Below are 69,286 nucleotides of genomic sequence, written 5' to 3'. Positions count from 1 at the left end.
TGGAATCACTTCTATTTTAAAAAATCATATTTTTGCCATTTTTCGATTTTGCTCATAGACACTAAGGGGTTAATTCCCAAAACTTGTATTCCCATCAAACATGGCTTGATTATTTAAAAAACGTTGTTATATAGTACTCTTAAATTTGTGTGAGTGGAATTTATTTATTTTTATTGGTTTGGGTACAATGGGGTCATTTATACCCCCGACCCCAAGATTTTCACCTGACCCTTCCGAGCGTGACCTTTTGACCCCTAAAACTGTACTCAGTGAGCCCAATGAAAATTTTCTGATAGCAATTTGTAGCCCAGCCTAATACCTTTATGATGATACCTAAAATGTTAGAATACAACAATTGCAACATGGTGAAATAGCCATTTACATTTCCCCTACCTATAATTTTAGGGCCGAAATTTGCCATGTCAACAGATGATAAATTCAGCCGGATCAGCACTTTCGCAAGAGAGTTGCCCAAGCAGGCCACCCTAGACATGTGCACCATGGTCCATTCTACCAAAAAACACCAAAGACAAAAGTATGTACTTCCATGACTACCCCACTTCTAGATTCAGGCCTTGGCTCCCCTACTATATCAAGGGGGGTTTAGCTGCTGCTGAGACAGTTCCAACCTTGCTTTTGTCATGAATTTCCTCAGTCGATGAATTTGTGCTTTTGTTTCTTCAAAATCTTTAGAATTCCTAACTATACACTTTGCAGTCTGCATGAAGGAAAGCAAGTCAGGAAAATGTTTTTGAATCATGACATTTCGCTGCCTAAACATCTCATTTAGAAAGGTCACAATAACCTCGTGGGGGTATTTGTAACTGCTCAGATAACGACTGTGACGGCTCAGTCACCTCCATGTCAGCATCTGAAGCAGACAGCCCAGATAGCATTCCACCAGGTTCGTAAATTTCAGTTTGGACCTTTACCAACTCGTTTATAGACTGGTCTTGGGTCTGGGAGGGTCTGGGGAGGTCTACTTCGACATGAGATGGGGCTGTTACACCACCATATTGTACAACTACGTCGGGCACCCCTGTCGGGGCCACACAACTCGGGCCTCACCACTGCACATCGTGCCAAAGCCGGGGGGCGGATGGCGCCCGTGTGGCGACTACCGCCACCTCAACGACGCTACCACCCCCGACAGGTACCCGATCCCGCATATCCAGGACCTTTCCGCCCGTTTGGCGGGACGGGTCATATTTTCAAAAATTGACCTGATACGGGGATACCACCAGGTACCTGTCCAGCCGGCCGACGTCCCGAAGACGGCCGTCATCACGCCGTTCGGCCTGTTCGAATTTTTGAGGATGCCGTTTGGCCTCAAGAACGCAGCCCAGGCGTTCCAACGCTTGATGGACGGCGTGCTGCGCGACCTGCCATTTCTTTTCGTCTATCTGGACGACATCCTCATCGCCAGCACGTCCCGCGCCGAGCACCTCCTCCACCTCCGAACACTGTTCGGTCGCCTCAGCGAGCACGGCTTAATTGTCAACCTGGCCAAATGCCACTTCGGCACGACGACCGTTGACCTTTTGGGCCACCGCATCACCAAGACCGGGGCCGTGCCGCTGCCGACCAAGGTCGAGGCCATCACCACGTTCCCGCGTCCCTGCTCCATCAAGGCCCTACAAGAGTTCCTCGGCATGGTGAATTTTTATCACCGATTCGTGCCCCGCGCCGCCTGCCGGTGCAGCTCATGCGGCCCCTTTACGAGGCCCTCCGGGGCAAGCCGGCCAAGCATGACATCGTCTGGTCCGCGGCCATGGACGCGGCATTCGCGAGCGCAAAGCGGGCCCTCGCTGACGCAACGCTGCTGGCTCACCCGGTGCTCGACGCGCCCATCGCCCTCACTACGGACGCCTCCAACTACGCGGTGGGCGCCGTCCATGAACAATGGGTGGACGGGGTTTGGCAGCCACTCGCTTTTTTCAGCCGGCAACTCCGGCCGAACGAGTTAAAATACAGCACGTTCGACCGCGAGCTCCTCGGTCTATTCCTGTCCGTTCGCCATTTCCGCCACCTCCTGGAGGGCCGGCCGTTCACGGCTTTTGTCGACCACAAGCCATTGGTTTACGCAATGGCCAAAGTCACGGAGCCGTGGTCGACCCGCCAGCAGCGCCACCTCCCCGCCGTGTCGGAATTTACCACGGACATCCGGCACGTCGAGGGCAAAGACAATGCCGTGGCCGACTGTCTTTCTCGGGCCAGCGCGAACGCAGTCCACCTCGGCATGGACTTCGCGCTCATGGCGGCCGACCAGACCACCGACACCTCGGTGCAGGCCCTCCGGGCGGCGGACACGGGCCTCCGCCTGGCCGACATCCCCTTCGCGGACACTGTCCTGCACTGCGACGTCTCCCAGGGCCAGCCTCGCCCCATCGTGCCCGTTACCTGGCAGCGCCGCATCTTCGCCTCCATCGACGGCCTTTCTCACCCGGGCCGGAAAGCTTCTCAGAAGCTGGTGTCGGCGCGTTTCGTCTGGCACAGCCTTCGACGGGACGTCCGCGACTGGGCCAACGCCTGCACGGCCTGCCAGCGGGCCAAGGTCCACCGCCACACCCAGGCCCCGCTGGCACCTTTCACCGTGCCTGAACGGTGTTTCGACCACGTCCACGTGGACCTGGTGGGTCCCCTGCCCCCATCGCAGGGGTTCACCCACCTGCTCACCATGGTGGACAGGACCACCAGGTGGCCGGAGGCCGTGCCCCTCACCTCCACCACCACCGCCGACGTGGCGCAGGCGTTCATCACCACCTTGGTCACGCGTTTCGGCGCACTGGCGGACATCTCGTCCGACCGCGGCCCACAGTTCACGTCCGAACTTTGGGGCGCGGTCGCCCGCTCGTTGGGAGTCACTCTGCACCGCACCACGGCCTACCACCCCCAAGCCAACGGGTTGTGCGAGCGGTTTCACTGCTCCATGAAGGCCGCACTCATGGCCGGCTTTCAGGACGACGGTTGGGCCGACCGGCTGCCGTGGGTCCTTTTGGGCCTCCGCACGGCCCCCAACGAGGACCTCCGGGCGTCCGCCACCGAGCTTGTCTACGGCCAGCCGCTCCGCGTCCTGGGCGAGTTCGTGCCCGACGCTACCAGTCCCTGGTCCGCCGCTCACCAGCGCTCGGACCTCCAGGAGGCCGCCCGGCGGTTTGCCCCCATGCCAACGTCCCGCCACGGTGGCCCCCAGTCCTACGTCCCCCCGGCGCTTCGCACAGTGGAGTACGTCTTTGTGCGTCATGACGCGCACCGGGGGCCACTCCGGCCGCCATACGACGGGCCCTTCCAGGTCCTGCGACGGGGCGACAAGTCATTCGTCGTCGACTTCGGCGGCCGGTCGGACCGGATTTCTGTGGACCGCCTCAAACCGGCGCATGTGGACGTCGATCGACCACCACGGTTGGCCCTTCCTCCGCGGCAAGGCCGCCCCCCGTCCACAGTCCCCCCCGCTTAACCACCCACCACCACATCGGACCCACCCCCCCCCCACGTCCCTCCAGGGGTCGCTTCGGCCGGGTCATCCGGACTCCCCTTAAATTGACCCTGCCGGTGCAGGTCGATTCTGGAGGGGCGTGTGTAGCGGTTACCGCTAGGTGTACACAATCGCCTTGCACCTGCCAGGACGCGGCCAGGGCGCAATCGACATGCCGGGCTCGTCCGGACGGGCCCAGACGCGCCTCTCCCGGGCATGCCCGAACTCGCTGTTCCCGGGCTCGCCCGAACCTCCCGGGCACACCCGGTCTCGTCTTTCCCGGGCATGCCCGCTCTCGCCTTTCCAGGGCTCGCCCAGAACGCCCGGGCATGCCCTCTCTCACCTTTCCAGGGCTCGCCCAGAACGCCCGGGCATGCCCGCTCTCGCCTTTCCAGGGCTCGTCCAGGACGCCCGGGCATGCCCGCTCTCGACTTGCCAGGCCTCGTCCAGCACGCCCGGGAAGGTCCAGACTCGCCTTTCCAGGACTCGCCCTTGACACCCGGGCATGCCCGGTGTCGCTTTTCCCGGGCAAACGCTCCGGCATAAATGTATATATGTATTGCTGCCCGATAAACGGGCTTTTCAGAGTACCCGAGTTTGATACGTGCAATAAAGCAACTCGGACGAATTTCCGTCTTTGGTCGCGTCAATTCTTTCGACTCGCGTTGGAGCACAGCTCCTTCAATACCCTATTTTACTCCAGGAGATCCCAGGATTGCCCACCCGAAATATCATTGCGATCGGTTCAGCCATTTTTGCGGTACCTTCGAACGGACAGACAGACAGACGGATGGACATTTGGTGAATTATAGTAAGATTAGATTATATAGTGGAGCCGGGATGGCACTGGAAGAAGGATGGGAGCAGTGCTACACTCGTGGTGGATTCTTTCATGATTGTACACTTGTGGGGCTGGGCTTGCAATGATGAGAAGCTGTGATTGCTTGGGGTGTATCTTATGTGAAATTCTGGGCCAGCTGTGAAACCAGATTTGCTCTTTTCTTTCTTCCTTCCTTTTCGACTTTATTTTTATTCTTTTGTTAAAAAACAAACAAAGATCTTCCTTATCGACCTTCCCCCTCCCACCAGAGCTCTACATAATTGAATAGAGAAAGAACCTCTGGGAAGAAAAACAGAAAGAAGAGAAGAATAGGAGGAAGAAGAGTGCGTTGGGTCTGTGGTGAAATTTATTCTCCCTGAGGGCTGCCTGTTGGATGGACAGTCGGTGCAGGAGAGATTTAGGGTGAGGAGGGTTTCTCGGTGCACGTGGGATCGTGAGGAAAAGTGGGAGAGAGGGAGCAGAAGCTTTTGCTCCTCATCAAGTTTCGTCTGAGCCGACCGGAGGCAACGTGCGACTTCATGGTCTTGCAGGAACTGCTCTGGGCAAGTCGTTCGTGGCGTTTGACGACACCCACTGACAAAGAGAAGAGTGGAGGCGCCACCCTCGGGACATGTGGCTGGGGCGAGGCAGCGAGGTCGCCATCTGAAACAGGCCTGGATTCCTCTCCCCTCCCCTCCTCCCCTCCGAGTTGTATTTTACCTTTTATTTCCTTTATATCCTGGCGAATATTTATTTGTTATTTTGCTACCCTCTCCCTCCCCTTTTGGATTAGCAAGGGATACCGGGTGGGTCGTGTAATTGTCTTGTCTGTTTTGTCTTGGCGCCTGTCTGTCTTTTAATTACTTGATCTTTGCCGCTGCATATCAGCAGGATTTCTTTTCCTTATGATTTAACTTTTCCTTGGTGTTGTACCCTGTGTATTTTCTTGATTTTGAGTAAAGTATTTGCATTTATTCCCCTGTTTTGAATTTGCATTGCATTTCTGGATTGGCATACTGTGTGTTGAAGATTGGGGGGTTTAAAATTGCGTCAGCATTTGGATGGTAGCTTCGCTGGGTCACTTCTGATTGCTCATACGGCGCGACCCGCCCATGGAGAACGTATTGGTCTCCCGAGCACATCTATTAGGATCTCCGGAGCAATAGGCAGTACCCTGAGCCATTCACACAAGGGCCAGGTCGTAACACAAGACACCCAGTTTAACATCCACCAACTAATGCCGACAGACAAGACACCCAGTTTAATATCCACCAACCAATGCCGACAGACAAGATTCCCAGTCTAACATCCACCAACTAATGCCGACAGACAAGACACCCAGTTTAACGTCCACAAACCAATGCCGACAGACAAGTTTAACGTCCAGCTGAGGGCCGGCACACACAACCCTCACCCCAACGGATTGATTTTATCATCCTGCCTGTGAAACACCGGGATGACAGTTTCTTGCTTGGTCAGGATTCAAACACAGGCGAGACAGTTTAGAGGTGACTGTGCGTACCTCCAGACCTTCCTGTCTACCTTATCAAGCAATTAATGGGTGTGTCTCATGATCTAAATGAACAAGTTTAATTATCGCCCACGAACAGACTGTTATTAAAATACACACTTGCTCGGCAAGAGACCAACGACATGTAGCAGCCAAAGCCTTTAAAAGGTGATGTTGGAGTCCATTTGAACTTTTAAATTCCAGGAGTGTAGATTTAAAAGACGAGGAGTAGTACACCCATTCACCACGGGAGCGGCAGAGAGTCCTGTTTTTATCCTTATTCTTATTGCCAATTATTATTACTATTACTTATGTTCGATCATGTCTTTTGTTACATATTTATGTGAATGTATGTGAATTACCATTCAGGTCTTTGCTTATCCGTGTGTAGTATATTAAGTTGTTGTGTAGTTGTTGTGGTTGGAGGGTCAGGAGCCCTTCTGAGGGAGTGGCCGGAAACGGAAGTGACCGGAAACGGAAGAGGAAAAGACACGAGGAAAAAAGGACGAGGATTATTCTTCCTCGCCCCGCTCCGACAAAAGGTGGGATCGACCTTGCGCTGCGTGGAAAAGCGGCGTTCCGATCCGAAGCCTGTCTGGCGAGAGGAATTACCGGGACTTGTACCTGCCCGGTGGAGACGGAAAGTTGACGTGGGGCCGTGCATCGACCCCGCGCCTGGCCTCGTTCGCGGCACCGTCCAAACAGACGCGTGCGGGTCGCACGTTGGGGCCTAACCCGCCTTGCAAGCGGCGTGGGGTTTGGCTTGCTTTACCGTATCCGCCTCGCGTGGCCACGAGGGGCTGCAGCCACGGTGCCTGGTACGATACCTGCCCGGTGGAAACACGTCCACCCGGGGTTCGTTCTACCGCCCGAGTGCGGTGACGGCGACCATCATCTTGGTCAGGAGGGGCCCAGAGACATTGTGCGGGACCGAGACCAAAAGGGTGTCGTGAGTACTCACCGGGACACACGTATATAAGATGGCCATCTTACTCATAGGAAAGTGCTTGTGAATTGGGAATTGTTGATGGTTGTATATGGTTGATTGCTCGGGGAAAATCTCCGTGGTTGTGTCATTGCAATTGTATGGTCATTCCCATTGAAATATATCCTTGAACGTCAGTTGTCTCTGGGGTGAAATTCATATGGATTGCGTGGCGAAAGCGCATATTTAATACAGCTTTCTGGCGAAGTTCCTCTCACGGTCCGGGGGTCACCGAGACCAGGTATTCACCGAGGGGACCACGTAACAGAATTGGGGGCTCGTCCAAATTACGATTTGCGGTTTCGCAATTGGGTCTACGTCCGGGATTTAAAATTGTATAAAATAATAAAATAATAATTTTTTTTATTAATTAAAATTAATTAATTAATTATTAATTGGTAAAAAAAAATTTTTTGAGAAATTGGGGTAAAGTCTTGGGTGAAGGTTAACAGGTGTTAACGATAGGCACCATGGCGTTTGTGGCACAGAACTTTGGGGTAACCCCGAGTGAGGCACAGTTCCGAGCGTTGCTAAAGTCGGACCTCTTGAAATTGGCCAAACATTTTAACTTGGAGGTCCGAACTAATTTGAGGAAGGCAGAGTTGCAGGCCACGGTGATACAATCTATGGTGGGATTAGGAACATGGGACGAGTTAGCCTGGGAGTGGCTACCCGAAGAACCAGAAGACGTTGAGCTCCGGAAACTGGAGTTGCAATTACGGAGCCAGGAACGGATCAAAGGAGAAGAATTGGAATGGCAAGGATTTGGAGGGTCGGACCATAACAGTAGGGAAGGCATTTCGTAGGCGTCGAGAGGTCTACAGGAGAGGACAACTGGGCGGTAGTTTTGGTAGTGGCCGAGAAGGAGACCGCTATTCATGGGACTACAGGGACCAGTGGTCCCACCCTAATTATTAGGGAAGTTCTGAGAAGTTGAAGCACTGAAGGCGGCGGAGCCGCCGAGCCAAGATTCCTACACGAATTAACCGTGAACGCCGTTCCTAAAGGCGTCCATGTAGTGAACTTCCATGCACGGACTAACCGTGAACTCCACGTTCCTCAAGGCGCCCATGTAGAGAACTTTCCTGCACGGACTAACCGTGAACTCCGCGTTCCTAAAGGCATCCATGTAGTGAATACTCGGCTTGGCCTCCCGGAAAAAGTGCTATCGAGTTGCTTAACTTTGGATCTTTGATCAACCCCTTAACCTTCATTCCCAAGAAACTGACGGTCAAAGTCAGAGGGTCATGAGATGGAGTTTGATTTGGCAGGGACAATGTCGTTGTTGGTACTTAGTCCAGAGGGAGTAATCTGGAGGGGTTGTGGTGAAATTTTGGTTGCTTTATTTTTAAGTGATAACTGTGCCCGGGGGGAACGGCTAATGTGGGGGGGGGGGTTGAGTTATCTGGTTTGTTTCTCCAAATGGGCCGGCAAAGAAAGTTTTCGCTGGGTTCAAACTTTCTTTCTTGAAGGGGGGGAGTGTTACATATTTATGTGAATGTAAGTGAATTACCATTCAGGTCTTTGCTTATCCGTGTGTAGTATATTAAGTTGTTGTGTAGTTGTTGTGGTTGGAGGGTCAGGAGCCCTTCTGAGGGAGTGGCCGGAAACGGAAGTGACCGGAAACGGAAGAGGAAAAGACACGAGGAAAAAAGGACGAGGATTATTCTTCCTCGCCCCGCTCCGACAAAAGGTGGGATCGACCTTGCGCTGCGTGGAAAAGCGGCGTTCCGATCCGAAGCCTGTCTGGCGAGAGGAATTACCGGGACTTGTACCTGCCCGGTGGAGACGGCAAGTTGACGTGGGGCCGTGCATCGACCCCGCGCCTGGCCTCGTTCGCGGCACCGTCCAAACAGACGCGTGCGGTTCGCACGTTGGGGCCTAACCCGCCTTGCAAGCGGCGTGGGGTTTGGCTTGCTTTACCGTATCCGCCTCGCGTGGCCACGAGGGGCTGCAGCCACGGTGCCTGGTACGATACCTGCCCGGTGGAAACACGTCCACCCGGGGTTCGTTCTATCGCCCGAGTGCGGTGACGGCGACCATCATCTTGGTCAGGAGGGGCCCAGAGACATTGTGCGGGACCGAGACCAAAAGGGTGTCGTGAGTACTCACCGGGACACACGTATATAAGATGGCCATCTTACTCATAGGAAAGTGCTTGTGAATTGGGAATTGTTGATGGTTGTATATGGTTGATTGCTTGGGGAAAATCTCCGTGGTTGTGTCATTGCAATTGTATGGTCATTCCCATTGAAATATATCCTTGAACGTCAGTTGTCTCTGGGGTGAAATTCATATGGATTGCGAGGCGAAAGCGCATATTTAATACCGCTTTCTGGCGAAGTTCCTCTCACGGTCCGGGGGTCACCGAGACCAGGTATTCACCGAGGGGACCACGTAACACTTTGAAAAGATCAGATCGTGCCTCATCATGCCAACATTCCCAATAATAACATTTACTTCCATGAGGGTGTCGGGGATAGAAGAGTGCGGGGCCACAAAAACTCAAGTCACAAGTATCGCAAGTCACAAACCTCCTCAGGGAGTGGGGATATTGTTGCATAATATCATTAAAATGATACTATTGTTACGTGGTCCTCCCGGTGACTACCTGGTCTCGGTGACCCCCGGACCGTGAGAGGAACTCCGCCAGAAAGATCTATTATTTCTGCGCTTTCGTAACGCAATCAATATTAATTCCAATCAATAAGAAACCCCACACCAAGGATCCGGATTAATCAATGATATTTTCCCCGAGCAATCAACAACCATCCACAATCAGCAATCAATAGTACAACGATGTAAACTCATCTATAATATTAATAACTCTAAGATGGCCATCTTATACATTCCTCACGTGAGCCCCACTCCCGACTCCCTCCGTGGTCAATGTCTCTCACAGGGGTCGCTTCGGCCGGGTCATCCGGACTCCCCTTAAATTGACCCTGCCGGTGCAGGTCGATTCTGGAGGGGCGTGTGTAGCGGTTACCGCTAGGTGTATGCAATCGCCATGCCGGGCTCGTCCGGACGGGCCCAGACGCGCCTCTCCCGGGCTCGCCCGAACCTCCCGGACACGCCCGGTCTCGTCTTTCCCGGGCAGGCCCGCTCTCGCCTTTCCAGGGCTCGCCCAGAACGCCCGGGCATGCCCGCTCTCGCCTTTCCAGGGCTCGCCCAGAGCGTCCGGGCATGCCCTCTCTCGCCTTTCCAGGGCTCGCCCAGAACGCCCGGGCATGCCCGCTCTCGCCTTTCCAGGGCTCGTCCAGGACGCCCGGGCATGCCCGCTCTCGACTTGCCAGGCCTCGTCCAGCACGCCCGGGAAGGTCCAGACTCGCCTTTCCAGGACTCGCCCTTGACACCCGGGCATGCCCGGTGTCGCTTTTCCCGGGCAAACGCTTCGGCATAAATGTGTATATATATTGCTGCCCGATAAACGGGCTTTTCAGAGTACCCGAGTTTGTACTTTCTTTTGTACTCAGAGTTTGTACTCAGAGTTTCAGAGTACCTTCGAACGGACAGACAGACAGACGGATGGACATTTGGTGAATTATAGTAAGATTAGATTATATAGTGGAGCCGGGATGGCACTGGAAGACGGATGGGAGCAGTGCTACACTCGTGGTGGATTCTTTAATGATTGTACACTCGTGGGGCTGGGCTTGCAATGATGAGAAGCTGTGATTGCTTGGGGTGTATCTTATGTGAAATTCTGGGCCAGCTGTGAAACCAGATTTGCTCTTTTCTTTCTTCCTTCCTTTTCGACTTTATTTTTATTCTTTTGTTAAAAAACAAACAAAGATCTTCCTTATCGACCTTCTCCCTCCCACCAGAGCTCTACATAATTGAATAGAGAAAGAACCTCTGGGAAGAAAAACAGAAAGAAGAGAAGAATAGGAGGAAGAAGAGTGCGTTGGGTCTGTGGTGAAATTTATTCTCCCTGAGGGCTGCCTGTTGGATGGACAGTCGGTGCAGGAGAGATTTAGGGTGAGGAGGGTTTCTCGGTGCACGTGGGATCGTGAGGAAAAGTGGGAGAGAGGGAGCAGAAGCTTTTGCTCCTCATCAAGTTTCGTCTGAGCCGACCGGAGGCAACGTGCGACTTCATGGTCTTGCAGGAACTGCTCTGGGCAAGTCGTTCGTGGCGTTTGACGACACCCACTGACAAAGAGAAGAGTGGAGGCGCCACCCTCGGGACATGTGGCTGGGGCGAGGCAGCGAGGTCGCCATCTGAAACAGGCCTGGATTCCTCTCCCCTCCCCTCCTCCCCTCCGAGTTGTATTTTACCTTTTATTTCCTTTATATCCTGGCGAATATTTATTTGTTATTTTGCTACCCTCTCCCTCCCCTTTTGGATTAGCAAGGGATACCGGGTGGGTCGTGTAATTGTCTTGTCTGTTTTGTCTTGGCGCCTGTCTGTCTTTTAATTACTTGATCTTTGCCGCTGCATATCAGCAGGATTTCTTTTCCTTATGATTTAACTTTTCCTTGGTGTTGTACCCTGTGTATTTTCTTGATTTTGAGTAAAGTATTTGCATTTATTCCCCTGTTTTGAATTTGCATTGCATTTCTGGATTGGCATACTGTGTGTTGAAGATTGGGGGGTTTAAAATTGCGTCAGCATTTGGATGGTAGCTTCGCTGGGTCACTTCTGATTGCTCATACGGCGCGACCCGCCCATGGAGAACGTATTGGTCTCCCGAGCACATCTATTAGGATCTCCGGAGCAATACGCAGTACCCTGAGCCATTCACACAAGGGCCAGGTCGTAACACAAGACACCCATTTTAACATCCACCAACTAATGCCGACAGACAAGACACCCAGTTTAATATCCACCAACCAATGCCGACAGACAAGATTCCCAGTCTAACATCCACCAACTAATGCCGACAGACAAGACACCCAGTTTAACGTCCACAAACCAATGCCGACAGACAAGTTTAACGTCCAGCTGAGGGACGGCACACACAACCCTCACCCCAACGGATTGATTTTATCATCCTGCCTGTGAAACACCGGGATGACAGTTTCTTGCTTGGTCAGGATTCAAACACAGGCGAGACAGTTTAGAGGTGACTGTGCGTACCTCCAGACCTTCCTGTCTACCTTATCAAGCAATTAATGGGTGTGTCTCATGATCTAAATGAACAAGTTTAATTATCGCCCACGAACAGACTGTTATTAAAATACACACTTGCTCGGCAAGAGACCAACGACATGTAGCAGCCAAAGCCTTTAAAAGGTGATGTTGGAGTCCATTTGAACTTTTAAATTCCAGGAGTGTAGATTTAAAAGACGAGGAGTAGTACACGCATTCACCACGGGAGCGGCAGAGAGTCCTGTTTTTATCCTTATTCTTATTGCCAATTATTATTACTATTACTTATGTTCGATCATGTCTTTGAAAAGATCAGATCGTGCCTCATCATGCCAACATTCCCAATAATAACATTTACTTCCATGAGGGTGTCGGGGATAGAAGAGTGCGGGGTCACAAAAACTCAAGTCACAAGTATCGCAAGTCACAAACCTCCTCAGGGAGTGGGGATATTGTTGCATAATATCATTAAAATGATACTATTGTTACGTGGTCCTCCCGGTGACTACCTGGTCTCGGTGACCCCCGGACCGTGAGAGGAACTCCGCCAGAAAGATCTATTATTTCTGCGCTTTCGTAACGCAATCAATATTAATTCCAATCAATAAGAAACCCCACACCAAGGATCCGGATTAATCAATGATATTTTCCCCGAGCAATCAACAACCATCCACAATCAGCAATCAATAGTACAACGATGTAAACTCATCTATAATATTAATAACTCTAAGATGGCCATCTTATACATTCCTCACGTGAGCCCCACTCCCGACTCCCTCCGTGGTCAATGTCTCTCACAATGTCTCCGTACTCCTGCAGTTCGATCTCCGCACGTGGGCGGTTGAACGGACCCTTCCTGACGTGCTTTCACCGGGCACGTCCCGTACCGAGAACAATGGCTGCAGCGCGCACCTCCTGGCCAAGCAAAGCGGGTAATGTAAAGCAGGCAAAGCAACACGCGGATTGCCCCGCGCGCGCGGCCCTAGGTGCGACCCGTACGCGGCCTTGTAGACGGCGAGGCGAACTGTGCCAGCTGCTTGGTTCCGTGCACGAACCCACAGTGACTTGACGTGTCAAAGGGTAGTTACACGTCCCGGTAACTCCTCTCACCAGACGGGCTTTGAAACGCCGATTCTCTGACGTTGCTCAATCGATCCCGCTCGCGTCCGAGCTTGGCGAGGAAGAAAAAGAATCGTCGCGTCTCCAGGACCTCGTGTCTTTTCTTCTTCCGTTTCCGGTCTCCTTTTTCTCAGAAGGGCTCCTGACCCTTTAATCACAACAACCTTTAATCGACTACACATTGATAAGCAAAGCCCGGAATAGTAATTCACATAAATATGTAACACTCCCCCCCTTCAAGAAAGAAAGTTTGAACCCAGCGAAAACTTTCTTTGCCGGCCAACTTGGATAAACAAACCAGATAACTCACCCCCCCCCCCAACTCATCAGTTCCCCCCGGGCACAGTCATCACTTAAAAATAAAGCAACAAAATTTCACACGATCCCCTAGATTAATTCCCTCTGGACCAAGCGTCAACCACTTCTAGTTTCTCTTGAATGACGGTTAAGAGGTGGTGACCAAAGCCCCCAAATTTAAACCTCTCTATAGCACTTTTTCGGGAGGCCCAGCGGAATATTCCCTACATGGACGCCTTAAGGAATGTGGAGTTCACGGTTAGTCCGGGGAGGAAAGTTCATTACATGGACGCCTTTAAGAACGTGGAGTTCACGGTTAGTCCATGCAGGAAAGTTCACTACCTGGACGCCTTTACGAACGTGGCGTTCACGGTTAGTCCGTGTTGGAGCCCCGGCTCGGCGGCTCCCCCGTATATAGTGCTTCAACTTCTCCAGACTCCTAACCGTTACAGTGGGACCCCTTGTCCCAGCAGTTACCTGACTGGCGGTCTCTTTCTCGGCCAGTGCTCTGACATTCATTCTTTCGGGAGGTGCCGTAACTCTGGGAGCCTCCATAGTAATATCGGCTGCTGCCAACCCCAAAACTACTGCCAAGTTGGCCTCTTCTGTAGACCTCTCGATGCCTACGAAAGGCCTTCCCTACTGTTATGGTCCGACACTCCAAATCCTTACCATTCCAATTCTTCTCTGCCTCCCGGGCGTCTCTTGTGCTTGCAAACGTGACAAAGCCGAACCCTCTTGACCGTTGCGTTTCCCTGTCTTTTACCACCCGCACTTCCACCAGCGGCCCATATCTGTTGAAGACAGAGGTCAGAACTTCTCCCTCTGTGTTGAAGTTCAGTCCCCCTACAAATAACTTGGACTTTTGTCGCCATCCCGAGCTGGTGGGGTGTTATTTTCCCTGCTGTGCTCTTTACCAACCCTCGGGTTACCATAAATTTGCCCCCCGGCCAAATCATTCCCGATAATCACAGATACTCCCTCTACAGGAAGCATGGCTTGTAAACCGACGGTGACCAGTCCTGACACCAAATCGGATTCCAAATGGATGACATGAAGTGGGGCACTAACACAGCCACCGATCCCTTGTAACCGAACACTATCACCAGTTGCGGTACTCTTTGACAATGGCAAAATGCCTTCAAGCATTAAGGATTGATGGGCTCCTGTGTCCCTCAAAACCCTAACCGGTCTTGGGTTAGTCAAGTCTCCCTTGATTGAGACCAACCCCTCATAAATAAATGGTTGGTAACTCTTCTGTGGGTGATTTCTTACGTTTGCCATCGCATTCGGAGTTGTACTAGTCGGACTCCGCTCTGGGTCTTCCCTTTTCATGAGGTAACAACTGGACATCAAGTGTCCAGGTTTCTTGCAAAAAGCGCAAGTAGGCCCGGAGGAAAAACTCGTGGTCTGCCTCGGGCCCCCTGAAAAATAAGTTTGTCTTGGGCCCGCAGCCCTCTGATTTCGAACAGGTGGGGTATCCGCGTTGTCCCCATAATCCTCTCGAGGCCGCCGCCATGTATTGTCGTTCTCCGCACCTGCTGTTCCCCACCTCCCCTGCGGAGATCTAGGCGAGGAGTTAGGTTCGTGGACCCCTATCCGGTGTGTTAAGGCATAATCATCTGCCAGGGTGGCTGCGTCCCACAACTTCGGTACTTTCTTTTCCTGCAGGTACACTTTGATGTCCTCGTGGACACACTGTTGAAATTCCTCCACCAGGATCAAGTCACGCAATGTTTCGAAGTCTTTCCCGACTCCTTTTGACTCACACCACCGATCAAACATGTTTTCTTTCACTCTGGCAAACTCCACATGGGTCTCACTCTCCCTCTTCCTGGCATTCCTGAATTTTTGCCGGTAAGCTTCTGGAACCAACTCATAGGCTTTGAGGATGTGCTTCTTCAATACCTCATAATCTGCACATTGGTCCATTGGTAGCGCCGAATAAATCTCTTGAGCTTTTCCCACCAGCACACTTTGCACTAGTATGGTCCAGGCCTCCTCCGGCCAGTTTAACTGTCGAGCCACTTTCTCAAAGTGTGGAAAATATTTAGCGACTTCCTTTTCACTGAAGGGTGGAACCAGCCTCACATGTCTGCCCACATCCCAGGTGTTCTGGCTAGGTGTTGACCCCGTCAGCAAGGGTGGTCCCTCTCCCCGTTCTCTCATTAACTCCAGCTCCTTGAATTTAATTTCTTGCTGAAGCTCCATGTCACGTTCCTTTAATTCCCTTTCCGCTTTTCTCTCCTCTGCTTCGAGGTCCCTTGCAGCTCTCCTCTCCTCTGCTTTTCTTCCTTCTAACCTTTCCTGGAGTTCTCGTTCCACTCTCCTTTCCTCTGCTTGTTTCTCTTCTCTCCTTTCTTCTGCTTTCCTTTCTTCTTCTGCTCTTTCCTTTTCTGCTTTCCTTTCTTCTTCTGCTCTTTCCTTTTCTGCTTTCCTTTCTTCTTCTGCTCTTTCCTTTTCTGCTTTCCTTTCTTCTTCTTTGATCCGTTCCTGGCTCCGTAATTGCAACTCCAGTTTCCGGAGCTCAACGTCTTCTGGTTCTTTGGGTAGCCACTCCCAGGCTAACTCGTCCCATGTTCCTAATCCCACCATAGATTGTATCACCGTGGTCTGCAACTCTGCCTTCCTCAAATTAGTTCGGACCTCCAAGTTAAAATGTTTGGCCAATTTCAAGAGGTCCGACTTTAGTAAAGCTCGGAACTGTGCCTCACTCGGTGTTACCGCAAAGTTCTGTGCCACAAACGCCATGGTGCCTATCGTTAACACCTGTTAACCTTCACCCCAAGACTTGACCCCAATTTCCCCAAATATTTACCAATTAATACTTAATTAATAAATTTTCATTAATAAAAATATTATTTTATTATTTTATCCAATTTTAGATCCCGGACGAGCCCCCAATTCTGTTACGTGGTCCTCCCGGTGACTACCTGGTCTCGGTGACCCCCGGACCGTGAGAGGAACTCCGCCAGAAAGATCTATTATTTCTGCGCTTTCGTAATGCAATCAATATTAATTCCAATCAATAAGAAACCCCACACCAAGGATCCGGAATAATCAATGATATTTTCCCCGAGCAATCAACAACCATCCACAATCAGCAATCAATAGTACAACGATGTAAACTCATCTATAATATTAATAACTCTAAGATGGCCATCTTATACATTCCTCACGTGAGCCCCACTCCCGACTCCCTCCGTGGTCAATGTCTCTCACAATGTCTCCGTACTCCTGTAGTTCGATCTCCGCACGTGGGCGGTTGAACGGACCCTTCCTGACGTGCTTTCACCGGGCACGTCCCGTACCGGGAACAACGGCTGCAGTGCGCACCTCCTGGCCAAGCAAAGCGGGTAATGTAAAGCAGGCAAAGCAACACGCGGCTTGCCCCGCGCGCGCGGCCCTAGGTGCGACCCGTACGCTGCCTTGTAGACGGCGAGGCGAACTGTGCCAGCTGCTTGGTTCCGTGCACGAACCCACAGTGACTTGACGTGTCAAAGGGTAGTTACACGTCCCGGTAACTCCTCTCGCCAGACGGGCTTTGAAACGCCGATTCACTGACGTTGCTCAATCGATCCCGATCGCGTCCGATCTTGGCGAGGAAGAAAAAGAATCGTCGCGTCTCCAGGACCTCGTGTCTTTTCTTCTTCCGTTTCCGGTCTCCTTTTTCTCAGAAGGGCTCCTGACCCTTTAATCACAACAACCTTTAATCGACTACACATTGATAAGCAAAGCCCGGAATAGTAATTCACATAAATATGTAACACTATTATCACAAGTGCTGTTTTTACTTTTGTAATGAGAAGCAGCTTTGGAAAAGCGCCATGAAAAACTTATTGGAAGAACTCCATGGAAGCGACAGGAAGGGTAGTGGTATTAACCCCTGGGAGCGGTGGCGGAGATTTATTTGCCCATGGTGGTCAATATTCCCTCTGGGACTACGTTTAACACATCTGGGGCTGACCCCCGCAGTGTCGCCACCAGATTCCCCATGCGCTCCCGCTCTCCCCAACCATTGAGTTGAGACACACACTCAAATTGTTTCAGGAATGCCTCGAGACTCCCCGACCCATCAAAATGTACAAGGGGGATTGTTTTTCCAGAGACTCTATTCCCCGATTCCTCTCTGTCCAAATACAGCCTGGGGCCAAACCACCCCATCCCCCACCCCCAACTGGGTGTTCAGTTTTAGAGTCTCCGGTGCCCAAATGTGGCTCGTGGTAAGGGTCCCCTGGGTCACCTTAATCTCGTCTTGGAGATGCTTATCGGACCGACTCACCTCTTCCCTTAAGCTCTCTCGGACCCAAGCAACCTCTCCTTTGATGGTATCGTCCCAGGTCTCCAGTCGCCACTGCATCAAATCACTCACCCTGCCATCAGTCATTTGCGGTCCCCACAGGCCTCCATCAACAAACACCCGCTCCTGCTCGGTTAAGCAGGCTTCGAACCCCTTTCCCTCTTCGGCCAATTCACCCCCCTTTTGTTTGAGGAGTCCCCATTCCTCACTCTGTTGCCGCATTCTGGCATCCACCCGGCCCCGATGGCCTTCCATGTCTCCATTTGCTTTATCAATTCGGGTATTTGTGGTACTAATTCTATCCTCTAACTTTTCCCCCATTCGGACAGCCTGAGTCATGCCCTCCTCCACTTTTAATGTTAATTCCTCCCGTTTTAGGTTGACGTCTACCCCCATGCACTTTTCCATTTCCCCCAATTTAGTCTCCACTTTGACCTCAAATTCCCCCAGTCTATCCATAATTTGGTTCTGCACTCTCCCCTCTATACCATCAATTCGTTCCCCCAGCTGCTGTGCCATTTCCCCAATTTTGCCTTCCAATTGTTCATTCATCCCCCTTATTTCAATCCCTTCATTCATTTGCTCATTTATTCCCTCCATATTCCCCACTAATCCATCAATTTTATTTTCCATCTCTTCAATTTGTCCTTTCAATCCCTCCTTTAATCAATCAATTTGCCCCTCCAATTCTCCCTTTGAAGGAGCTGCGCTCCAACGCGAGTCGAAAGAATTGACGCGACCAAAGACGGAATTCGTCCGAGTTGCTTTATTGAAACAAAACAGCTCAGGTATTCTGACAAAAGCCCGTTTATCGGGCAGCAATATATATACACATTTACGTCGGGAAGTTTGCCCGGCAAAAGCTATACCGGGCATGCCCGGGTGTCAAGGGCGAGCCTTGGAAAGGCGAGTCTGGACCTGCCCGGGCGTGTTTGGCTGCGGCCTGGCAAGTCGAGGCTGGGCGTGCCCGGGCGCTCTGGACGAGCACTGGAAAGGCGAGAGCGGGCATGCCCGGACGCTCTGGGCGAGCCCTGGAAAGGCGATAGCGGGCATGCCCGGACGCTCTGGGCGAGCCCTGGAAAGACGAGACCGGGCGTGCCTGGGAGGTTCGGGCGTGCCCGGGAACAGTGAGTCCGGGCATGCCCGGGAGAGGCGCGTCTGGCCGTGTTCTGGCCGGTGCAAGGCGATTGTGTGCATCCAGCGGTAACCGCTACACACGCCCCTCCAGAATCGACCTGCACCGGCAGGGTCAATTTAAGGGGGGTCCGGATGACCCGGCCAAAGCGACCCCTGGAGGGTCGTGGGGAGGGGTCCGACGTGGTGGTGGGTGGTCGAGCGGGGGGAACTGTGGACGGGGGGCGGCCTCGCCGCGGAGGAAGGGCCAACCGTGGTGGTCGGTCGACGTCCATGTGCGCCGGTTTGAGGCGGTCCACAGAGATCCGGTCCGACCGGCCGCCAACGTCGACGACAAAGGACTTGTCGCCCCGTCGCAGGACCCGGAAGGGCCCGTCGTATGGCGGCCGGAGTGGCCCCCGGTGCGCGTCATGACGCACAAAGACGTACTCCGCTGTGCGAAGCGCCGGGGGGACGTAGGACTGGGGGCCACCATGGCGGGACGTTGGCACGGGGGCAAATCGGCGGGCGGCCTCCTGGAGGTCCGAACGCTTGTGTGCGGCGGACCAGGGACTGGTAGCGTCGGGCACGAACTCGCCCGGGACACGGAGCGGCTGGCCGTAGACGAGCTCGGCGGCGGACGCACGGAGGTCCTCCTTGGGGGCCGTGCGGAGGCCCAAAAGGACCCACGGTAGCCGGTCGGTCCAACCGTCATCCTGAAGGCCGGCCATGAGTGCGGCCTTCATGGAGCAGTGAAACCGCTCACACAACCCGTTGGCTTGGGGGTGGTAGGCCGTGGTGCGGTGCAGCATGACCCCCAACGAGCGGGCGACCGCGCCCCAAAGTTCGGACGTGAACTGTGGGCCGCAGTCGGACGTGATGTCCGCCGGTGCGCCGAAGCGCGCGACCCAGGTGGCGATGAACGCCTGCGCCACGTCGGCGGTGGGGGTGGAGGTGAGGTGCACGGCCTCCGGCCACCTGGTGGTCCTGTCCACCATGGTGAGTAGGTGGGTGAACCCCCGCGATGGGGGCAGGGGACCCACCAGGTCCACGTGGACGTGGTCGAAACGCCATGCAGGCACGGTGAAAGGTGCCAGCGGGGCCTGGGTGTGGCGTTGGACCTTGGCCCGCTGGCAGGCCATGCAGGCGTTGGCCCAGTCGCGGACGTTCTGTCGAAGGCCGTGCCAGACGAAACGTGCCGACACCAGCTTCTGAGAAGCTTTCCGGCCCGGGTGAGAAAGGCCGTGGATGGAGGCGAAGATGCGGCGCTGCCAGGAAACGGGCACGATGGGGCGAGGCTGGCCCTGGGAGACGTCGCAGAGCAGGACGGTGCCCGCGAAGGGGATGTCGGCCAGGCGGAGGCCCGTGTCCGCCGCCCGGAGGGCCTGCACCGAGGTGTCGGTGGTCTGGTCGGCCGCCATGAGCGCGAAGTCCACGCCGAGGTGGACCGCGTTCGAGCTGGCCCGAGAAAGACAGTCGGCCACAGCGTTGTCTTTGCCGGCGACGTGCCGGATGTCCGTGGTGAATTCCGACACGGCGGAGAGGTGGTGCTGCTGGCGGGCCGACCAAGGCTCCGTGACTTTGGCCATTGCGAAGACCAAACGCTTGTGGTCGACGAAAGCCGTGAACGGGCAGCCCTCCAGGAGGTGTTGGAAATGGCGAACGGCCAGGAATAGACCGAGCAGCTCGCGTTCGAACGTTCTGTATTTTAACTCGTTCGGCCGGAGCTGCCGGCTGAAAAAAGCGAGTGGCTGCCAAACCCCGTCCACCCATTGTTCATGGACGGCGCCCACCGCGTAGTTGGAGGCGTCCTTAGTGAGGGCGATGGGCGCGTTGAGCACCGGGTGAGCCAGCAGCGTTGCGTCGGCGAGGGCCCGTTTTGCGCTCGCGAAGGCCGCGTCCATGGCCGTGGACCAAACGATGTCATGCTTGGCCGGCTTGCCCCGGAGGGCCTCGTAAAGGGGCCGCATGAGCTGAGCAGCGCGGGGCACGAATCGGTGATAAAAATTCACCATGCCGAGGAACTCTTGTAGGGCCTTGATGGAACGGGGACGCGGGAACGTGGCGATGGCCTCGACCTTGGACGGCAGCGGCACGGCCCCGGTCTTGTTGATGCGGTGGCCCAAAAAGTCAACGGTCGTCGTGCCGAAGTGGCATTTGGCCGGGTTGACAATTAAGCCGTGCTCGCTGAGGCGACCGAACAGTGTTCGGAGGTGGAGGAGGTGCTCTGCGCGGGACGTGCTGGCGACGAGGATGTCGTCCAGATAGACGAAAAGAAATGGCAGGTCACGCAGCACGCCGTCCATTAAGCGCTGGAATGCCTGGACCGCGTTCTTGAGGACAAACGGCATCCTCAAAAATTCGAACAGGCCGAACGGCGTGATGACGTCCGTCTTCGGGACGTCGGCCACCCGGACAGGTACCTGGTGGTATCCCCGTATCAGGTCAATTTTGGAAAATATGACCCGTCCCGCCAAACGGGCGGAAAAGTCCTGGATGTGCGGGATCGGGTACCTGTCGGGGGTGGTAGCGTCGTTGAGGCGGCCGTAGTCGCCACACGGGCGCCATCCGCCCCCCGGCTTTGGCACGATGTGCAGTGGTGAGGCTCACGCGCTATTGGAGCGCCGCACGATGCCGAGGTGCTCCAACGCGTCGAACTCGACCTTTGCCACGGCGAGCTTGGCTGGGTCAAGGCGGCGGGCCCTGGCGTAGACCGGCGGGCCCGTAGTGGGTATGTGGTGCTCGATCCCATGCCGCACTGCGACGGCCGAAAACGTCGGCCGTGTGAGGGCCGGGAATTCCGCGGGCAGACTCGTTCGCCGTCGGGAGGGCGCACGCCAGTTCGGTCGGCGCAGAGCTGCTCATCGTGCACGCCAGGGAGCTGAAGGTCTCGGCGTTGACAAGGCGACGACGTTTGACGTCGACCAGCAGCCCGTGCGCGCAGAGGAAGTCGGCGCCCAGCAAAGCCATGGGGACGCAGGCGGTCACAAAGGTCCACTGAAAGCGCTGGCTGCCGAAGCAGAGGGTGACGTTGCGCGGGCCGAAAGTGCGTATGGCCGAGCCATTAGCAGCGACCAAAGAGCGGCCGCAAACGGCGTCCCGCCTGTCCTGCTCGGAGGTGGGTATGACGCTCAGTTGGGCGCCGGTGTCACAAAGGAAACGCCGCCCGGACGCTTTGGCCCGAATAAAAAGCAAGTTGCCCGAGTGGCCGGCGCTCATGGCTGGGAATGAACGCCGGCCCGGCCGTTTCCCGACTTGCCGAAAGTGCACGGGGGTCGGCATGTCCGAGCCTTGTGTCCGAACCTGGCATGGTAATAACACCACGCCTGGTCAGGTGGAGGCCCCGGCCGTCATGTCGGAAGCGGTCAGTGCGGCGTGGCGGCCTCCAGTTTCACCGGCAGTTCGGCCTCCAACCGCGCAGGGCGCTCGGGCGTCGTGGGCGTCGCCTCGGACGGCGGCAGGCTCCAGGTAGCCGCGCCGATGTGTTGGCCCGCCGAGGAGATCTTATCGGCTTCCCTGGCGAGGGCGCGGGGATCGGTGATCGACATGCCAGCCAGGGCGAGGCGTACCGGTGAGGCAGCTGGCGAAGGAACAACTCGCGGAACAGAAAATCCGGAGAGTGCTCACCGAGCAACGAGAGCATATAGTCCATGCGCTCGGACGGGCGCGTGTCGCCGAGCTCGGGCAGGTCGAGCAGGCGCCGTGCGCGTGCCGCCGGTGAGAGGGCGAAAGCGTCGAGGAGGAGCGTCTTCAGCGCGTCATACTTGTCGGCAGCCGGTGGGTGCTTGAGGAGGCTCAGGGCGCGGGCCGCGGTGGCGGAACCGAGCGCTGCCACGACATGGTGGAAGCGGGTGTCGTCCGCGGTGATGCCTCACAGGGCGAACTGGGAGTCCGCCTGGGCGAACCAAACAGCCACGTGAGCCTCCCAGAAGGTAGGCAGTTTAAGAGTCACTGCCGTGTCCATGTCGGTAGGTCACCAGTGAAGGAGCTGCGCTCCAACGCGAGTCGAAAGAATTGACGCGACCAAAGACGGAATTCGTCCGAGTTGCTTTATTGAAACAAAACAGCTCAGGTATTCTGACAAAAGCCCGTTTATCGGGCAGCAATATATATACACATTTATGTCGGGAGGGTTGCCCGGCAAAAGCTATACCGGGCATGCCCGGGTGTCAAGGGCGAGCCTTGGAAAGGCGAGTCTGGACCTGCCCGGGCGTGTTTGGCTGCGGCCTTGCAAGTTGAGGCTGGGCGTGCCCGGGCGCTCTGGACGGGCACTGGAAAGGCGAGAGCGGGCATGCCCGGACGCTCTGGGCGAGCCCTGGAAAGGCGATAGCGGGCATGCCCGGACGCTCTGGGCGAGCCCTGGAAAGGCGATAGCGGGCATGCCCGGACGCTCTGGGCGAGCCCTGGAAAGGCGATAGCGGGCATGCCCGGATGCTCTGGGCGAGCCCTGGAAAGGCGAGAGCGGGCATGCCCGGGAAAGACGAGACCGGGCGTGCCCGGGAGGTTCGGGCGTTCCCGGGAACAGTGAGTCTGGGCATGCCCGGGAGAGGCGCGTCTGGCCGTGTTCTGGCCGGTGCAAGGCGATTGTGTGCATCCAGCGGTAACCGCTACACCTTCAATCCCTCTATGTTTTTGGTTTGGGCATTCAATTCTCCCTTCAACCCATCAATTTTGCTTTCCATTCGCTCACTCCAAGCATCCATTTTGTTTTCCAGTCCCTTCATGTCTCCCCTCAATTCGTCCCTTTGGGTATCCATTTTTTAATTTAAATCCCCCTATATCATTAATCATTCCCTTCATTTATTTTTATTTTCCTCCATCTTTCTTTGAATTCCTTCATCTGTTCACCCTGGGCATCCATTTTATTATTGAATCGCTCACTGCGCTCAATCTGAGCATCTATTTTATCGTTATTTTACCTTCATAAATTGCATTAAGGCCTGGTAATCCATCGGGTCCGTCTCGGTAGCCGTGGAGGTTCCATTACTATGCTCTTCCCCTTCTATTTTCGGCTGATGGAGCAGGATTAATTTGGTGAGATGGGGTGTAGAGGAGGAAGAAGAGGAGAGGTGTGCTTGTCTCAGCAATGTCCACAAACACCGAGGTTGGTCTTTAGGAAATTTTATTAATTATTGGGAGAAGAAAACTGGGTTTGATCAGCACAGATTACATACAACATTACAACAGTTCACTTGCATAAAATAATTCACTTTGGTTTGCAGCACAGGATTTCTCAACATGACACCAAGAGCAAGCAGAGTCTTCTTCTCCTCCTTCCAGCTCTCTCTCTCTCTCTTTCTCTCTCTTTTATAATGCCAAAGTCTTTTGAAGTCCTCTCAAGAGAGCAGTGTGGGGTTTCTCAGGCGTTCCGATCCCCACATCTGGCTCGGCCAAGCACAAGAGACCGTAGGTATGCTTTGAGCAAGAAGAATAACATATGACCAAGTGTCCTCCCCTGAGCAACCTTATTTCTTTTACAACATTTGACAATGATTTCACTGCAGTGTCTCTATTGGATTGCAGTCAAAGCCTGACGAATATACATCTGATTTCACTTATACATGCATTCCAAAGAATTTGCTTGGACTACACTTTTCATTGGCACAGTTCAAGAGTACATTTTTACTGGCCGAACACAAATTCATTTCCCATATGTGCCTGAGAGATAGAAATGGTTCACAGTATTTTATACAAAAATTGTAATTTCCTACATGGAAACTTATCCAACAAGATAGTATTAATTAATTTGGAATAATGTAAAAGTCCTACTTCGACACGGCCCACCTCCAATTCCCTCGGCATCTCCATCTCGCGCGCCCAACTCAGCATCCGCCATTACGCTGTTCGCTGAAACGGTTCCCGCTCGCATATTTTACCTCAGAAAAATTAAGAGATTTTATATTTTCGAACCGCGATGTCACGCTTCGTGCACTCAATCGACTGTTAGAATTTTTATCGCCTCTGACAAATTTTTTTTTACTTCCGAATGTCGAGCACAATGTACGCTTGGCTGTGTCAATCTCAGCCCGCGGACAAAAAAATTGTCCGTCGAGTCCGAATCTCACTTCCTGACACCAGTTGTCCTGTGGATGGCTCTATTAAGACAAATGGCTAATCGAGCTTACTTTGAGGCATTATCCAATTGATGGCGAATGATACGCGAGACGGAATGAAGAATACTGACTCACCTGGATGGCCGGCGCAGGCGTCTTCACCCTGCAAATCAATTCAACCCGAGGCGGAATTAAAGTGTACAAAAATAAGGTTTATTAAATGGAACCCGATAACAAGGAACGCGACGATAAATACCACAACCGAGGTTGGGATCCCACACACCTCACTCACTTCAACAACGGACAAAGGAAGAATTAAATTAAAGCAATTGTTGTGTTCTGTGGTGCAGCTTAGCTCTGTCTGCAGTGTGTCAGGGATCGTCAGGGATGGTCAGGCTCCGAGCGCGAAGTCCGACGCAACTCCGGTAGGTGGGAAGAAAGGCCTCGATGCGCGCCCGTTCACCAGGCCTCGGTAAAACCTCTCGCGCCAAGTGAGCGAGCGGGCACGCAACCTGCTTCACCAGCCGTGCAATGTCCTCCCAAATTCGGCACGAAACTGCCATGCACCCAACGTTCGGGTCAGAAAGGAGAAAAGGTCGAGGTGAAGGAAAGCGTAAGGGCAGGTGGTCGGGGAAAGAGGAATTGTGAGGGCAGCAGCGAACGAGGCCCAGGCACTCAGGTCTCTTCAACGAGCAGGGACGAGAGAGAAAATGTCGGTCTCTTCTTCTTTTTGTCAATCCCCTCTTGACGTAATCTCTCTCCCTCTGCCAATCCATGCCGGCCAACACTACAGGCTCAACCCTCCACCAATGGCCACGTCACCTCTCTCTCATGCTGTTCATTTGATGGCCAATCTGTCGCTTTCTTCGCTCTTGCTTCACCACTCAGCGAGCTGCTTCTTGCTTTTGCCCTGACCAATCACCAGTCCTCTCCCACTCTGCCAATCGGCGGCCCTCGTCCTGTGGTGTCTTCCTTCTATCAATCCTTCGCAAGGTGGGCGTGGCCTCAGCCTGCCTGAGCAATGAGTGTTGCTATGCAATCTGGTGATGTGGCTGGCTGTAGCTGCATCGGCGGTTCCCCGAACTGGCTTCCGGTGGATTTTATGGTTATTGTGACGGAGGGGGGATTTAAGTAGTGTTTGTGTGGTGTTACGATTGGGCCTAACTAATGTCCATTGTGCGTTGCCATATGGGACACAGGTATGATCACAGGTTTGACACACCGGGGAATTAGCATAAACCCTACAACTACTTGACATGCCCCATTCCTCGTAATGAGGATTAAGATACACTTAATCCGACATACGGGCTCGACAGGTCCTCGACTTATTTACGTAGAGATGGTTATTGTTACCTATGATCGTCGGAGCACCTACCTATGCAGATCTACCTCAATCTATATATGCCCCTACCCTAAAATTCATAACAATACAATGACTTGTTTGTTCTACACAATTGCATTGGTGTGGTTTTGCCATGGTTTATTAGAACACTCAAAATAACAAATCTTTCTGCCGCGTTCCCTCTCGAGACCCTGAGGGGCACCGTAACCGGAGTTTGGGGAGGTAACATACAACATAACAGTCTTCAGTATTTCAGATATTTTAACCGGTGGACACACAGTCGTCGTGTTCAAATATTTCCCATTAAATCCCCCCCATTCAAATCCCTCCTGTCTTTGGTATAACTATATGCTAGATGTCTTTGGTGTAACTATGCTGTCGTTCGAAACACCAACTTTCCAACCCGAGCAGATGCTCTCACCATTACACAACTGTTTCGTTTTAGTTTCTGGCTTGGGAGGATTCGAGGGTATGATGAGCTGAGATGAAGACAATAGTACAGCGAGAGAACAAATGCAAATACCGATGCGAAGAATAGAAACAGAGGGTGAACGAAGTCCATTGAAAAAAGGGTAAATATGCAAAAATGTGGATCACACCAGCATTGGACGTGGGACGTGGATTTGTGAGGCTCGGCCAAAGCTGTCCACCCATTGGTTGGATAAAATGTAGGCGTGCGGCATTCCTGATCCTATTTTCCCTTCAAAAGATACACGTTCGCAACGGCTTGTCGTGTGTTACTATATTCAGCAATCCGACGTGTTTGAAAATGTTTACTCCAGTGTACAAACATCATGGCGGGACGCGGTAAGGGCGGTGGAAAGACTCGTGCTAAGGCCGTCTCGTTCTTCCGGTGCTGGGCTGCAGTTTCCCGTGGGTCGTGTCCACAGACATCTTCGCAAAGGCAACTACGCCGAGCGTATCGGTGCCGGTGCTCCCGTCTATCTGGCGGCTGTGCTCGAGTACTTGTCTGCAGAGATCCTGGAGCTCGCCGGTAACGCTGCACGAGATAACAAGAAATCGCGCATCATCCCGCGTCATTTGCAGCTCGCCATCCGCAACGATGAGGAGTTGAACAAACTGCTGGGTGGGGTGACGATCGCGCAAGGTGGTGTACTGCCGAACATCCAGGCCGTGCTGCTCCCCAAGAAAAGCAAGGGAAAGTAAACGGCTTCGCCTCACACAAGGCCCAAGAGTTCTTCAGCTCTCCCACAACGGCAGCACCATCAGCGATACACGATCCGTGTTTTACACAAAACTCTTTGCTGTGTATTTTTTTTACAAATTCATTTTTATCAAACTCAAAAAACAAAACCCATTTTTATAAACAACGTACAGATCGGGAAATAGGGGGAAAAAGCATTATTTACAAAGACTGTAGTTCCTGAATGTAAAAATGTATTACCTGGCGATGCCACCTCGACAAACTACCAAATTTTGAAATCGAATAGTGAGTAGAATTGTGAAATTTTTAGTATTACAAGACAAACACTCGCAATTATTCGGCAAGGATATGCCTTTTGCCTCTTCACGTTTGAAGAATTGTTGAACAGGCCCAAAGGAGCCCAGGATAGATATTGGTGGGAAAAACGAGCAAAGGAGGGCGGACGGAGGTTTCCCTCGCAGAGCGGATCACATCGGGCTCGGATTTCAGCCAATGGAGAGGGAAGGGTGAAGTTTCGACCAATGGATAGAGAGTGAAGCGGGGATTAATTCTTCAGCGAATGGGAGAGTGTTTGAGGCAGCCAATAACAAACGTGAAAAATGTGCCAGCCAATGGCGAACGGCCGAAGCGTCTCGCGGCTCAAACAAAATCAGACCGCGCATTTCTCAATTCTCTTGTTTCATTCGCTGTTGTTTTGTGTTGATATTTGCCGGTCACGATGGCTCGTACGAAGCAAACCGCCCGTAAATCGACAGGTGGAAAAGCTCCCCGAAAGCAGTTGGCGACGAAGGCGGCGCGGAAAAGTGCTCCAGCCACCGGTGGCGTGAAAAAGCCGCATCGTTACCGTCCAGGAACTGTGGCGCTGCGCGAGATCCGGCGCTACCAAAAGTCCACGGAGCTGCTCATTCGCAAGCTGCCGTTTCAGCGCCTCGTCCGTGAAATCGCACAGGATTTCAAGACCGATTTGCGATTCCAGAGCTCCGCAGTGATGGCGCTGCAGGAGGCGAGCGAGGCCTACCTCGTTGGGCTGTTTGAGGACACTAATTTGTGCGCGATTCACGCCAAACGTGTCACCATCATGCCCAAGGACATCCAGCTGGCACGACGTATCCGCGGGGAGCGAGCTTAACCCGCTGATCCAAGGTCTTGTGCACACCTTCCGCACCACACCACCCAACGGCTCTTTTCAGAGCCACAACACCTTTCTTGAAAGTGTAATCGACCTTCCACCGAACTCGCCACCGATCACTGCATTTTGTATGTGTACGTGTATACGGGTCGGAAGGAAATACGTTTTGTGATGCTCTTTTTATGAAGTCTGAAAGGGAAACGTTGACAAGATGGTGGAGGTTGGCCGTCTTCAGGGAATGGGGTTTCACAATGTTTCAATGAACCCCCACAGAATTGTCAAGTGACAATTGTTGGGGATCATGTGTGATGTCGCTTGCAAGGTGGTTCATGTCAAAATACACATTTTTCATTTTAACCGTATCATGTATTATTTGACCCGTTCATCTCAATCCCAAAATAATAATACAAACCCTGCCATAAACATTGCATTTCTGATGCCAAATAATACATGATACTAAGTTCAAGTCCCCTGAAGCTCCTTCATGAACGAGTTGGTGGCTCTGAAAAGAGCCGTTTTGTTGTTGTAGTTGTTGATGAACACCACCCTCAATGTTTAACCACCGAAACCATAGAGCGTGCGGCCCTGGCGCTTCAAAGCGTACACCACATCCATGGCAGTGACGGTCTTTCGCTTGGCGTGCTCCGTGTAGGTAACGGCATCGCGGATAACATTTTCCAGGAACACCTTGAGAACTCCACGGGTTTCCTCGTAGATGAGACCCGAGATGCGCTTTACCCCACCACGACGAGCAAGGCGACGAATAGCAGGCTTGGTGATTCCCTGGATGTTATCACGCAGCACCTTGCGATGACGTTTCGCACCTCCTTTACCGAGTCCCTTTCCTCCTTTACCACGTCCAGACATGACGATCGCGGTTGAATCCAAAGCTGAATAAACGAAACCACGAGCAAGTCGAGCATTCCTGTCTTTATATGGTGGTGATAGAGGTTTTCTATTGGTGGGAACTCGATTTTACCATTTGCTCTTTGACTCTTCCATGATTCGTCCGACATTTATTTATTTTCTCTGCAGTTTCCTTGATGATTTCCACCACGTCCTCGTGTGCTCTTTGTGCCCTTTGCCCTTTCACCTCTCGTTCTGCGCATGCGCACGTCGTCCTTTTGCTTTGACCATCTGCAACTGCACTGGCTTTTACTGTCCCTTCGCTTTCACTCGTCACGTAATCCTGTAAAATAAGGTTTAAATAATGCAGTAATTCACGACGATTTAATTCTGAACACAACTTGAACTGCAGAACTTTGGCAAATAACAACGCGCGCTCACATCACCTGAGAAATAAGCTTCAAAAGCATCGTTTATATCGTCCGATATTTTGATGCCAGTTTGGATTTGATGAAAAGTAAAAATACTTGTTTTGTCCGCGAACCAACAATAACCTCGTTGAACTCGATTGTAGCCTTGTCGAAAATTTGTCTCTTTCAAATGTCATTTCATTGCGGTTCAAACACAATGAATGCTTGAAGTTTCTCCATCATTGCGCTACCTTGGACGACAGGTGATGAATTTGAGGAGCTCATTATGAATGAGACATCGAAACAGTTTCGTTTGCAAGGCGGAGATGGAATCGGCACATCACAGGAAGCACGATTCAAGCTCAATGACTGACGTTTGGATAAATAAATAAAAAACCCTTCAAAGCATTGCTTCGAGCCGTGTGCTGTTTGTGACCAAGTATTTTCACTCTCGGCTGGTCTTTGCTCAGGTGGCCTCAACATGAGCCTCAGAAAAGCTGATTGTTCTAATTGTTTGCTTGACTGCCTTGCAAAGATGGCTACAGACAGGTGCACATTTCACAATGAAAATTGTAACGTTTAAGTTTGGTCCAAGAAAAGATTTACCTCGTGAAAATGAGCTTGAGTCACGAAGCTCCTTCGGGGAAGCCCGAGAACGTATCCGACCGAGTCAGCAATGTTGTGTCAAAGCAGCTCTTCCATCGCATCTGCAGTGTCGGCCCGTGGAAGATGGTGAAAGGTGCAGAGGATTGAAAATGTGCTTCTCGCCGTTTGCCAGCATGTGTCTGTACTTGGAAACGCTGTGCGCATTACGCATGGATGTATCGTTTTCGTTAATTATTCAGCTCAAAGTGAAGCGAGAAACAAACGGAACCGAAAGAACACTTCTCATCGTTTCCGATTGCCGACGATGATTTCTACCACGTCCGCTTCTCCTGTCACAATAACTTTCGACCTCGTTTCTGAAACGAGCCAATAATAAAACTGGCGCTTCCAGAACCCCAAAACATCCCCTTGTGTGTGAATGCAAATCTGACAGAATTAATTTTTCTTGAAAACTTTGTTTTTTTTTTTTTTTTTTTTTTTTTTTTTTTGTATACAAGATCGAGGCTCGTGAAAGAGCGAAAGAGCGAAAAGTTAATAAAGACTGGAAAATGCCAATGCAGAGGTACCTTTTATAACCCTCAGCACCCGTTTTTCTAAGTTATTGTGAGTCTCAACTCCCCCCTCCTCCTCTGTAACCCCTTTTTCTTTGCTCGTTGCTGTTTGGTTTTGTTCCTTTTCTGTTTCACCCCAAAATTCCCCTTCTTGCTCTTTCATTTCGTTTGTTTGCAGCTTTTTTCCCCAATTGTCCTCTCCCCTTGAACACACTCACTCTTTTATATCAAACTATCCTGCTACTCTGTATCGTCACAATACTATGATATCTACACTGGATTAGACGGACAATGATTGGAGCTTCTGTGATGACAAGATGCATGTGTAGTAAATGCAAAGTTCATAATTATTGCGCGTGTGCATTTGAAGTGTAAAGTTAACAAGAAAGGACCGTTTAAGGTTTTTCAACACACAGCAGAGTTTGGTGCAAAACACGGATCGTGTATCGTTGAAACTGCTTTCGGAAAGGTTCGAGTGGCTCTGAAAAGAGCCGTTGTGGGAGAGCTGAAGAACTCTTGTGAGGCGGAGCCGTTTACTTGCCCTGGCTTTTCTTGGGGAGCAGCACGGCCTGGATGTTCGGCAGTACACCACCTTGCGCGATCGTCACCCCGCCCAGCAGTTTGTTCAGCTCCTCATCGTTCCGGATGGCGAGCTGCAAATGACGCGGGATGATGCGCGATTTCTTGTTATCTCGTGCAGCGTTACCGGCGAGCTCCAGGATCTCTGCAGACAAGTACTCGAGCACAGCCGCCAGATAGACGGGAGCGCCGGCACCGACGCGCTCGGCGTAGTTGCCTTTGCGAAGATGTCTGTGGACACGACCCACGGGAAACTGCAGCCCAGCACGGGAAGAACGAGTCTTAGCCTTAGCACGAGTCTTTCCACCACCTTTACCACGTCCCGACATGATTTGTAGAGAAGAACCGATATCTCAATAACCTCAATGTGACTGAACGTCATGGTGTGAATTGAGTTGTTTTAAGGGCAAAGTCGGATCAGGAATCACACACGCCCACATTTTATCCATCCAATGGCTGAACATCAGGTTGTGTACTCCGCCTCCAAACTCTCTGTGATCCACATATTTGCATATGATAACCTGAAAAGACAATCCTTTGCACTTTGCACTTTGCGCTTTGCAGCATTTAAAATACAGAATTGTTTGTCAGTTTTATTTGTAAGTACATTTAGATTCAGGCTTCAGTAGTTAAGTTGTACACGCAAAGCGAAACAATGAGGTTGTACTCTTGCTGCATTATCGAGAAACAACTTATTTAAATTGAATGTTACATTTTTTTATTTGAATCAAAGGCAAATTTGCCGTTTTTCCATATACTGGTTCTGAATGTGTCCCAATCGCACATGTACCGAGAGGAGTGAGAGAATAATTTTACTCTGTCTGCCTGGCAATCGCACAAAATTGAAATCCAGCTCGGAAACTTACTGTTTCAAACATCCGTTTTTCACCAGATTTGTTGCACAATTACCCCAAGGAAATGTGGGGAAAAAGGGGAAGACCACAAAACCTTGTGGGGTTGTTTTTCTTTCCGGGGGAGTGGGCGAACCTGGTTAATGGGTGAGAAACTCAACAACAAACACACACCATCCCCGACAGCCAACGATAACCCCACAGACAACACTACTCACATGCACACAATCATCCATCCCTGCTCAAGTTCCATAAAACTCCTGCTTTTTTTATCCTTGCACCCCTCGATCTGCAATATTTCCAAGTACTTATGTGATCAGTGACAATTTAAACTTTGTTGTTTATGCTGCCAATACCTTTCCAGGGAGACCATTCCATTTGTTAATGACTCTCCTCATTTGACAGGATCCCGTGTTTACTTGGGTGAAAGCGAAGAGATCGTAAAAGGCAGTGCAGTTGCAGATTGTCAAAGCGAAAGGGCGCAGTGCGCATGCGCGGAGAGGCGAAAGGAACAAACGTTCCAACAACAAACGACGACCAACTCGTTCAGGAACAAACCCTTTTCCCGGAGAAAATAATTTAATGAAGTAGTCAAAGTGGAAGGGTCAAAGAGCAAATGCTAATGTCGAGTTTCCCACCAATGGAAAACCTTTGTACCACCACCATATAGATATAGACACGAACGTTTGGCGTTTCGTTTATTCTGACTTCAGTGATCAGTCCAACTGCGTCGGCATGTCTGGTCGTGGTAAAGGTGGAAAGGGTCTCGGAAAAGGAGGTGCGAAACGTCATCGCAAGGTGCTGCGTGATAACATTCAGGGAATCACAAAACCTGCTATTCGTCGCCTTGCTCGTCGTGGTGGGGTAAAGCGCATCTCGGGTCTCATCTACGAGGAAACCCGTGGAGTTCTCAAGGTGTTCCTGGAAAATGTTATCCGCGATGCTGTTACCTACACGGAGCACGCCAAGCGAAAGACCGTTACTGCCATGGATGTGGTGTACGCTTTGAAGCGCCAGGGCCGTACCCTCTACGGTTTCGGTGGTTAAACATCTTGGTGGTGGTAACATCAACACCTACAACAACAAAACGGCTCTTTTCAGAGCCACCAACTCATTCATGAAAGAGCTTCAGGCGTCTTGAACTTTATCATGTATTCTGTGGCACCAGAAATGCAATGGAGACAGCTCTGTTTATTACTTTGATTTTCACGAGGTGAAACGGGCAGATATTGAAGTCTGAAAGATTATTCGAGGCTTAAAAGCCAATGATCCCGAGCACTTTGTTGCAGTGATGTTTCGTGCAATTGGAGGCCACGCTCTCAACTGAAAGTTGTTTCCGGAGAACAGTTACATGGCTCGACGAAAGCTGTTTCGGGCGAAGAGTAACTGAGAAATGGAATAAATAGATTTTCTGAGTTCGTGGTAACTGCCCCATCAGTTCAGATATTCGAGAATAGAAGACCCGTCTCTTCGCTGACGGCAATACCAATCTCTGCTGCGTTGGCTAATCTATGGGGAAATAAATTTAAAAAGGACTACTGGGAGATCCTGCTCTCCGAGCTCCGTGTTGGCATTTGCAATTTTGACACGCGTGTCCATGTACCCATAAAAAAAGGTATTTCTTTTTTGGATCACAAACACCCAGGAGTTACGCCAATCCACCTTAGTTGGATTTATTCAAATCTGTTAATCCGTCTCAAGTTACAACACAACAAAGACAGACACGGCTCCTTTTACAGTATCGATAGGAGCAGGTTGAACAAACGTTGGTCCTCCTCAAATTTGATCCTGACGACCCAACAAACATACCCACCTCACAATAAATTATGTTCCAAGTCGTTATGAGAAATACCAACCCTATCCATGGAATTATAGGAAGTTTTAACAGGACTACTCTTTACTTCAGTATAATGCTGATGATTACCTGACCTGCATATTAATATGAACCACATTTCTAGTTACATATAACATCACGTGGTTCTTTCACCAATGATACACGAAGAGGAAAAGTCGCACTCCATTAAAGAAACATTGAGTGGCTCTGAAAAGAGCCGTTTGGGGATGAACTCGAGAAACGAGTCCGAGCTCACTTGGAGCTGGTGTACTTGGTCACGGCCTTTGTACCTTCGGACACGGCGTGCTTGGCCAACTCCCCGGGAAGGAGCAGACGCACTGCCGTCTGGATCTCCCGCGATGTGATGGTGGAGCGCTTGTTGTAATGCGCCAGACGAGATGCTTCGGATGCGATGCGCTCAAAGATGTCGTTAACGAAGGAATTCATGATGCTCATCGCTTTGGAAGAAACACCCGTATCGGGGTGAACTTGTTTCAGCACCTTGTAGATATAAATGGCGTAGCTTTCCTTTCTGCGATGACGCCGTTTACCGGGACCCTTCCGAGTCGCTTTGGAAACGGCTTTCTTCGAACCCTTCTTTGCTGCCTCTTGCTTGGGATGATCCGCAGGCATGACGAGTAGAGAAAAGAAAAACGAGAGCGAAGCAACCAAATAATAATCGACGGAGAAAGAGAAAGAATAAGAAGACGAGTGTGAACGATTCCCTCTTATAAAGGGTTCATATGCAAATATGTGGATCACAGAGCGTTTCGAGGTGGAGTACACAACCTGATGCTCAGTCATTGGTTAGATGAAAAGTGGGCGTGTGTCATTCTTGATCCGAATTTCCCTTCAAACGAACCAAATTCGTCACCTTCGCATGAAATTCAGTAAAGTTATTTGGATTTCTCTTTTTGTGTACAAATCATGGCGTTCTGGCACTTCCAAACCAAATACAGAACATTCGACGATTATGAAGTTTGCACTTGATGCACAATAACCTGGAAAACAACAATGCGTGAGAGTGGGGTCATCGCAGGTATCTCCGTGTTGGGTTTTTCCAGCCTTGACGGTTCAAGGTGCGCAAGGAATTTAGACCCAGCAGGTGTCCATTCGGTCCGTCAGTCTTGCACCTCATCAACACCAAACCAATTTATATCAAAAATGAGAATATTTTTTTATACCAGTTTTCCGGGGTTGGGGGAGGGGGGAGATTTTCTTTGGGGGGTTGGTGGAGGGGGGAGATTTTCTTTGGGGGGTTGGGGGAGGGGGGATATTTTCTTTGCGGGGTTGGGGGAGGGGGGAGATTTTCTTTGCGGGGTTGGGGGAGGGGGGAGATTTTCTTTGCGGGGTTGGGGGTGGGGGAAGATTTTCTTTGCGGGGTTGGGGGAGGGGGGAGATTTTCTTTGCGGGGTTGGGGGAGGGGGGAGATTTTCTTTGCGGGGTTGGGGGAGGGGGGAGATTTTCTTTGCGGGGTTGGGGGAGGGGGGAGATTTTCTTTGCCGGGTTGGGGGAGGGGAGGGACTTATTCTTTCCGAAGATGGCTCTTTTGTGAGAAACACCACATCGACCATACACCACCTCTTGACGAGCGAGACCTCCTCCCTCCCCCCCCCCTCCCACAGCCAACAATCCGCAATGATGTTCTGTTCAATCACACATCCTTGCTCAAGCGACCAAGAAGTTCGACAAATATCCCTCGACCTCTCGATCTACATTATTTCCGGGTACTTATCTCATTCCGATTTAGACGAATGTAGTTTCTGCTGCGACGACCTTTCCGGAGCGACCATTCCACACATTAACAACTCAGTGAAAGACCCTTGCCTTATTTCCGTTTGATCTCCCCTCTTCTTTACTCTCAAGTTCTGCACAAATCCATTCGGACAGATAAATGCACAAAAAGGGATTTGTCGGTATCGAGTTTTGTAGACGGTGGATGACGCTATCCTCGTGTCCTCAAACAGACCGACGAGGGAGGTCAAAATGTCGCCGGCAACGCCATCAGATCGGAGCTCTGGAAACCAAATAATTTAATCTCCTGTTTGTGTTCGGCGATGGAATTACCATTCTGCGGGGTTTGCGCAATTGCACGTTCGTCTTTCAAGCAAGCTTTTGTAACGTCCATTTTCTGTTTCTCGATTCATTGAAAATGTGCGGTTCCTGCAAAATCGCAATAATGTTTTATTTACAAATAACGTACAACGACTGTAATATAATAAAAATGTAGTTCCGTCCCACCTCGACAAACTACCCAATTTTGAAATCGATTGGTGAGTGAATTTTTTTATATCACGGTACACACATGGAAATATTCGGCAAGGATTTGCTTTTTGCTTCTTCACGTTAACGGAAGCGCTGAACAGGCCCAAGGGAGCTCAGGATAGATATTGGTGGGAGAAACGAGCAAGGGAAGGCGGACGGAGCTTTCCCTCGCGGAGCGGATCACATCGGGCTTAGATTTTAGCCAATGGAGAGGGGAGAATGAAGTTTCGACCAATGGATGGAGCGTGAGGTGGGGCTTAATTCTTCAGCGAATGGGAATGGTTGTGAGGCAGCCAATAGCAAACGTGAAAATGTGGCAGCCAATTGCAACCGAGCAAATTGTGGAGCCAATAGCAAACGTGAAAATCGTGGAAGCCAAATGCAAAGCGGCGCAAGCGTCTCCCGACATAACTAAAAGCGCACAGCGCAGTTTTAATCGCATTGTTGGCGTTTGGTGAAAAAGTTGTTTTTCAATTTTGTGTTATTGTCACGATGGCTCGAACGAAGCAAACCGCTCGCAAATCGACAGGTGGAAAAGCTCCCCGAAAACAGTTGGCGACAAAGGCGGCACGGAAAAGTGCTCCAGCCACCGGTGGCGTGAAAAAGCCGCATCGTTACCGTCCAGGAACTGTGGCGCTGCGCGAGATCCGGCGCTACCAAAAGTCCACGGAGCTGCTCATTCGCAAGCTGCCGTTTCAGCGCCTCGTCCGTGAAATCGCACAGGATTTCAAGACCGATTTGCGATTCCAGAGCTCCGCAGTGATGGCGCTGCAGGAGGCGAGCGAGGCCTACCTCGTTGGGCTGTTTGAGGACACTAATTTGTGCGCGATTCACGCCAAACGTGTCACCATCATGCCCAAGGACATCCAGCTGGCACGACGTATCCGCGGGGAGCGAGCTTAACCCGCTCGTCCAAGGTCTTGTGCACACCTTCCGCACCACACCACCCAACGGCTCTTTTCAGAGCCACAACACCTTTCTTGAAAGTGTAATCGACCTTTCACCAAACTCCACCTATCACTGCATTTTGTGTGTATATAATGTGTACACTGTGTATACCGGCCTGGAGGAAATACGTTTTGTTTTGACTTTTTTATGAAGACAGAGAGGGAAATGTTGAACAATAGTGGTGGTTGGCTGTCTTCAGGGAATGGGGTTTCACAATGTTTCAATGAAACCACAGGATTGAGAAGTGACAATTGTTGGAGATCATGTGTAATGTCGCTTGCAAGGTGGTTCATGTTAAAATTCACATTTTTAAATTTTAACCATAACATGTATAATTTGACCCGTTCATCTCCTCAAACCCAAAATAATAATAATACAAACCCTGCTCTCAACATTGCATTTCTGGTGCCAAATAATACATAAAGCAAAGTTCAAGTCGCCTGAAGCTCTTTCATGAACGAGTTGGTGGTTCTGAAAAGAGCAGTTTTGTTGTAGCTGTTGAACACCACCACCAAAATGTTTAACCACCGAAACCGTAGAGGGTACGGCCCTGGCGCTTCAAAGCGTACACCACATCCATGGCAGTAACGGTCTTTCGCTTGGCGTGCTCCGTGGCGGTAACAGCATCGCGGATCACATTTTCCAGGAACACCTTCAGAACTCCACGGGTTTCCTCGTAGATGAGACCCGAGATGCGCTTTACCCCACCACGACGAGCAAGGCGACGAATAGCAGGTTTTGTGATTCCCTGGATGTTATCACGCAGTACCTTGCGATGACGTTTCGCACCACCTTTACCGAGACCTATTCCACCTTTACCACGTCCAGACATAATGAGCGTTTCGAACAAAACCCCAATTTAACCAAGCGAACGAGCACACGCGTGTCGATACCGATGGTGTTGGTACCAAGGCTTCATATTGGTGGAGCTCGATATTGCGATTTGCTCAACCTTGAAACTTTGCCTCCTCCATTTAATTATTTTCTCGACGAGAAAGGGTGCTGCCTTGGTGATTTCTGCCACGTCCGCGCGTGTGCCCTTTGCACCTCTCTGCCGCGCATGCGCACGTTGTCCTTACGATTTTACAATATGCAATAATCTTTAATAAGCTTGCAGCTTTGTGATTCCCTGGATGTTATCATGCAGTCCCTTGCGATGACGTTTAGCACCTCCTTTTCCACGACCCTTTCCACCTTTACCATGTCGTCCAGACATGATGATGGGAGTTGAATCCAAAGGTGAATAAACGAAACGGGCGTTCGTGTGTCTTTTTGGTGGTGATACTGAGGCTTTCTATTGGTGGGAACTCGATATTACCATTTGCTCTTTGACCCTTCCACAATTCCTCCGACATTTAATTATTTTCACTGCGTTTTCCTTTGGTGATTTCTACCACGTCCGCGTGTGCTCTTCGTGCCCTTTACCCTTTCACCCCACTTTCCGCGCATGCGCACGTCGTCCTTTCGTTTTGACAATCTGCAACTGCACTGGCTTTTCCGATCCCATCGCTTTCACTCAAGTAAACACGTAATCCTGTCAAATGAGGTTCAAGTTTTGCAAAATTGACGACGATTTAATTCTGAACACAACTTGAACTGTAGAACTTTGGCAAATAACAACGCGCGCTCACATTACCGAAGTTGGAAATAAGCTTCAAAAGCATCAAGTCATCGTACGATATTTTGATGCCAGTTTGGATTTGATGTCAAGTAAAAATACCTCTTTTGTCCGCGAACCAACAATAACCTCGTTGAACCCTCGATTGTGGCCTCGTTTAAAATTTCTCTTTCGAATGTCATTTCATTGCGGTTCAAACACAATGAATGCTTGAAGTTTCTCCATCATTGCGCTACCTTGGACGACAGGTGATGAATTTGAGCAGCTCATTGTGAATGAGACATCGAAATAGTTTCGTTGACAAGGCCGGGATGGAATCGGCACATCACACGAAGCACGATACAAGCTCGATGACTGTGACGTTTCGATTGAAAAAAAACCATTCAAAGCATTGTTTAGAGCCGTGTGCTGTTCGTGACCAAGCATTTTCACTCTCATGCTGGTCCATGCGCATTGCTCAGGTGGCCTCAACATCAACATGAGCCTCATAAAAGCTGATTTTCTTCTTGTTTGCTTGACTGCCTTGCAAAGATGGCTACAGACAGGTGCACATTTCACAATGAAAATTTTAACGTTTAAGTTTGGTCCAAGAATCGATTCACGTCGTGAAAATGAGCCTGAGTAATGAAGCTCCTTGGGGGAAGCCCGAGAACGTATCCGACCGAGTAAGCAATGCAATATTGTGTCAAAGCAGCTCTTCCATCTGCAGTGTCGGCCCGTGGAAGATGGTGAAATGTGCAGAGGATTGAAAATGTGCTTCTCGCCTTTCACCAGCATGTGCTTGTACCTGAGAATGCTGTGGGCATTGCGCATGGATGTATCATTCACGTTAATTACGGAGCTCAAAGTGAAGCGAGAAACAAACGGAAACAAAGGAACACTTCTCACCGATTCCGATTGCCGACGTCTATTTCCACCACGTCCGCTTCTCCCGTCACAATAACATCGGCGGCGTGGCGAGACGATGTGTTGTTTGTACAATACTGCACTGATTTTGGATTCTCGTCTTCCTCCTCACTCTATTCAGTGTGAAATGGCGGAGACTGTTCCCCTTCCGACAGCACTTTCGACCTCGTTTCTCAAACGAGACAATAATAAAACTGGCGCTTCCAGAACCCATAAACATCCCCTTGTTTGTGAATGCAAATCTGTCAGAATAAATTTTTGTTCAGAACTTTAACAGTTAATATAGACTGGAAAATGCCAATGCAGAGGTACCTTTTATAACCCCAAGCACCCTTTTTTCTTAGTTATTGAGTCTCACACCCCGCCCCCACCCCTCCTCCTCTAACCCCTTTTGCTTTATTCCTTTTCTGTTTCTACCCTTGAACACACTCACTCCTGCTCTTTTGTGTCACACTGTGACTGTGCTGCAACTCTCTGTGTCGTCAAAATACGACAAAATCTACCCGACAAGACGGACAATGATTGGGGCTTCTGTGATGACGAGATGCATGAATGATTGATGCCTAAGGGCAAAGTTCATAATTATTGGGCATTAAAAAATGAAAATTAATAAGTGAAATTCATAAAGTTCAAAGTTCTGTATGTGGTTTTGAAATGTAAAGGAAACGAGAAAGGGTTTTTCAACACACAGCAGAGTTTTGTGTAAAACACGGATCGTGTATCGCTGATGCTGCTTTCGGAAAGGTTTGAGTGGCTCTGAAAAGAGCCGTTGTGGGAGAGCTGTGAACTCTTGTGAGGCGGAGCCGTTTACTTGCCCTGGCTTTTCTTGGGGAGCAGCACGGCCTGGATGTTCGGCAGTACACCACCTTGCGCGATCGTCACCCCGCCCAGCAGTTTGTTCAGCTCCTCATCGTTGCGGATGGCGAGCTGCAAATGACGCGGAATAATGCGCGATTTCTTGTTATCTCGTGCAGCGTTACCGGCGAGCTCCAGGATCTCTGCAGACAAGTACTCGAGCACAGCCGCCAGATAGACGGGAGCGCCGGCACCGACGCGCTTGGCGTAGTTGCCTTTGCGAAGATGTCTGTGGACACGGCCCACGGGAAACTGCAGCCCAGCACGGGAAGAACGAGTCTTTGCCTTAGCACGAGCTTTTCCACCGCCTTTACCACGTCCCGACATGATTTGCCGCAATGAACCGATATCTAAACAACCTCACTGTGAATGAAAGTCATGGTGCGAATTGAGTTGTTTTAAGGGTGAAGTTGGACCAGGCATCGTACACGCCCACATTGTATCCATCCAATGGCTGTACATCAGGTTGTGTACTCCGCCTCCAAACTCTATGTGATCCAAATATTTGCATATGAGACAGAATCGTTTGAACTTTGACCTTTGACCTTTTACCTTTTGAACCTTGACCTTTTGAACCTTGACCTTTTGAACCTTGGCGATTCCCACCAAACGTGTCACCATCGTGCCCAAGGACACGCCAAGGTGGCACGACGGATCCGCGGGGAGCGACCTCAAGTCGCTCGTCCAAGGTCTTGTGCACAGCTTCCGCACCACACCACCCAACGGCTCTTTTCAGAGCCACAACACCTTTCTTGAAAGTGTGATCGACCATTCACCGAATTCGCCACATGTCACGACCTTTTGTGTGTGTATTGTGTACACGGGTCAGAAAGAGACGCAGAGACGTGTTTTATGAAGCATTTTGTTTTGTTTTTAACAAAGACTGGGAAAAGATAAAGACCCAGAGAATTGATTTGATGAACTAGACAGGGGGTGCTGGGTGGATCGGGACGGGGCTTCAGGATGGTTCTGTGTACTGTGTACGGTTCATAAATACTGCGAGCACTTTGTATTTGGATTCCGAATGAGGAAACTTCGTGCAAAGGAAGGACGAAGAATCGTGCAATGTACGAGCTTTTCCAGACACGAGGCACTGGGTTTACAGGTAAACGGGGATGGTCAACGACGTGTGTCAATGTCAAATGGGGCAAGTTTCATTTCTTGGTTGGACATTGTTCCTGTACATTGGAGCAAATGGGTCAATTACGAAGTGATCTTAGAAATTAGTAATTTGGTAAATACTAAGTAATGGTAGTCGTGATGACACTTTGAATGTTGCATATTTAACAACATTGCACGTTTCGTCACGTGACTTGCCATTCTTTGGTCATTGTTTGATATAAATAAGTTATGAATGAATATGGAACAACTTTTGTTGGTCTTGCAAATAATTTGAACCTTGTGCTCTTGTTTTTTAAGCTTTCACAAACCACTTCATCAAATAATGAATACAAAGGTTAAATCTGTTCTGTCTGCACGTAGATTTTATGAACCATCGGATCAGCTCCTTTCAGGTGAACGAGGTGGTGGCTCTGAAAAGAGCCGTTGTGGGTTTTGGGCAAGTGAGACGAGGAGGAACAAGAGAAACTTCACCTCGACTCTCTCGTCTTCTCTTCCTCTCACTTCTTTTTGAGCGTCGCCTTCTTGTTCTTCAACCCCTTCGTTGCAAGCTTGGACTTTGGTTTCGTCGTCTTGGTGTTTCCCTTGATCTTAGGCAGAACCTTCTTCACGTTTTTCTTCACCTTTGCAGGCGACTTACTGGATCGCTTCCAAGAAGCGGCGATAGATCTTTTCGGTTTCTTGGGAGATACCTTCCGCACCACCTTCTTCACTGCTGGCTTTTTGGTCGCTTTCTTTGCCGCTTTAGACTTGATTGTGGTCTTCACAACTTTTCTTGGACTGGTGCTCTTCTTCACTTTGGCACTCTTCTCCTTGTTGAGTTTGAAAGAGCCGGCAGCGCCCGTTCCCTTGGTCTGCACAAAATTTCCACTTGCAACGAGACTCTTCACAGCCGAATTGATACGAACGGAATTCCGATGGAGATTGTAGCCATCTGCCCCCAGGGCCATTTTCAAGGCGACAAGCGACATACCATTTCGCTCCTTGCTCGATCCCACCACCTTGATGATCTTTTCCGAAAGGGTGCCGTCAGTCTTCTTCAGGGTCTTGGAAGCGCCAGGTTTATTCTTCCTTCGCTTGACAGACGGGGGCGAAGTTGAAGGTGCTACTGAAACAGGAACAGACTCCGCCATTTTCCACTGACAAGAGTATGACAAGTAACACTAAGATCCAAAAAGAAGTTCAGTGTTTCACAAATAAAGCGTTGCATTATCACGTGGCCTGTTATAGTGATGGCGTGAAGAAGCGGACGTGGTAGAAATCAACGTCAGCGTTCAGAAACGATGGGGTCGTTCACCGTATCCGTTTGTGTTTCCTGCGTCACTTTGAGCTTTGTTATTCACATGAACGATAACTCCATGCGCAATGCGCACAATCGTTCCAGGTCCAAGCACATCCTGGCAAACGGAGAGAAGCATCTTTTCTAATATCTGGCGCTTTCGCCGCATTCCACGGCCCGACACGGCAGATGGACGATCTGCTTTGACAGAACATTGCTTACTCGAACACGTTCTCGGGCTTCGCCCAAGGGGTTTCTATGCTCAGAATCTGTTTTTCAAGAGTGAAATATTTTCTTTGACCCGACTTAAACCTCACAAAGTTCATGGTGACATGTGGACCTGTCTACATCCACCTTTGCAAGGCAATGAAACAAACAGGAAAAAACTCCTTTTTGGAGGTTTGTGTCGAGGTCATCTTGGCATGGACCATCACAAATGTGAAAATACTTGGTTACCAACAGCAAACGGGTGTAAGCAATGCTTCGAACGTTTTATTAAATCCAAACGCGAATAAAATCGTCGACCCGGTTTCTCCCATGTTCTTGTGTCGTGTTTCGTGTGATGTTCTGGATGCATCCAGGTGTTGTAAACGAAACTGTTGTGACATCTCATTGACACTTACTTGACTGGTTGAATTAATCCCCTGTCGTCCAAGAGAGGTGCAAGGTCTTCCATGCAGCAACTTCAAAGATCTTCAACGCGTTAAAGTAAAGCTTCGTGATAACAGCGAAATGTTGTGCTGTTTGAACGTTGAACGTTTTGAACGTTTTGCTGTTGAACGTCACGAGAATTCATTGTTTGAACCTTAATTAAATGACATTTACAATGGACGGTGGTTCAACGAGGTTAAAGTCCGGCAAAAAGGGTCGTATTAAATTCTCTTGAAATTTAAAATTGAAATATCGATCATGCAAATATCGATCCTTCCATAATACTTGATACCTTTGCAGCGTATTTATAACTTCGGGGACGTTTGCGTTTGTTGTTTGTTTTGACAAAGTTCTGCAGTTGTGTTCAGAATGAAATCGTCGTAAATTACTGCCTAACTTCACCCTCATTTGACAAGATTCTGTGTTTCTTTGAGCGAAAGCGAAGGGACCACAAGAGCGAGTGCAGTTGGACATTGTGAAAGCTTGAGGACAACGTGCGCACGCGCAGCAAGAGGTGAAAAGGCAAAGAGCACACGCGCGGACGTGGTAGAAACAACCAAGCAGGCACGCTTTCTTCTCAAGGAAATAATTAAATATGGGAGGCAAAGTGCAAAGGTTAAAGGGCAAATGACAACGTCGACCTCGCCACAAATATAAAGCCTCAGAACCACAATTATCCATATAAACACGCGAACGTTCCTCCTTTAGCTTATTTGGGTTTGGAATCAAACGGTGTGGTTATGTCTGGACGTGGGAAAGGTGGAAAAGGTCTTGGCAAAGGAGGTGCTAAACGTCATCGTAAGGTTCTGCGAGATAACATCCAGGGAATCACGAAGCCTGCTATTCGTCGCCTTGCTCGCCGTGGTGGGGTGAAACGCATCTCGGGTCTCATCTACGAAGAAACCCGTGGAGTTCTCAAGGTGTTCCTTGAAAATGTGATCCGCGATGCTGTTACCTACACGGAGCACGCCAAGCGCAAGACCGTTACTGCCATGGATGTGGTGTACGCTTTGAAGCGCCAGGGCCGTACACTTTACGGTTTCGGTGGTTAAACATTCTGGGGGTGGTGTTCAACATCTTCAACAACAAAACGGCTCTTTTCAGAGCCACCACCTCGTTCATGAAGGAGCTTCAGGCGACTTGAACTCTATTCTTTGGCACCACAAATGCAATGATGATAGCAGGGTTCATATTATTTTGGGTTTGTGGAGATGAACGGGTCAAATACATGTTATGGTTAAAATGAAAAATGTGTATTTTAACATGAACCACCTTGCAAGCGACACGACACATGATCCCCAACAATTGTCACATCAATCCTATGGTTTCATTGAAACATTGTGAAACCCCATTCCCTGAAGACAGCGAAACTCCACTGTTCAACGTTTCCCTGTCAGTCTTCAAAAAAAGGGAATCACGAAACGTATTTCCTTCCCACCCGTATACACATTATACATGCACGAAAGGTAGAGATAGGTGGCGAGTTCGGTGAAAGGTCGATTACACTCTCAAGAAAGGTGTGGTGGCTCTGAAAAGAGCCGTTGGGTGGTGTGGTGCGGAAGGTGTGCACAAGACCTTGGACGAGCGGGTTAAGCTCGCTCCCCGCGGATACGTCGTGCCAGCTGGATGTCCTTGGGCATGATGGTGACACGTTTGGCGTGAATCGCGCACAAATTAGTGTCCTCAAATAGCCCAACGAGGTAGGCCTCGCTCGCCTCCTGCAGCGCCATCACTGCGGAGCTCTGGAATCGCAAATCGGTCTTGAAATCCTGTGCGATTTCACGGACGAGGCGCTGAAACGGCAGCTTGCGAATGAGCAGCTCCGTGGACTTTTGGTAGCGCCGGATCTCGCGCAGCGCCACAGTTCCTGGACGGTAACGATGCGGCTTTTTCACGCCACCGGTGGCTGGAGCACTTTTCCGTGCCGCCTTTGTCGCCAACTGCTTTCGGGGAGCTTTTCCACCTGTCGATTTACGGGCGGTTTGCTTCGTTCGAGCCATCGTGACCGTGAAATATCAACACAAAACAAAACACCAGCGAATGAAATGAGATATAAGCTGAGAAATGCGCGGTCTGATTTTATTTGCGCCGCGAGATGCTTCCGCCGTTTGCTATTGGCTGCATATTTTTCACGTTTGCTATTGGCTGCCTCAAACCCATCCCCATTCGCTGAAGAATTAAGACCCACCTCACGCTCCATCCATTGGTTGAAAGTTCATTCTCCCCTCTCCATTGGCTCAAATCTGAGCCCGATGTGATCCGCTCCGTAAGGGAAAGCTCCGTCCGCCTTCCCTTGCTCGTTTCTCCCACCAATATCTATCCTGAGCTCCTTTGGGCCTGTTCAGCGCTTCCGTGAACGTGAAGAAACAAAAAGCAAATCCTTGCCGATATTTCCGTTTGTGTCCCGTAATATAAAAAAATTCACAATTCCACTCACTATTCCATTTCAAAATTGGGTAGTTTGTCGAGGTGGGACGGAACTACATTTTTATTATATCACAGTCGTTGTACGTTATTTGTAAATAAAACATTATTGCGATATTGCAGGAACCGCACATTTTCAATGAATCGAGAAACAGAAAATGGACGTTACAAAAGCTTGCTTGAAAGACGAACGTGCAATTGCGCAAACCCCGCAGAACGGTAATTCCATCGCCGAACACAAGCAGAAGATTAAATTATTTTGTTTCCAGAGCTCCGATCTGATGGCGTTGCAGGCGACATTTTGACCTCCCTCGTCGGTCTGTTTGAGGACACGAGGAGAGCGTCATCCACCGTCGACAAAACTCGAAACCGACAAATACCTTTTTGTGCATTTATCTGTCAGAATGCATTTGTACAGAACTTGAGAGTAAAGAGAGTAAAGAAGAGGGGAGATCAAACGGTAATAAGGCAAGGGTCTTAACTCAGTTGTTAATGTGTGGAATGGTCGCTCCGGAAAGGTCGTGGCAGCAGAAACTGCATTATTATTATTATTTTTTTTGTATACTGAATCGAGGCTCGTGAAAGAGCTAACATTTATTTCACAAACAAATCAACCAGACAAACAAAATATACAAAAGAGGGAGCGGAAGCCAAGATGGGGAGAGAAGGGGAAGCACACAACCACAACATTTGAGAGCAGGGAGAAGTGTGGGAGGGAGAGGGCTTGGGGGCAGGAGGCGGGGGAAGGGGAGGGGGGGGGGAGAGGTAAAAAAACACATGGGGACCGAAATTAGCAGGGGTAGAAAAGATCAAGGTTTTGGATGGGGGAGGATAAGAGATGGTGGTGAACAGCTGTTTTAAAGACCTGGAGGATAGAGTGGGATTGAAGAGAGTGAGGGAGTTTGTTCCAGAGGCGGGAGAAAAGAGGAATGAAGGAGTGAAGGTGAGCAGAAAGTCTTGATTTTAGCAGTTTAACCATAAGAGGGTTGCAGGCAGATCTTGTGCGACCTGTAGGAATATTTGGGGGACAGAGCCCAGAGAGGGCTGGGGGGGCAAGGCCAGAGAGGAGTCGGTAGAAGACGGAAAGACCACCAACCTGCCTGCGGTGAGTGAGTGAAAGGCCCTTGGAGTTAGCTTCATCGCGGGAGCTTCCAATGATTCTGAACGCTTTGGTTTCAACAGCGTGAAGACGGGCTAGGTGTGAGGCAGGAGCACCAGACCAGAGGGGAGAGCAGTATTCCATAGAGCTGCGGATGAAAGCCTTGTATGTGGTGAGGAGCTCAGGTGTGTCAAGGAAGGACTTCACACGACGGAGGATGCCCAGTCGGCGACTGGCTTTGGAGGCCAGAAATGAAATGTGGTTTTCCCAGGAAAGATCATGGCAAATAGTGAGACCCAAAAGCTTGAGTGACAGAACTTCTTGGAGAGGATTATTCAGAAAGTGGATGGGAGGGTTTTCCAGTCGGTCCTTTCGGAGAGACATCGTAAGAGTGTGAGATTTATCAGGATTGAAAGACATGTTCCATTTGTTTGCCCAGTCTGTGATTTTGACCAGGTCTGCAGAGAGTGAGGAGGCTGCAGTCTGCCGATCTGAGGGATGAGGAATGGAGCGACAGAGAGTAGAGTCGTCAGCAAAGAGATAGAGAGGATTTTCAAGAGAGTCAGAGAGATCATTGATGAAGACCAGGAAAAGCACAGGGCCCAGAACACTACCTTGGGGAACTCCAGCCTGAACAGGAAGAGGAGATGAGAGAAACCCATTCAGGGCCACACGTTGACTACGCCCAGAGAGGAAGCCCGCCAGCCATGCGTGGAGGTTTCCATGGATACCAAAGGAGGAGAGTTTGGTGAGCAGAGCAGGGTGCCAGACCGTATCGAAGGCACGTGAAATGTCAAGGGAGACAGCTCTAATTTCCTGTTTGGCATTGAGGACCTCCATCCATTGTTGAGAAAGCAGAAGCAGCATGTCCAGAGTAGAGTGACCAGGTCTGAAACCAAATTGATGATCAGAGATCAAGCCATTGGAGAAGAGGAAAGATTTCATATCTGAAGCAATGATGGATTCCATGACTTTGCTGATAATTGGGAGAAGGCTGATTGGTCTGTAGTTGCTGGGATCTGTTTTTGCACCTTTTTTGTGCAAAGCGGTGATGTTGGCTGATTTCCAAGCAGATGGCAGATGACCTTGAGCAAAGGAGAGGGTGAAGAGAACAGAAAGAGGGAGTGAAAGAGCGGAAGAACATGATTTTAGGACCCGTGGGCTGATGCCGTCAGGACCAGTTGCAGAATCAGAGTCGAGGGTTGACAGAAACTTTTCCACCTTGTCAGGAGGAAAGGACACAGAGTCCAGGAGCAGCTGGGTACGACTGGGTATGGTGGGTACAGAGAGGGATGGGTTTGGGACACAAGATTTAGAGGCAAACACAGAGTTGAGGCATTCAGCTTTTTCACGTGCGGAGTCAGCCGTTAAGCCATTTGAGGTGAGGGAGGGGATGGAGGGGGAACAAACACCAGAAACAGATTTGACCAGACGCCACCAGGATTTGGAAGAGGGAGACAGACAAGAGAGTTCGGTCTTGAGAACGGTGAGATATTGTTTCCTGGCTCTCCTGAGGGTGGACACACACTTGTTTCGGGCTTTGTGAAAGGAAATGAGATTTCCTTCCGTTGGATTTGCTTTCCAGGAGACGAAAGCAAGTTGTTTCAGGGCAACAGCCTCACCAGTCGGGTTGCCCTGCCATCCCACCGTGAGCGCTGGCAGGGGGTACTTCAAACTAAGCGTAAGTGTCAAGTGTTAAGTTCCTCCTTGCCCTCGCAAGGGAAAGGCTAGGGTCAAGCTCTTCCAAATTTCCAAACACTAGAAATCGGACGTCTCAAATTAATTAATTAATTTGTTAATACATCTCAGTTGCCCGCGACCTCTCCAGCGCGGGCGTCGAACCAGTCCATTTCCGGTGCGACCGGGCCGAATATCGGCCCGGCCGTGGCCGAAGCCATTGATTCTGCCGTAGCACGCTAACGTGTAGGCTCGTGCGTCCCAGGTCCGCCGGGGCTCCGCGAGTGTCCTACCGTGCCCGGCGCCGCTATTCTCTCAAACTTCCGGGAGTAGGTGCCGGTGCCCGGGGACGGAGTTCGCTGTCTAAACATGGTAGCGCTAGGCCAGTGGGACCGCCGGGACCCACGTGCACTCACAAGTTGTTCTGCGTGTGGGCGGCAGTATCAGACCGGGGCGCCCAAATGCTCCCCGGCGAAAGTTATCCTGGAAGCGCCCACATTGTGCGGACAAACCCCACCAAGTCGAGGGCCACGTGGTCAGGAGAACCTCGTCCCTTCTGGTCACACTGTGCCTATCGGCCGGCCTCGAAGACCGAAATTGTGACTATGTCACCCTAAAAATCACCCTAAAAGTCACCCTAAAAGTCACAAGATTCCGTGTACCATGGACGGGAGGAAGGGTATGACAACTGAAGACGAGATGGGATAAATCTGTGCATGAGAGAGAGCAATTTACTTTGAAAGAATTCCCAGGATGAGTTGATGTCAGAGGCGGTAGAGATGGGAGACCAGTCCAGATGATTGATGGCTGCTTGAAGACCGTGCCAGTTGGCCTGAGTGAAATGCCAGACTCGTCGACGCTGAGGAGGCTCTCTGAGAATGGTCAGAGAGATGTCCACTTTGACAAGCACATGATCAGATGAGCCGATTGGAGCAGAAGAAGAGCAGCAGACATTTTCAGGGAAGTTTGTCATAACCAAATCCAGAAGAGAAGATGCTCCGTTGACTGAGATCCGGGTCGGGAAATTGACAGATTGTGTCAGTCCCAGTGAGTCGCAGAAGTCCTTTGCTGAAGAGCCGTGGCTGGTGAGAGAGGTACCCACACCCAGCCAACTGGCATGGTGACAATTGAAATCACCACATATGAGGAAGAGAGAGTTGGGATGGGTAGATAGAAGTTGGTCCATATTATCAGACAGCGAGATGTAGATGGAGTCATCGCTGTTTGGTGGATGGTACAACACACATATGAACAAAAGGTGGGAGCGAAGGGGAAGCCGTAGCCAAAGGTATTCCTGGGGGTGAGGTGGAGAGAGGGCAGTGGAGGGCGAGTGAGGAAGAGAGTTTTTTATAAAGATAGCAACCCCACCTCCAGGACGAGGCTCAGGTCTATCATACCGGAGGAGGGAGTAACCTGGGAGAGATACCAAGGCATCAGAGACATCATGAAGGAGGAAAGTTTCTGTTAAGCAGATCACATCTGGTTTGTCAGAAGCAACCTGTATGGAGAGATCAGTCAAGTTTGAGCGGAGGCCCCGGATGTTTGAGGTCCATACCGTTAATGAAGAGGAAGGGGGAGCATCGGGTCCAGAACAGGGGGGCGGAGGGGTAGGGTAAGATGTGGAAGAGGAGGAAGAGGTAGGGAGAGCTGTTGAAGGTGTGTCAGAGATTTCAGAGATTTCAGAATAGCTTGGAGAAAGGGAAGAATGGGGTGGACAAAAGGTTTGATGGAGATTGGGTGAGGCACAGTGAGGTGTTATTTGAGGAGGGGGAAGAGCGAGGCAGAAGGTTGGGGGAGATGAAGGTGAAAGTTGGAAGGGGGAAGAAGCAGGGAGGATGCTTTGAGGAGGGGTGAGAGGGGAGTCTAGGAGGGGAGGAGCGAGGGAGAGTCTCGGAGGGGAGGGGTGTGGGGGGAGTTTAGGAGGGAGGGGAGGGAAGGGGCAAGGGGGAAGATTTGAAAGAGATGGGTGATGGGGAAGATTTGGAGGGGAGGGGCAAGGGGGAATATTTGAAAGAGATGGGTGATGGGGAAGATTTGGAGGGGAGGGGCAAGGGGGTGGATTTGGAGGGGAGGGGTGATGGGCAAGTTTTGAAGGGGAGGGATGATGGGGAAGTTTTTGAGGGAAGGGGTGATGGGGAAGATTTGGAGGGGAGGGGTGAGATTGGATTTTAGAAAGTGTACGATTCATGGGAAACGAACATTTTTTGCAAAATGAGTTTGAGACCTTCGAGTCAAAAATACGTTTGAGGACACTGAAGGAGGGGTGGAGTTCTGGATAGTTTAGGGAATGTAGAAAGGAGGAACTGTAAGAGATGGTATTATATATATTTTTTGGAATGAATAGATTTGGTGAGCAAGACGAAAGCATCCTTTTGTAGGAAAAGAAGAAAAGGGTGTTATAATATATGAGAGAAAATAGTTGTTCAGGGGAGAGATTATACATTTATAACCACGTGATCGCGTACGAAGAACGAACGAACAAATAAGAACAACAAATAAACGAATAAGACCTGGGAAGGAAATATTTTTTGGGGGTTTTTTGTTTTTGTTTTTGTGAGCAGAGATATTAAACAAGGAGGTACGGTGTGAACGACTGGGACGAAACAGAGAACGAAAATAATTGCAGCGGATTCGACGAATCGCGAAGAGAAAAACAAAACCACAAGGTCGGAGACGGTACGGTAGTCCAAGCCTACGAGAACTAGGCCGCAGAATACTCGATACGCATTCACCGACGATTGTGTATACATGTACGAAAAATTAGCACCGAAAAATTTCCAAAAGATACGCTATAGGTACATACACCGAAAGATAGATACAGTCTCGACAAAAACACAATTGAGAAAAATCACTTAGCTTCGAAAGCGTGAGCGCATGGAGCAGCTTCGAAAAGACGTGACCTCGCCGTGATATCGCGAGATCCTCCAAGATTCGTCTAAATCGGAATGAGAGAAGTACCCGGAAATAATGTAGATCGAAACGTCTAGGGATATTTGCAGAACTTCTTGGTCGCTTGAGCAAGGATGGGTCATTGTGAACACCATTGCGGATTGTTGGCTGTCGGAGAAGGGGGGGAGGGAGGGGGTCTCGCTCGTCAAGAGGTGGTGTCTGGTCGTTGTGGTGTTTCTCACAAAAGAGCCGTCTTCGGAAAGAATAAGTCCCTCCCCTCCCCCAACCCCACAAAGAAAATCTCCCCCCTCCCCCAACCCCGCAAAGAAAATCTCCCCCCTCCCCCACCCCCGGAAAGAAACAACTGGTATAAAAAATATTTCTCATTTTTGATATGGTGTTGGTGAGGTGCAAGAATGACGGACCGAATGGACACCTGCTGGGTCAACTAAATTCCTTGCGCACCTTGAACTGTTAAGGCTGGAAAAAGCCAACGCGGAGACACCTGCGATGACCCCACTCTCACGCATTGTTGTTTTCCAGGTTATTGTGCATCAAGTGCAAAGTTCATAATCATCGAATGTTCTGTATTTGGTTTGGAAGTGACAGAACGCCATGATTTGTAGACAAAAAGAGAAATCCAAATAACTTTCCTGTATTTCATGCGAAGGTGACGAATTTGGTTATTTTGAAGGGAAACTCGGCTCAAGAATGATACACGCCCACTTTTCATCTAACCAATGACTGAGCATCAGGTTGTGCACTCCACCCAGAAACGCTCTGTGATCCAGATATTTGCATATGAACCCTTTATAAGAGGGAATCGTTCACACTCGTCTTCTTATTCTTTCTCTGAAGGTTCATATTTAACTGGTTCAATATCGACTCGTCATGCCTACGGATCAGCCCAAGCAAGTGGCAGCAAAGAAGGGTTCGAAGAAAGCCGTTTCTAAAGCGACTCGGAAGGGTCCCGGTAAACGGCGTCATCGCAGAAAGGAAAGCTACGCCATTTACATCTACAAGGTGCTGAAACAAGTTCACCCCGATACGGGTGTTTCTTCCAAAGCGATGAGCATCATGAATTCCTTCGTTAACGACATCTTTGAGCGCATCGCATCCGAAGCATCTCGTCTGGCGCATTACAACAAGCGCTCCACCATCACATCGCGGGAGATCCAGACGGCAGTGCGTCTGCTCCTTCCCGGGGAGTTGGCCAAGCACGCCGTGTCCGAAGGTACAAAGGCCGTGACCAAGTACACCAGCTCCAAGTGAGCTCGGACTCGTTTCTCGAGTTCATCCCAAAACGGCTCTTTTCAGAGCCACTCAATGTTTCTTTAAGAGAGTGCAACCTTTGCTCTTCGTGTCCTTCCTTCGTGAAACAACCACGTGATGTTATATGTAACTAGAAATGTGGTTCATATTAAAGTGCAGTTGAGGTAATCATCAGCATTATACTGAAGTAAAGAGTAGTCCTGTTAAAACTTCCTATTATTCCATGGATAGGGTTGGTATTTGTCATAACGACTTGGAACATAATTTATTGTGAGGTGGGTATGTTTGTTGGGGAGTCGATCAAATTTGATGAGGACCAACGTTTGTTCAACCTGCTCCTATCGATATTATAAAAGGAGCCGTGTCTGTCTTTGTGTTATAACTTGAGACGGATTAACAGATTTCAATAAATCCAACTACGGTGAATTCGCGTAACTCCTGGGTGTTTGTGATCCAAAAAAGAAATACCTTTTTTTATGGGTACATGGACACGCGTGTCAAAACTGCAAATGCCAACACGGAGCACGGAGAGCAGGATCTCCCAGTTTACCGAGACCCTTTCCACCTTTACCACGACCAGACATGACATGACGATCGGAGCTGAATCTAAAGGTGAATAAACGAAACGCCGAGCATACCTGTCTTTATGGTGGTGATAGAGGTTTTCTATTGGTGGGAACTCGATTTTACCATTTGCTCTTTGACCCTTCCACGAATCCTCCGACATTTAATTATTTTCTCTGCGATTTCCATGGTGATTTCTACCACGTCCGCATGTGCTCTTCGTGCCTTTCCCCTTTTCACCTCTCGTCCCGCGCATGCGCACATCGTCCTTTCGCTTTGACCATCTGCAACTGCACTGGCTTTCACTGTCACTTTCAGTTTATTTCCACATTCGCTTTCACTCAAGTAAACACGTAATCCTGTCAAATAAGGTTTAAATAATGCAGTAATTCACGACGATTTAATTCTGAACACAACTTGAACTGCAGAACTTTGGCAAATAACAACGCGCGCTCACATCACCTGAGAAATAAGCTTCAAAAGCATCGTTTATATCGTCCGATATTTTGATGCCAGTTTGGATTTGATGAAAAGTAAAAATACTTGTTTTGTCCGCATAACCAACAATAACCTCGTTGAACCCTCGATTGTAGCCTTGTTGAAAATTTCTCTTTCAAATATCATTTCATTGAGCTTCAAACCCAATGAGTGCTTAAAGTTTCTCCATCATTGCGCTACCTTGGACGACAGGTGATGAATTTGAGCAGCTCATTGTGAATGAGATCGCAACAATATCGTTTACAAGGCGGAGATGGAATCGGTACATCACACGAGGCACGATACAAGCTGATGACTGTGACGTTTGGACGAAAAAAAAACCCTTCAAAGCATTGCTTCGAGCTGTGTGCTGTTTCTGACTAAGTATTTTCACTCAGGCGGGTCCATGCTCAGGTGGCCTCAACATGAGCCTCAGGAAAGCTGATTTTTCTTCTTCCTTGCTTGACTGCTTTGCAAAGATGGCTACAGACAGGTGCACACTTCACAATGAAAATTTTAACGTTTAAGTTTGGTCCAAGAATACATTTACCTCGTGAAAATGAGCCTGAGTCACGAAGCTCCTTGGGGGAAGCCCGAGAACGTATCCGACCGTGTCAGCAATGTTGTGTCAAAGCAGCTCTTCCATCTACAGTGTCGGCCCGTGGAAGATGGTGAAAGGTGTTGAGGATTGAAAATGTGCATCTCGCCTTTTACCAGCATGTGCTTGTATCTGAAAATGCTGTGCGCATGACGCAGGGATGTATCGTTCACGTTAATTATTGAGCTCAGTGAAACGAGAAACAAACAAACGAAAGAACACTTCTCATCGTTTCCGAACGCCGACGTTGATTTCTACCACGTCCGCTTCTCCCGTCACGATGACATCGGCGGCGTTGCGAGGACGACGCGTTGTTTGTACAATACTGCACTTGATTTTGGATTCTCGTCTTCCTTCTCACTCTTTTCGGTGTGAAATGGCGGAGACTGTTCCTCTTCCGAAAGCACTTTCGACCTCGTTTCTCAAACGAGCCAATAACAAAACTGGCGCTTCCAGAACCCATAAAAATCCCCTTGTTTGTGAATGCAAATCTGTCAGAATTCATTTTTGTTCAGAACTTTAATAGTTAATAAAGACTGGAAAATTCGAATGCAGAGGCACTCTTTTTTCTAAGTTATTGTGAGTCTCACCCCCCTCCCCCCTCCTCTGTAACCACTTTTTCTTTGCTCGTTGCTTTGTTCCTTTTCTGTTTCTACCCTTGAACACACTCACTCCTGCTCTTTTATGTCATACTGTTATGTCGGTTGGGTAGGCATATATAGATTTAGGTAGATCTGAAAAGGTGTCATGCTTCGTCTGTCGAGTGAGAACAATCTCGATGTAATAAGTCCTGTTATCCCGGTTTGTCAGATAAAGTGTGTACCTGTCATCATACAAGGATGATCGTGTGTTAAATGGCAGTCGGGACTAAGCTAATTCCCCTGTGTGTCAGCTGTCAGACCTTGTGATCATTCCTTTGTCCCGTATGGCAGCACATCACACACATTAGCTAAGCCCAATAGCGCACCACATTTATTAATTCCCCCGTCGCCACAAGGCTTACAGGAAAAACAGGCAGGAAGCCAGTTTGGGGGCACTGCTGATGGGGCCGCAGTCAGCCACATCACCAGTGCCATAGCAGGCAAACATATCGTGCAAGGCAGGCTGAGGACACGCCTACTTCGCACGTGATTGGTCAAAAGGGTTGATGGGAATATCGCACCATGGGGTAAGAAGCTGGTGACTGATTGGTGGAAGGAAGCGGCAGAATGATTGGCCACCGACCGATGACACCTCAGCCAATCTGTGAGGAAGGTGTGAAAGAGCCACAACAAGCGACGCGCTGATTGAAGGAGAAGCGCCAGTGACGTGAGAAGGCGCGAAAGACCACCAAGAAATGACACTGATTGGGAGAGATAGAGAGTGACGTCAGAAGACAATCAGTAAAACCACTTGCTGACCAACATTTTCTCCTCTTCGCTTCTGCCTGTCTGCTCCTCCGCTTCTCTCTTCCCTTTGCCTCTTGCTCTGGACTGTCCCTTCATGCTGGACCTTTTCTTGCCTTTGGACTTTGGTGGGGAGACCAGCGCCGACGATTCTCTTCCCCTGCGTTCGCATACGAACAATGAGCGAGGCTTGCGGTTGGAGAGCTGACGAGCAATCGCACGGGCACACCGAGGGCCACTCCACGCCAATGACCAGGCAGTTCACACCAACCGGAGCCACGTTGGACCACGGAGCTGCACAACCAGACGATTCCTGACGGACACCACATCCAGATAGATAAGCACAGACGCGCAAACAACGGTTCCTTTGATTCATTCTCCCATTGTTTTGTTTATGAAGTCTGTGAGTGGGATCCCAACCTAGGTTTTAGTTCTTCTGTCGCGTCCTTTGTTATCGGGTCCATAATAAATATTTATCGTTGTACATTTTACATCCGTTTTGGTTTGATTTATTGATTTTCAGGTTGAAGACATCGGACCGTGAAGGTAAGCGGCTTTCTTCATTCCGTCTCGCGTATGATCTGCCATCAATTGGGAAACGCCTCGTTAAGCTCGATTCCATCCGTGGACGCTCTGTCTTAACTGAGTGTCCGCACGACAATACTCTGCTGCAACTCTCTGTATCGTCAAAATACGATAAAATCTACTCGACAAGATGGACAATTATTGGGGTTTCTGTGATGACGAGATGCACGAGTGATGCGATGCATGAGTAAGTGCAAAGTTCATAATTATTGGGCATTCATAAGTGAAAATTGTGCATAAATGAAAATTAATCTTACTATAATTCACCAAATGTCCGTCTGTGCGTCCGTCCGTCCATCCGTTCCCAGGTACCGCAAAAACGGCTGAACCGATCGCAACGATATTTTGGGTGGGTAATCCTGGGACCCACTGGAGTAAAATAGGCTATATTGTTTTTCCAATTTCAACTTTGGTCTCCAGCATTTTCATGTTTTGACTCCCGCATAATGTTATTTTCCCGGGTCCCGCACAAACGGCTGCACTGATCGCAACCTGACGAATGACAACACACAGTTAAAAATAATGACCTCGGACAAAGACCTTTTATAAGGACATGGGTTGAATCCCTGCTTGAGAGACTGCCAACCCCCTCCCCGCCATCACGGTCGGTTGTCTCTCCAACTCACAATCCCACAAGATATGAGGAAAGGACGGCCCAAAACCAATTATTTTCTTTTTGATTCGTATATAAACATCATTAAAAGTAAATAATGACCTCGGCCAAAGTTCAAACGACGTGGGTTTAATCTCTACATGAGAGAATTCCACAGAGCTATTTTTTTTTTTTTTTTTTTTTTGTATACAAGATCGAGGCTCGAGAAAGAGCTAACATTAATCACACAAAAAGACAAACCGACACACAAAACACAAAAAACAAGGGGAGCGGTAGACAAGATGGGGAGAGAGGGGGGAGGACACAAAAGAGAGGGGGAAGGACACAAACACAACATTTGAGAGCAGGGACATCAGGAGGACTTGGGGGGAGGTGGGAGAGGATTAAAACATATGAACACTGCAAGGACTCTGGGGTGAATTACCGGGGGTAGAAAAGATCAAGGTTTTCAATGGGGGAAGATAAGAGATGGTGGTGAACAGCTGTTTTAAAGACCTGGAGCGAGGAGTGGGATTGAAGGGAGTGGGGGAGTTTGTTCCAGAGGCGGGAGAAAAGGGGAATGAAAGAGTGAAGGTGAGCAGAGAGCCTAGACTTTGGCAGTTTAACCAGAAGAGGGTTGCAGGCAGATCTTGTGCGACCTGAAGGAATATTGGGGGGACAGAGCACAGAGAGAGCTGGGGGTGCAAGGCCGGAGAGGAGTCGGTAGAAGACAGAAAGACCACCAACCTGCCTGCGGTGAGTGAGTGAAAGGCCCTCGGCGTTGACTACATCGCAGGAGATTCCAATGATTCTGAAAGCTTTGGCCTCAACAGCGTGAAGCCGAGCAAGGTGTGAGGCAGGAGCACCAGCCCAGAGGGGGGAACAGTATTCCATTGAGCTGCGGATGAAAGCCTTGTATGTGGTGAGGAGCTCAGGTGTGCCAAGGAAGGACTTCGCACGACGGAGGATGCCCAGTCGGCGACTGGCTTTGGAGGCCAGCTTGGAAATGTGGTTTTCCCAAGAAAGATCATGGCAGATAGTGAGACCCAAAAGCTTGAGCGACAGAACTTCTTGGAGAGGATTGTTGAGAAAGTAGATGGGAGGGTTGTCCAGTCGGTCCTTTCGGAGAGACATTGTAAGAGTGTGAGATTTGTCAGGATTGAAAGACATGTTCCACTTGTTTGACCAGTCTGTGATTTTGTCCAGGTCTGCAGAGAGTGAGGAGGCTGCAGACTGCCGATCTGAGGGATGAGGAATGGAGCGACAGAGAGTAGAGTCGTCAGCAAAGAGATAGAGAGGATTTTCAAGAGAGTCAGAGAGATCATTGATGAAGACCAGAAAAAGCACAGGGCCCAGAACACTACCTTGGGGAACTCCAGCCTGAACAGGAAGAGGAGATGAGAGAAACCCATTCAGGGCCACATGTTGACTACGACCAGAGAGGAAGTCCGCCAGCCATGCGTGGAGATTTCCATGGATACCAAAGGAGGAGAGTTTGGAGAGCAGAGCAGGGTGCCAGACTGTATCGAAGGCACGTGAAATGTCAAGGGAGACAGCTCTAATTTCCTGTTTGGCGTTGAGGACCTCCATCCATTGTTGAGAAAGCAGAAGCAGCATGTCCAGAGTAGAGTGACCAGGTCTGAAACCAAATTGATGATCAGAGATCAAGCCATTGGAGAAGAGGAAAGATTTAATATCTGAAGCAATGATGGATTCCATGACTTTGCTGATAATTGGGAGAAGGCTGATTGGTCTGTAGTTGCTGGGATCTGTTTTTGCACCTTTTTTGTGCAAAGCGGTGATGTTGGCTGATTTCCAAGCAGATGGCAGATGACCTTGAGCAAAAGAGAGGGTGAAGAGAACAGAAAGAGGGAGTGAAAGTGCAGAAGAACATGATTTTAGGACCCGTGGGCTGATGCCGTCAGGACCAGTTGCAGAATCAGAGTCGAGGGTTGCCAGAAACTTTTCCACCTTGTCAGGAGGAAAGGACACAGAGTCCAGGAGCAGCTGGGTACGACTGGGTACGGTGGGTACAGAGAGGGATGGGTTTGGGACACAAGATTTAGAGGCAAACACAGAGTTGAGGCATTCAGCTTTTTCACGTGCGGAGTCAGCCGTTAAGCCGTTTGAGGTGAGGGAGGGGATGGAGGGGGAACAAACACCAGAAACAGATTTGACCAGACGCCACTAGGATTTGGAAGAGGGAGACAGATAAGAGAGTTCGGTCTTGAGAATGGTGAGATATTGTTTCCTGGCTCTCCTGAGGGTGGACACACACTTGTTTCGGGCTTTGTGAAAGGAAATGAGATTTCCTTCCGTTGGATTTGCTTTCCAGGAGACGAAAGCAAGTTGTTTCAGGGCAACAGCCTCACCACAAGATTCCGTGTACCATGGACGGGAGGAAGGGTATGACAACTGAAGACGAGATGGTATAAATCTGTGCATGAGAGAGAGCAATTTACTTTGAAAGAATTCCCAGGATGAGTTGATGTCAGAGGCGGTAGAGATGGGAGACCAGTCCAGATGATTGATGGCTGCTTGAAGACCGTGCCAGTTGGCCTGAGTGAAATGCCAGACTCGTCGACGCTGAGGAGGCTCTCTGAGAATGGTCAGAGAGATGTCCACTTTGACAAGCACATGATCAGATGAGCCGATTGGAGCAGAAGAAGAGCAGCAGACATTTTCAGGGAAGTTTGTCATAACCAAATCCAGAAGAGAAGATGCCGGGTGCCGGATTGACCGAGATCCGGGTCAGGAAATTGACAGATTGTGTCAGTCCCAGTGAGTCGCAGAAGTCCTTTGCTGAAGAGCCATGGCTGGTGAGAGAGGTACCCACACCCAGCCAACTGGCATGGTGACAATTGAAATCACCACATATGAGGAAGAGAGAGTTGGGATGGTTAAGATAGAAGTTGGTCCATATTATCAGACAGTGAGATGTAGATGGAGTCATCGCTGATTGGTGGACGGTACAACACACATATGAACAAAAGGTGGGAGCGAAGGGGAAGCCGTAGCCAACGGTATTCCTGGGGGTGAGGTGGAGAGAGGGCGGTGGCGGGCGAGTGAGGAAGAGAGTTTTTTATAAAGATAGCAACCCCACCTCCAGGACGAGGCTCAGGTCTATCATACCGGAGGAGGGAGTAACCTGGGAGAGATACCAAGGCATCAGAGACATCATGAAGGAGGAAAGTTTCTGTTAAGCAGATCACATCTGGTTTGTCAGAAGCAACCTGTATGGAGAGGTCAGTCAAGTTTGAGCGAAGGCCCCGGATGTTTGAGGTCCATACCGTTAATGAAGAGGAAGGGGGAGCATCGGGTCCAGAACAGGGGGGGGGGGGAGGGGTAGGGTAAGATGTGGAAGAGGAGGAAGAGGTAGGGAGAGCTGTTGAAGGTGTGTCAGAGATTTCAGAATAGCTTGGAGAAAGGGAAGAATGGGGCGGACAAAAGGTTTGATGGAGATTGGGTGAGGCACAGTGAGGTGTTATTTGAGGAGGGGGAAGAGCAAGGCAGAAGGTTTGGGGAGATGAAGGTGAAAGTTGGAAGGAGGAAGAAGCAGGGAGGATGCTTTGAGGAGGAGGGGTGAGAGGGGAGTCTAGGAGGGGAGGAGCGAGGGAGAGTCTCGGAGGGGAGGGGTGTGGGGGGAGTTTAGGAGGGAGGGGAGGGAAGGGGCAAGGGGGGAGATTTGAAAGGGATGGGTGATGGGGAGGATTTGGAGGGGAGGGGTGAGATTGGATTTTGAAAAGTGTACGATTCATGGGAAACGAACATTTTTTGCAAAATGAGTTTGAGACCTTCGAGTCAAAAATACGTTTGAGGACACTGGAGGAGGGATGGAGTTCTGGATAGTTTAGGGAATGTAGAAAGGAGGAACTGTAAGAGATGGTATTATATATATTTTTTGGAATGAATAGATTTGTGAGCAAGACGAAAGCATCCTTTTGTAGGAAAAGAAGAAAAGGGTGTTATAATATATGAGAGAAAATAGTTGTTCAGGGGAGAGATTATACATTTCTAACCGCGTGATCGCGAACGAAGAACGAACGAACAAAAAGAACAAATAAACGAATAAGACCTGGGAAGGAAATAGTTTCTTTGGGGTTTTTTTTTTTTTTTTTTGTGAGTACAGATATTAAACAAGGAGGTACGGGGTGAACGACTGGGACGAAACAGTGAACGAAAATAATTTCAGCGCATTTGACGAATCGCTGAGAGAAAAACAAACCACAAGGTCGGAGCCGGTACGGTAGTCCAAGCCTACGAGTACTAGGCCGCAGAATACTCGATACCATTAACCGACGATTGTGTATACATGTACGAAAAATTAGCACCGAAAATTTTCCAAAAGATACGCTATAGGTACATACACCGAAAGATAGATACAGTCTCGACAAAAACACGATTGAGAAATATCACTTAGCTTCGAAAGCGTGAGCGCATGGAGCAGCTTCGAAAAGACGTCAAAAGACGTCTTCGAAAAGACGTATTTGGGCGGTGTATAAGCTAATAGATCGCTGTCTCCATCGATCTTACCAAGGCCGTAACACCTGTCGGCTCAAAATACTTTTAACTGTTGACTTGGTAGTTTTTACAATGAAGGAAACATTATCAATGTTGTTAGAAGTTTATTTTTTATATTAATGCTATTTAATTTGTGATTGGAGTTGTGCTGTTTGGAATGAAAAAAGAGGATATCGAGTTCAATTAAATGACAACATGTGGTGATGGTTTCTACTTTCTAAACGTGAAATTCGTGAACATCTGCAGATTCGCCATGGACCCACAATCGATGTTTCTATACATGAACGGACCCATTTGTTTGCGTATGGGTACGTTTTTCATGGAAGTCCTTCACGAACTTGCTGTCCATGTCTGACGTGTGACTGAAGGTGCCAAAGGAATGTGGAATTTATTGGTTTCATGCTTTAGCATTCGCCGTTTTTGCATTGTCTGTTTGATTCTGGCCCTCACCCGTGCATAGCACGGGTACCTCACTAGTAAGTGAAATTCATAAAGTTCAAAAGTGCAAAGTTCTGTATGTGGTTTTGAAGTGTAAAGGAAACAAGAAAGAAAGAAAGAACCGCATATATAGTGTAGGGTTTTTCAACACACAGCAGAGTTTTGTGTAAAACACGGATCGTGTATCGCTAATGCTGCTTTCGGAAAGATTTGAGTGGCTCTGAAAAGAGCCGTTGTGGGAGAGCTGAAGAACTCTTGTGAGGCGGAGCTGTTTAAAGCCAGCCGAGCTGGCTTTTCTTTGGCAGCAGCACGGCCTGGATGTTCGGCAGTACACCACCTTGTGAGATCGTCACCCCGCCCAGCAGTTTGTTCAACTCCTCATCGTTGCGCATGGCGAGCTGCAAATGACGAGGGATGATGCGCGTTTTCTTGTTATCTCGTGCAGCGTTACCGGCGAGTTCCAGGATCTCTGCAGACAAGTACTCGAGCACAGCCGCCAGATAGACGGGAGCGCCGGCACCGATGCGCTTGGCGTAGTTGCCTTTGCGAAGATGTCTGTGGACACGACCCACGGGAAACTGCAGCCCAGCACGGGAAGAACGAGACTTGGCCTTTGCTCGAGTCTTCCCACCGCCCTTACCACGTCCCGACATGATGTTTGCACAGTGGAGTATATATTGTTATGAATGTTGGTGTCGTGATATATATAGATTCAGGTAGATCTGCATAGGTAGGTGCTCCGATTGTCGTGATAGGGAACCCCACATGTAATAAGTTTGTTTCGGCGGTTTGTTCGCATAAGTGTATCTTTGTGGTCATACGAGGATGGCTTTGTGAGAAATAGAGTAGGGATTATGTTGATTCCCCTGTGCATGAGACCTGTGATCTATCCATTGTCCCGTATGGCACTACATCATAGACATTAGTTAGGCCCATTAGCACACTCACTACATAAATTCCCCCCCACAATAACAATAAAACTAACCGGAACCCAGGTGACGCACTTGGGCTGACAACCCCGACTTGGCAGGCAACATTGCTCCGACAGGCTGAGGCCACGCCCACCTCGCGAAGGATTGGTCGAGGGTTTGATGGGGGAGATCATACCATTTGTTACGTGCTCCTCCACAAACCCCGGTCACGGTGTACCTCCGAGCCTCGAAAGGAGTCACGGCAGAAAGATGTGTTATTCTGTGTGTCAAAGATAAATGGTGAAACCACACCAATTGTTACCAACAAACAAGTATTGTATTAAGGTCACACAAGAATAACAGTACAATAACAATATTAATTAATGGTACAACCAATATATCATTCCTATGATGGAGCACAGTGAGTTACATTGTACGAAACTGATGGTACCAAGTGAGCGAAAAGTACATTCCCAATGTCTCTATCCCGGCATCAAGCCAAAGTCGATCCACGCTCCAGTGATCCTCAGAACGATGTCGTATCGAGACCAGAATCCTGTTCGGTTGACAGTCACACTGTCAAAGATGGGCAAAGGTACCCTCAAGAGGCGACTGGTAAAACACACCTTCGGGTATGGATGTTCAACGGCTCCCCACACGGCGAACCGCAAATTCCCACTCAAAATCCACGTTACACACACACACCAGGTTAACGTCTGGATGCGGTGAAATGGTTGAAGCGAGGTGAAGAGCCGAGAGCAATCCGAAATCAGGCGCGAGGCAAAATGGCCAACGGCCCATACTCGAGACGTAACGGCACTCCAATGATTCTCTTCGGAATCAACTGCAAAACCTCTCAGGCATGTTTATCTGTCACAGCGATAACAACTCTGTCACAGGAATCCCTTTCCCAGGAAACCCAAAGTTCACTCGTGACCCCCGTTCGCCAGCGTTTGCTCAAAACCTCAACGCAGCTCGGCTCCTTCTCCGACCTCACTTGCTCCGCCTCTTCTTCTCGTCCGGTTCCCGATCCGGTTTCTTTTTAAAACATTAATTTTTTTTACCTTTTGAAAACAGTTATCTCCAATTCACTTAAACGATAACAATAATAGTACATGGAACCAAAAATGTTTACAGTGGATGAGAACCACAACAATGGAAGTGACAAATCCGTAACACATTGGACAAGACACCACCAATAGGGAGATGAGGTGGGATGCGTCTCGTGATTGGTCAAGGTAGGGGCAAAAATCTGGCCACTGATTGGTGGAAGGAAGCCACGAGGCAGGACGAAGGCTGCCGATTGACAGAGTAAGGAAGGACTGGTGATTGGCCAGGGGTGGGGCAAGAAGCTTCCCTCAGATTGGAGGGCGTGAGGGGCGAGCAAGAAGCAACACGCTGATTGAAGGAGAAGCGCCGGTGACGTCAGGAGCTGATGTTAAAAGGTTAGAGGAAACCGACATTTTGCCTTCTCGTTCCTGCTCGTTGTTGGAGACATTGGTATCTGGACCTCATTCGCTCCTGCCCTCACGATTCCTCTGCTCTCACGCCTCCTCTGCTCCGACCTCTTTCCATCACACCTTCCTTCACCCTCTCACCCTTCTGACCCGAACGTTGGGTGCATCGCAGTTCCGTGCTGAATCCATGAGGACATTGCATGGCCGAGGAGGTGGGTTGCACACCCACTCGCTCGCTTCGCGCGCGAACAAGGGCGCGTCGAGGCCTTCTTCCCGCCAACCGGAGCCGTGTTCGGACCACGTGCTCGAACCTGACGATCCATGACACACCTCAGCCAGACGAGATAAGTCCCATGATAAATTCGTCTGTTGTTGAAGTCTGGTGCGAGGGATCCCGATTTAGGACATTTATTTATCGCGTTCATTGTCCCGGCAATCCGTTGTAAATAAACCCTTACATTGTTTTCCCCTTTATTTTCTAAACCCGTTCCTGCTTGAGTTTATTTCCACAGGGTTGAAGGCGGCCGTGCAGGATCGACAGGTAAGAGCTCCCACTTCTTCTTTCCTTCCTCCCGCGCATATATAGTGAAATCCGCATTTTATCGTCGCCTCAAATTAATGCTCGAATTGCCATCCGTGATTTCCTGGTCTTCACCGAGGGGAGTCACAGGACAATATTTTAAAACACGTCGGATTGCTGAATATTTAAACACACGATAAGTCGTTGCGAACGGGGATCATTTGAAGGGAAAATCGGATCAGGAATGCCACACAACTACATTTTATCGAACCAATGGCTGGACAGCTTTGGCCGAGCATCACAAATCCACGTACCATCTCCAAAGCTGGTGTGATCCACATTTTTGCATATAAACCCTTTTTTCAAAGGACTTCGCTTACCCTTTGTTTTTATTCTTCGCATCGGTATTTGCATTTGTTCGCTTGCTGTACTATTGTCTTCATCTCGGCTCATCATACCCTCAGATCCTCCAAAGCCAGAAACAAAAGCTAAACAGTTACAGTTGTGTGATGATGAGAGCATCTGCTCGGGTTGGAAGGTTGGTGCTTCGAACTACAGCGTAGTTACACCAAAGACAGGAAGGATTTGAGTGGGGTGGGCTGGGTTGGGGGAGGGGGCGGGGGTTAATGAGCAATCTTTGAACACGACGACTTTGTGCCACATGACACGACGACTGTGTGAACCGGTTAAAATACCTAAAAGACTCTGAGAACCCAAAAGACCCCAATTACCCAGAAGACCCAAAATACCCCAAAGACCCAAAAGACTGAAAAGACCATGAAGACCAAATGGACCCCAAAGACCCAAAAGACCCTGAATATCCAAAATAACCCGAGGATTCAAACAACCCAGAGGACCCAAAATGACAAAGAGGACCCAAAAGACCCCAAGGACTCTGAAGATCCAAAATACCAAAAAGACTCTGAAGACCCAATGGTCCCTAAACACCCAAAATACCCCGAAGACCCAAAACACCCTGAAGACTGTTAAATACCCAAAATACCCCCAAAGACCTTTAAATACCACAAAGACCAAAAGACCCTAAAGACCAAAAAGTCTGAGGACCCAAAGGACTCAGAAGCCCCTTAAAGACCCTGAACCCCCCAAAATATCCCAAAGACCCTTCAAGACCAAAAGACCCTGAAGACCCAAAATATCCCAAAGGCCCTTCAAGACCAAAAAGACCCTGAAGACCCAAAATACCCAGGTGACTGAATGGATCAAAAAGACTCGGAAGATGAAAAAGACCCCAAGATCCAAAATATCCCAAAGAGCCTCAAAGAAACCCGAAGACCCAAAAAACCTGAAGACCAAAAAGATTGAAAAGATGCAGAAGATCCAAAAACCCTGAAGCCCAAAAAGATCGAAAAGACTCAGAAGACCGAAAAGACCCTGAAGACACAAAATACCCCAAAGACCCTTAAAAACCCAAAATACCCCAAATACCCAAACAATCCAAAAGATTGAAAAGATCTTGAAGACCGTGAAAGACCCTGAGGACCCAGTGGACCCCAAAGACCAAAATTACCCCTAAAACCCAAAATACCCCAAGGACCCAAAAGACCATGAGGACCCAAAAGACCACGAGGACCCAAAAGACCACGAGGACCCAAAAGACCACGAGGACCCAAAAGACCACGAGGACTCGGAAGACCCAAAAGAAGAGGAATTATGTCTCTTACGTTGGAATTGTAGACGGTGGCTTGCAAACCAAGCCGAAAGGTCCGGGTACAGAAGTGTTTTTTTTTAAATCACAATAAATACAAGGCACAGGGAGGTGAAATTTGCTGCATGTGATGTGCAACACACGCAGAATAAACTGAGTGTTCGCTTACGTCTGTAGGATGTCTAATAAATAAAGAAGATATAAGCATCTCTTTGCTGAGCCATGGCACCTCAGCAAAGGACACAGATGTGAATGCAATTTTCCAAAGTTTAAAGAAAAATGCATTTATCCACAAAGATTTTGCATTTAAAACGTTGTTGGCTGGGTGAACTAGCGCAGGAGGAGCGAGGGCATTCTGGGGGATCATGGATACTGGAATGCTGGGGTAATGGATGGAGGTGCTGGTGCGAGTTGTAATGTGTTGAAGATGGTTGATTGAATGGTGTTTGATGGAGCCAGTGTGTTTCAAGGTGGCTGTGTGATGGTGGTGGAGAGAGGAGTTGGAGAATGTGGTGGTGTCATGTGGTCGTTGTGGTTGTTGGTATTTGCTTGCTTGGTTATTTGGTTGCTTGTTTGGTTGTTTATATTTAGTTGCTGATAAGGCTGGTATTTGGGAGGGTTGACCTTGCAGCTTGAGGAGATTGTGTCTCAGGGCCAGTTGTGTGGAATAATCGTTGGAATAATGTTTTTGTTTTTTTTTCTATGGAATGCTTGATGATTCTAATTGCGGCTGTTGTCCAAAGTTTTTGTTTTTCAGCAACGTAGATCCCCAGAGGCACAACATGGTGCACACCACCAGCACAACACACCAGCACACAGATGTTGCTGCTAGTCATGATCGAAACACCGCTAGTACATAGTGAAGCGCTACTGAAACAAGATGTATGGCCAGCAATGGGAGAATGAACTTGGGTTTCATGAATAAAGATCAATGTGGGATAGATTTGGTAAGGTCCACCTGCACTCACAATGTTGTAAATGTCCCTCAAGAGAACCCAAGCCTGATATAGATTGAGGCCAAGTGTCGCCCAGAACCAAGAGAATGGGTTGGATTGGGAAAAAGCTTTAGTCACCACACATCATCTCACAGGGATAGGCATCTTTGACCATTTTGGTGTATTTTTTGGGTTACTACAAAATTATTTGGAGTCTTCAGAGTGTTACGGATTCGTAACTTCCGTTGTTGTGGTTTTCACCCACTTGACATATTTCTGATATTATGTACTATTATTATTCTCAAAAGGGTTATTATTCATGAACAGTTATCTAAAGTCAAAAAGGCTAACTTTAAATGATACCGGAAACTGAACCAGAAGACGACGGCAGAGGAGAGAGGAGAGGGTGGAGCGACAGAGTCGGAGAAGAAGCTGGTTGCTTTGTGGTCTGCAACGAACGTTGTCGAGCAAGAATCACGTACTTTGGGTTTCCTGGGAAAAAGGAATTCCTGTGATAAAGTTGTTATTGCTGTGACGGATCATCCTGCGTGTCAGGTTTGGCGTTAGATTCCGAAAAATCATCGCTGGGTCGTGACGACTCGAGAACCACGAACCGTCGGCCATTTTGACACGTGCGCTTCACGCGTCGAGCAGACTTTCCTTGCTTCGTCAACTGTTTCCACCGCTTTCAGACGTATCTGTGGTGTGTGTGTGCACCGAGGCTTTTGATGATGACTTTGCGGCTCGCCGACTGTGAACCGTGAAAGTTCATACCTGGAGGGTGCCGTTGGATTTCCCAGTCGCCGTGAGTGCACCTTTGTGCCGCTGTAACCACGTGACCATTTTCTCCGCTTTAGGCCGCGTGCGCTTTTGTGCCGTTTTGGGCGGCGTGTCTGTGCCTGTCCTCTGAACGAGATTCTGGTTTCGATTCGACATCGTTCCATTGATCACTGGAGGGGACCAACTCTGAGCTCGAAGACGGGAATATAGAGACACTGGGGAAGGTTATTTTCCACTCACTTGGAGCACAGTGAGTTAACTCATGCATGTTAGCGGATGGTACGATCATAGGAGATATTGATTGTACTCTTGATTCCTATTATTGTTGTACTGTTATTTTTGTGTGATTTTTAATACAATATTTGTTTGTATTATTGGTGTTTGTATTATTTGCAATTGGTGTGGTTTCACCATTGATTTTTGACACAGGATAACATATTTTTCTGACGTGGCTCCTCTCGGGGTTTGGAGGTTTACCGAGACCAGGAGATCATAGAGGAACCCGTAACAGAAATTGGGGGCTCGTCCAATTGACTCGGGGGCTCGAAATTGGGTCTTCGTCCAGGATCAAATTCCCTAAAAACATCCATTTGGGATTGATCCAGATTGAAATTGGGGATTTGTACTGTGGGAAAATTGGGGGCTCGGCTTTGCTGATTAAATTCCCTAAATCTCGGATGGTGGATTAAGTTCCTTAAATTTCGTCTGGGGAAGAATTCCCTAGCATTCCCAAATTTTCCTATTTTGGAATATTTTCCAACAGTCCCAAATTTTTCAA

At 49.6% G+C, this 69,286-nt stretch overlaps 12 protein-coding genes across 12 annotated transcripts; 5 read left to right on the top strand and 7 right to left on the bottom strand.

Annotated features, from left to right (window-relative positions):
• The first annotated feature begins 27,975 nt into the window (after window positions 1-27,975).
• On the top strand, window positions 27,976-29,225 carry LOC144891750 (histone H3). Its single transcript, XM_078776027.1, has one exon. The coding sequence runs from the start codon at window positions 27,990-27,992 to the stop codon at window positions 28,398-28,400; it is 411 nt and encodes a 136-aa protein (XP_078632153.1). The 5' UTR covers window positions 27,976-27,989; the 3' UTR covers window positions 28,401-29,225.
• LOC137426194 (histone H4) lies at window positions 28,956-29,267 on the bottom strand. The gene has a single exon (XM_078775251.1). The coding sequence runs from the start codon at window positions 29,265-29,267 to the stop codon at window positions 28,956-28,958; it is 312 nt and encodes a 103-aa protein (XP_078631377.1).
• Window positions 29,268-31,346: 2,079 nt separating this feature from the next.
• On the bottom strand, window positions 31,347-31,721 carry LOC137414607 (histone H2A type 1). The gene has a single exon (XM_068100104.2). The coding sequence runs from the start codon at window positions 31,719-31,721 to the stop codon at window positions 31,347-31,349; it is 375 nt and encodes a 124-aa protein (XP_067956205.2).
• A 1,257-nt stretch (window positions 31,722-32,978) lies between these two features.
• Window positions 32,979-33,290, top strand: LOC137425897 (histone H4). Its single transcript, XM_068114622.2, has one exon. It carries the CDS (start codon window positions 32,979-32,981, stop codon window positions 33,288-33,290), a length of 312 nt encoding a protein of 103 aa, XP_067970723.1.
• A 610-nt stretch (window positions 33,291-33,900) lies between these two features.
• On the bottom strand, window positions 33,901-34,755 carry LOC137415382 (histone H2B 1/2-like). Its single transcript, XM_068100979.2, has one exon. It carries the CDS (start codon window positions 34,708-34,710, stop codon window positions 34,330-34,332), a length of 381 nt encoding a protein of 126 aa, XP_067957080.2. The 5' UTR covers window positions 34,711-34,755; the 3' UTR covers window positions 33,901-34,329.
• A 2,079-nt stretch (window positions 34,756-36,834) lies between these two features.
• LOC137424883 (histone H3) lies at window positions 36,835-37,245 on the top strand. The gene has a single exon (XM_068112766.2). The coding sequence runs from the start codon at window positions 36,835-36,837 to the stop codon at window positions 37,243-37,245; it is 411 nt and encodes a 136-aa protein (XP_067968867.1).
• Window positions 37,246-37,810: 565 nt separating this feature from the next.
• Window positions 37,811-38,122, bottom strand: LOC137425898 (histone H4-like). Its single transcript, XM_068114623.2, has one exon. It carries the CDS (start codon window positions 38,120-38,122, stop codon window positions 37,811-37,813), a length of 312 nt encoding a protein of 103 aa, XP_067970724.2.
• Window positions 38,123-40,621: 2,499 nt separating this feature from the next.
• Window positions 40,622-40,996, bottom strand: LOC137424885 (histone H2A-like). Its single transcript, XM_068112768.2, has one exon. The coding sequence runs from the start codon at window positions 40,994-40,996 to the stop codon at window positions 40,622-40,624; it is 375 nt and encodes a 124-aa protein (XP_067968869.1).
• A 3,461-nt stretch (window positions 40,997-44,457) lies between these two features.
• LOC137425899 (histone H4) lies at window positions 44,458-44,770 on the top strand. The gene has a single exon (XM_068114624.2). The coding sequence runs from the start codon at window positions 44,459-44,461 to the stop codon at window positions 44,768-44,770; it is 312 nt and encodes a 103-aa protein (XP_067970725.1). The 5' UTR covers window position 44,458.
• Window positions 44,771-45,281: 511 nt separating this feature from the next.
• LOC137426196 (histone H3) lies at window positions 45,282-45,718 on the bottom strand. Its single transcript, XM_078775162.1, has one exon. The coding sequence runs from the start codon at window positions 45,716-45,718 to the stop codon at window positions 45,308-45,310; it is 411 nt and encodes a 136-aa protein (XP_078631288.1). The 3' UTR covers window positions 45,282-45,307.
• A 6,938-nt stretch (window positions 45,719-52,656) lies between these two features.
• LOC137426198 (histone H2B 1/2-like) lies at window positions 52,657-53,482 on the top strand. The gene has a single exon (XM_068114889.2). The coding sequence runs from the start codon at window positions 52,699-52,701 to the stop codon at window positions 53,077-53,079; it is 381 nt and encodes a 126-aa protein (XP_067970990.1). The 5' UTR covers window positions 52,657-52,698; the 3' UTR covers window positions 53,080-53,482.
• A 9,029-nt stretch (window positions 53,483-62,511) lies between these two features.
• On the bottom strand, window positions 62,512-62,892 carry LOC137425900 (histone H2A type 2-B-like). The gene has a single exon (XM_078775249.1). It carries the CDS (start codon window positions 62,890-62,892, stop codon window positions 62,512-62,514), a length of 381 nt encoding a protein of 126 aa, XP_078631375.1.
• Window positions 62,893-69,286: the final 6,394 nt, after the last annotated feature.

The sequence above is a fragment of the Myxine glutinosa genome, chromosome 4, assembly GCF_964187855.1.
Source record: "Myxine glutinosa chromosome 4, kmMyxGlut1.1, whole genome shotgun sequence".
Taxonomy (NCBI): Eukaryota; Metazoa; Chordata; class Myxini; order Myxiniformes; family Myxinidae; genus Myxine; species Myxine glutinosa.
The sequence above is the reverse complement of the archived record's forward strand: the minus strand, read 5'-3'. Positions and strand labels throughout refer to the sequence as shown.

Bases quoted from the DNA above. Each gene is read 5' to 3' on its own strand.
- LOC137425900 (XM_078775249.1), bottom strand. From the start codon at position 62,892: ATGTCGGGACGTGGTAAGGGCGGTGGGAAGACTCGAGCAAAGGCCAAG.
- LOC137414607 (XM_068100104.2), bottom strand. From the start codon at position 31,721: ATGTCGGGACGTGGTAAAGGTGGTGGAAAGACTCGTGCTAAGGCTAAG.
- LOC137426196 (XM_078775162.1), bottom strand. From the start codon at position 45,718: ATGGCTCGAACGAAGCAAACCGCCCGTAAATCGACAGGTGGAAAAGCT.
- LOC137426198 (XM_068114889.2), top strand. From the start codon at position 52,699: ATGCCTACGGATCAGCCCAAGCAAGTGGCAGCAAAGAAGGGTTCGAAG.
- LOC137425898 (XM_068114623.2), bottom strand. From the start codon at position 38,122: ATGTCTGGACGTGGTAAAGGTGGAATAGGTCTCGGTAAAGGTGGTGCG.
- LOC137415382 (XM_068100979.2), bottom strand. From the start codon at position 34,710: ATGCCTGCGGATCATCCCAAGCAAGAGGCAGCAAAGAAGGGTTCGAAG.
- LOC137425897 (XM_068114622.2), top strand. From the start codon at position 32,979: ATGTCTGGTCGTGGTAAAGGTGGAAAGGGTCTCGGAAAAGGAGGTGCG.
- LOC137424883 (XM_068112766.2), top strand. From the start codon at position 36,835: ATGGCTCGAACGAAGCAAACCGCTCGCAAATCGACAGGTGGAAAAGCT.
- LOC137424885 (XM_068112768.2), bottom strand. From the start codon at position 40,996: ATGTCGGGACGTGGTAAAGGCGGTGGAAAAGCTCGTGCTAAGGCAAAG.
- LOC137425899 (XM_068114624.2), top strand. From the start codon at position 44,459: ATGTCTGGACGTGGGAAAGGTGGAAAAGGTCTTGGCAAAGGAGGTGCT.
- LOC137426194 (XM_078775251.1), bottom strand. From the start codon at position 29,267: ATGTCTGGACGTGGTAAAGGAGGAAAGGGACTCGGTAAAGGAGGTGCG.
- LOC144891750 (XM_078776027.1), top strand. From the start codon at position 27,990: ATGGCTCGTACGAAGCAAACCGCCCGTAAATCGACAGGTGGAAAAGCT.